Here is a 67500-nt window from a genome sequence, read left to right on the forward strand (position 1 = left end):
ACTGTTATTTCTGTGCAGTATTACACTGGGGGAGGGAGAGTCCAGTGGCTATGGTGTTTCACTCTGAAGGCCCAGGTTTGATTCTCAATATCTGAACTGAAGTCTAATGCCCAATCTCGTTTCTTTGCTCTACAAAAATGTCCACCTTAACCCTACCCCTACCCCTTACCCCTACCCCTTAACCCTACCCCTCAACCCTACCCCTATGAAATGGGACGACAACCCTTGAAGACCCAGTTACAGTACGTTATTAGTAGTCGTTGACGGGGTTTTGATCTTTATTTTAATTTATATTTTTTAATCTTTTGATACAATATCCATCTCTGAAATTTTCCTTTATAGTTCGAATGTCTTAGGAATGCAACCTTACCCACATGGAAAAGCACGGTATGATTAGATAACAACATTATTCATGCTCACAATCTGTTAGAAACTGCAGAAACTTTATTTTGGATCAAACATTATACAAGATCAACATAATATATGAAACCAGAATAAACATAGAACTTGAGGTAGTAAGCCATCCACGGTATCCGGTTGCCATCCAATTGGAACAGTTTTTCTCAGTCGCTTTGGTACATTTCTCAGATCAGAATTGAAATTCTCAAAACAACCTGTTCAATCTTCACATCATTCTGTCGTTTGTGCACATCCAAAAAGCAGTTTCTCATTTCTTTGAATGAGAATTCAACATTGCTTACGTCATGTTGATCAAAATGTATTGTAATGGGTCTCCATTGAATAGTCTCACCCCAAAAACATTTAGGCATTAGTTCATTGCATAAATCTTTACATGCAAAATGGTTGAACATGTTGTCATAATATTTCAAGCATATTTCTAAACATTTCCATCAGACTTTTTTTCTAAATCTGTCCTGAATTGGTAAATTGCTACCAGGTGAATCTTGACTTTCTCTAAAGAAGGGAAATGTGTGAAGTGTTAGATCAACCAACGATCAACCAGTTTACTGGAATAGTTTAAAGGTGCATCTCCTGAACCATGAACTGGCAAGTATATAAAGTATATAGCTGGAGCATAACACAATGTAACATTGTCTGAGAATTTGTGGCCCAACAGACAAGAACGTCAGGAGTGGATGACTGCACTGTTATTCCTACAGCAATGCATGTACAGTTTACCATAAGAAGATTTTCCTATGTTCACATTTCTAGCAATGACATGGTCTGTCAACAAATTACAGTACAAACAGTCAAAGCGTAAATGTGAATCTTGTTCTGTCTCTTGCAATCAATCTCCCACATACACTAAGGTGTAACTTACAATTGACAATAATTGTCTTCAAAACTTTAGCCATGGTTTACATCAGAACATCCCACTGTTATATTCACAACATGACTAAGCAATTTGACTGTCTTATCCATACACAATGACACAAGGACTTGTCATTTTGATGGCACTGACATGTTCATTGACACAGATATTTACTTTTGAGAAACGAACAAAGGATTTTGAGCAAGAGACTTGCTTTTACATGAAATCAATGGAGTTTTGCTATTTGTACGAATTGTTTTGAGAAATGCACTTACTGTTTTGCCAATTTCAATTCTGATCTGAGAAATGTACCAAAGCGACTGAGAAAAAGTGTAAAATGTATCGTCCCTGAACCGTATCGTAGCACATGTATCTAGATACGTATTGGATCGTCCTGTAAAGAAGAGATGGTGATGCACACCCCTAATAAATATCATACAAACAAGAACCAGTGATTTAATGGAAATAATATTGCACATTACAAAAAGGCATCAACAATTTTAAACCATCAGTCGATGGTTAATCTTTCTATCTTCCTGGGGATTGGGTGGCTTAGGGCTACCAATTCAGAAGAGGTGCTTGAGGTGGAGGGATGGGCTCTGTGATGGCAGCGGCCTCAATAAACTCCTGAAAGAAAACACAACAAATAACAAATAAGAAGGAATTACTGTATATGGCAGAACTGGGTTATAAGGCCACATGTTACGTACAATACTATGTAATAACTGATAGATAGATAGATTGATTGATAGATTGATAGATTGATAGATAGATAGATAGATAGATAGATAGATAGATAGATAGATAGATAGATAGATAGATAGATAGATAGACAGATAGACAGATAGACAGATAGACAGATAGATAGACAGATAGAAAGATATTTCTACCAAAATAAATGAAAAAATACACTGGTTTAAAAATGTAAACAACATCGCACCTTTCTCCAGGCTAATAAGCATTTTTAAAAAAAATTATTGCATTACTTGGGAGGGGATAAAGCTTATCTTCAACCTTGAGTCCCTAGAACATGGAACATATGGATATCATTGCCCATTTTATTGAACAAAATGGGACATGGGCCCGGCAGAACAGCCCGATAAAGAAAATGCCTACATAACATTCAAACGGCATAAGGATAACGCGATGGTCATCGTCATTTATCTGATAAATACATGTTTGATAAACAATACCATTCTTTCTGCTGTACAGTAGACATCATACAAAGTCATGGCTGTGACCAAATTTCTTACATCAATTAATACAGGCACATAGAATTTTAAAAGTGAGGGGATCAAATCTCAAATAGATGAGTGGAATCATTAAAAAAAGAAAATCCTTGGAGAGAATAGATTTATACCATAACTGACATGAGACCATTTCCTAAATGGTTTAAGAAAAATGCAGGCATGAGATTCTTCATTTTCCTTCCCTACACCTGGAGGATTTCTTTATCGTTATTTCAAGGAGGAAATTATATTGATGTAAGGATTTGAGGACAGATTGATGTCCGTTCCTAGAAGATGTGATTCACTTCAGCAGTATAACATCGGGCTCATGAGCCTTGTGATATTGGAAAGCTTATTCCACATTAATAGGTTTCCAAATACAATGTGTCATTTCAAAATAAAATATAAGATATAACACATCAGGAATCTGAAAGCTCCAAAAAATGGCATGTCCAACCACTAGTGCTTGTTTTAATTGAATAAATACAGTTATTAAAGTTATGACAAATGAGTGCCAATCACCATGGTGACAAAGAGGATAAGTATTTTGAATGAAACCCTGGTTTCCCTGGCCTTTTGCCAGGCTCTCAGAGTGTTTGCCATTAACCTTTGACCTCTGGGATGGATCCTTCCAGATGTGTGTGCTTGGCTGCCATCCACCTCGGTTCCCACGCGGTTGTCACAGGGACCACGGAGTCTCAGGGCCAAATCGGTTTTCCCGGTTATGAAATGTCTGAAAAATGCACTATGGATGATGCTTACAGCTGTGGCTAGACGGCTTAACCAACTGACCTCAGCATGTCAATACTATTTATTTACATTTCAATATTTCAGGCTGAAATAAGCTAAATATATCAAGCAGAAATGTACAGTCACTTTACAATCTATGATCTATTTTTTTATAAGGCTCCAGGGATCTTTTATTTTGCCAAGCTGTTGCTATTGTTTTTATATTTCCTTTTGTAATTGTCATACTGTTGTGCTTGTTGTGAGGCATTCTATTGGAAAGTGTTGCATACACAGAGTTGTACTTACTTACTGACAAAACATACTTAACATTGGACAAGTTTAGGAATTAATCAAAACAATTGTAATCATATATTTAAAGAGGAGGGCGCTGTTTTTGAGAGTACCACAAGGAGAAAAACATTATTGATGATAATGAGTGGTAGTTCAAATATTATCGTTTTATCTGTATGGTAGGACTGGCCTACAACATCCAGCTTCCTCCACTGAGTGATGCAGCAGGTGCATCCTTATTTACCAAAACAAAGATTCTCTGAAATGGAGAGAACGGCAATGGATTTTTTTTCTCAAAATAACCTAGCCAACCACACACACTCTCACACACACACACACACGCACGCACGCACGCAAGCACACACACACACACACACACACACACACACACACACGCACACACACACACACACACACACACACACACACACACACACACACACACACACACACACACACACACAAACACACACACACGCACACACATGCACACACTCAATCAGAGATAACAATCACTATGGCAGTTGGCTTTTGTCATGGTTAATACTTGAATTCAGCACAATCCATAAAAGGTTTATTTTATATTTTCTCTGTCAAAAGTATACCAATGACACAATAGGACTTTTCCCAAAGCTCTTTTTCCTTTTGTTTCCTCAAAGAAACCATTAGGCAGGCTTTCACTGTAGCATAGCATAGTGTAGCATGCTATAGTCGTTTAGTACCCCAAGCAATATTCAGGGTACATAAGTTAAGGGTGATCAGACAGGACCTTTACTATGGCTATTTATTATTTTGTTCTTAGCTTCATACTAAAGCATATGAGAGTGAGGGGGATGGGGCATCTTGCTCGAGGAAGAACACCATCTCTATCCCACTTATCCTGCCCTCTTGACAATGGCCCATATCCTACACGTCCACATGCATCCAAACCAATCTATTCTATTGTTTCAATGCGACAATAGAAACAGAAAGTGTTGAACATCATATTATTTCTGTTCCTCTCTGGTCTGGACGGTGACAGAGACAGCTCGGTGCCCCCTGTGCTGGTTTTCTTTGACCAAGAGATTTACAGCGGAAATGAGTAATGGGTAAACATATCCCTGCATTCTTTTTAGGACACAGGAAACTGGTGGAATGGAGGAGAAGGAAATGGTTTCTATCAAAAAAGCTAACTGCCAGTTAATCTGACTCAAACAAGCGCTTTCCTTTTTTTCAGTTTTTTCTTTCTTTCCTTTTTCGCTTTAATGTTTTTGATGGCGGTAAAAAAAACATGTCATCATCCAAAAATTGAGCTACAGCAAAATTATTATACTTCGACAATAACGCTTTTTTCTTGAGTACTTAATAACTACGACAATAAAGAACACACAGACTTTCTTTTCCCCACTGCGCTGTGAATGTCCAAAGAACAGCTTAACCACAAGAATACAATGTTGCTGTCCCAACGATGGATTTGCAGAACAGCAAGTTGTGGGACTGCAGAGAGGTCACGTTGCACTGTGACCAAGCAGCCAATACTAGGGGATCACATCCAGATGTTTGCATAGGAATCCTCCACTGACATCAGCCGAGCCGGCACAACAGGAAATACAAATGTTTGTATTGTTACTGTTATAAATAATGTGTACCGGTGTTTAGTCACCTCATGGTCTTCGAATGGAGAAATTGTGTAAACTGAATGTACTTTATTTTGAAAGCAGACGTGCCACTCACCTGTGCTCTGTAGAAAGTAAAAGCGGGGGTAACTGGTTGGGTCAGGAAGTGTAGTCACGACGACAACCTGAGTTGACCTTCTCACATGTGTTGGTTGAACTTCTGCCGTGCTTCTTCCTGTTGGGCCCCCCATTCTGGAGAAAAGCAAAAAAAATGACTGCACTGCAGTTTCTCCCAATAGTGTTCATAACATTTGAAATGATCGGAAAGCGGAAATGAAAGCAAACCATACATGGAAATGATTCCAATTCTGAATCAACACTTTCTTGGGTGTGGAAATGAATCAGCTTCTTCTTTCTCATATTTCTCTTGCCTAAATGCAGTTATCTGTTCTTCAAACCGAACAAATAGATGGTCAACTGATTGATTTCACATAACAAACCGGGGCCCGGTCATCCGAAAGTGACGTAACTCAACAGGACCAAGATAGCGGTTGCATATCTTAAACGCAAACAAGTCAATTAAAAAAGAAAGTTGAGCAGCAAGGTTCCCCAGAGACCAGGAGGTGTGGAGGGGGGTGTAGGCCGGGGCGCGGGGGAGTTATGTATGAGAAGCAGGAGGGGATGTTTCATCATATGGTGCACTAAAGGTCTGAAAATATCCTTAACCTGCATAGTCTCTCTCTCTGGCACCAAGAAGACCTTAGCCCAGCATTAACATCGTACCAGTCTACGGGTTAGTGCTGTGGCGTCCAGGGAACAGGCAGTTAGTGGAGAGTGGGCAGGATGGTGCTTTTTGGTCGTTTGTCTCCCAGCTGAAATGTTCTTGTTTGAAATGCCAACCGCAAGGATGCCATAACCCCTACCTGCTCCCTAATGAGAAGTAGCTAAAATATCAATGTGAGTCACTTTGCATAAATGTGCCTACTAAATAATAATAAATAGTACATTGTGCTTTTAAATATGTGGATATGCAAGCTGCAGCAGAATTGGCTTCCTCCCCTCCCAGTGGGGACTTCAAGAACAGATCAATGGAGCTTAATAGGCTTTATGTAGCTGTGTAGTGCAGAAGGGCCTTCTGGGAAAATACTATGGTTACTTATTAGGCCAACACGTTTGCTACAGTCCACTGGGTAGACTGGTAGACTGATCTATCTAGCACACATCTAGGTGGACACGCCAACTTGTGAATATAGAAGAGGCCGATTTTCCAAACGACTTGTGATTGCTAATCACACTCACACCTGGTGGTATAATGTGGGAGCTTTAAACATGAAGGTTTATCAAAATATGATCAACAATTTCCTTGTTTGATAAAAATAATCACGTAGGCCTCATTTAAGTCAGATTATCTTTCGAAGTTGGCCCGATATGACCTACAATGGACAACTTTCTGCATTATCCACCACCTCCGCATGTTCCAGAATCCACATGGGGGGTCTCCCGCAAGACATTGGCAGCTCTTTTCAAATGAGATTAGCGTTGGGCGAATAAACAAAACAGAGCCAAAGGCCAGTGAGAGATGTTCGACTGGAGGTTTTATTAGACCATTGTTGTGGGTGTTTACTCTCTGTATCTCTCTCTTTAATGGCTGCTGTTCACCAGAGATAACAGAGGCACACATCAATGTCACAGAGGAGGGAAGATATCACCCCATTTCCCAAGAGAAACCCAAAAAAATGTTTTTTTCCTGAACAATTTCGATGTGAAAGTTTGATTTTGGAAATCCAATCACTTTCGGGTCTCACTCTGCTGTTGTTTAAGGATAAAACAAGGTCACAAAGGGTAGCGTTTTTGCTGTAATTTAAAAGCAAAGACAAATCAGTGGAAATCAGAAGCTTGAAATTGACTACTTCTAGATGCCATGACAACACGAACACAGGATAGAGAAATCTGACAGCAGGAGCAGCATGGTTGCACAATAGTGTAGCGATGCCAGACATATTACTTATGAGGCGGACTTACATCCCGCAATGTTGGCTAGATACTATCATAACAACAACATATAATGTTATCGCGTGTGCGTGTGTGTTTATGTGTCAGGTTGGCCAGCATTCTGAGACGCTGGCCATAAGGTTTGTTTTGGAAGGGAGTAGGATATCAAGTACTCAGAAAGAGACGGATACAGAGAAGATAATTAAAATTAAAATAAAACAGCAATGTACATCGCTCTTTTCCCCCCTGTACCATTTTGCTGTGGAAAACAGAGGATTTGGTGAAATGCGGTGGTGAAATGCATTTCTACCTGCCTATATCCACTGGCCACCTCCAATGGGGTGAACCATTCTGCTGAGTGAGAGATGTAAGGGTCTCCTCAACCCTGGGCAAGGGAAACACGTCCAGCTATCTTCTTCCTTATCGTTACAATGGGACAAGCTGTAGGTAACGAAGGATTCCATCCTTGAGCATTAATGACCACAAAGTCCTCATCCCTTTGTATATAGATGGGAGATAGATTAAATCCTTCCCTTATAGCAAACATGGATTTTGGCCGTACAATGTCAGTTGGGTCAAGATCTTGAGGGCAAAAACCGACTTACATTTTTGAATGGAGCTTATCTTGGATGGCTATTTCTGTCTGGTCTACACTGTCACCTACCTCAAATGGAGTCCCCCACTTCCTGCACAGAGCAGGCCTCCACCAACCCAACCTTGAACACACCGGTACAGTCCATATTCACGCTCAGGCCCTGGGCTCTCTGCCCATCCACCTCACATGCAACTGAGCGTCGTTCCAGCTCTGGTTAGCGGCCTATTGTTAGGCTAAAAGGGTTAAGATTAGGAATCCAAACAGAAATGCCTGCAGCATCCCACATGAGTCCTGGCCACTCAGTAAGAGTCCTTCCCTACACTTCCCTGTCCACTAGCCGGTAGGACATATAAGGACTCCGTCCCCATTGGGGGGACTGTTCTTTGGCAGGATGCAAGGGGCCTTTTCCAGCCATGGTGAGAGATAGGATTAAAGAAAGCTAAAGACTCACGCTTCTCTGGGTTTTGAAACAGTAGAATTCATCATGGATTAATGATAACAATGAGGGTATTATTAGAAGAGAACACATCCTTAACTACTTACACATTACTACTGCTTACACGTTCGGTTAACTTAAGCCCTTTTATTACAATGTTTATCATAGCTTGCGTCTGTTTGTGTGTGTGTATGTGTGTGTGTGTGTGTGTGTGTGTGTGTGTGTGTGTGTGTGTGTGTGTGTGTGTGTGTGTGTGTGTGTGTGTGTGTGTTCTTGGTTGTAGTTCTTTAAGTTCTTAAAGGCTCTGGCGCCTGTGAGAACTACACTTATTAGGAAGCCTGTTTTCCAAGACTTTGGTCTTCCCTGAACCACAACGAGTGGATGTAGAGAAAACCCAGCAGAGTGCACAGACTAAAGGGAGTTTAATTCATCCCTGGGGCCTATAAACTCTTCTGCATTCAATTGTTTGAACCGCTGCTCTCATCTGGATTTGATTATTGCAGCGTTTGAAGACCAAATGATACTTTCAAGTTAGCGGATGACACATTATGATATCAGTTTATTCATTAAGTTTGATTTATTTGAAGTATTTTTTGGGCTGCAACCAGCCTCAAAATGAACCTGGATGAAGCTATTCAATTTTTTTTTATTATAATCCAACTGTACTTTTTTAAAGAAAATTGCCACAGATCCACAAAAAAAACAATGAATAAATAATTTATTCGTACAACAACAACTACTACTACTACTATGACGATCACTACTACTACTACTACTACTACTACTACTACCAATAGTGGTACAATTCCTAAAACTACTACTGGCAAAGATAATAGAATTAGAAGTTCTAATAATTATCTAAAAATTGCAAAAAAGTCTAAGTACAATGTGACCTAGTGGCCACCAGGAGAAACAATATTTTTATTTTTATTTAGTGTTTCTTTGATATGGACATAGCAATTACATTGGACAGACCAGATGCATTGTTTAAGTACTTAGCACAGGTGCTCATTTGCAACACCTGTCAATAGGCAACTTTTGGAAAGATAGGGCAATTCAAATATATATATTTGAGGTGATAATGTGTTTGTCTGTGTGTTATTTAATATTCTAGGGGGGGAGAAGTTCAGATGATTTAGGGATGTGCTATCTCCCAGATGGCCACTCTGACGCAGGCAGAGCCACCTTTACAACCATGTGCCTTAACCCCTAACCACATTATTTGGTTCAATGAAACTGACATTTGCAATTGTGTCTCTGGCTGCCATTTAGAGATTTAGAGAAGGGGGGGAGGGGGGGTGCATGGACACCGATTTAGGCACGTACACATGGCCATGACCTGTGTTTGTGTGTGTTTGTGTGTGTGTGTGTGTGTGTGTGTGTGTGCGTGCGTGTGTGTGTGTGTGTGTGTGTGTGTGCATTTTTATCCATATGAATAAATTGTTGCAGCGCCACCAGTGGTGCATAACTTTGTCGCACTTTCTGATGTACTGAGCACCTCTGTGATTTTTGTCTGCGTGTCTGTCTTGTCTTCTGTATTTTTGTTGTGTCCTTTTTTTTTTTTTTTTTTCTTTACTGTGTATGCTAAGTGTGTGAACGACCTTTTCTTGCCCTGCAAACCAAATTTACCCACGGGTATGAATAGAGCAACCTTGACCTTACACTTCATCCCGCAAGCCTGGTTGTGACTGGAGGGTACTGGTCTAGTTTATTGTATTTCCAGAGCCGAAAGAGTTCTGGAAATAAGATAGATAAGCTAAGGGGTCAGGAGCACTGGTTCTCCACTACATACATCGAGTGATGGAACACAATGATCATAACTATTAGGGTGGGGGTAGGATAGCAAGATCATAGTTGTTATGGTGTTGGCCTCCTCTCAGCTGAAAGGTTCTGCGTTTTCATCCCCCATATCAAAAGCCTAACCTATAGGCGCCCTTGAGCAAGAAACTCGAACCCCAAGCTGTTCCTATATTTTTTTAATAAATATTTATAGCATTGGCCTATTGAATGACAGAAAAGTAAAGTGTAGTGTAGCATAATAAAGTATAGTGTAGCATAGTAAAGCAAAACAAGATAATATAATGCAGCATACTATAGGATAGCATAAAATCACATAATGTGGTATAGCATAGTATTATCTATTGTATAACATAACTAAGTATAATTTTAATATATATACATATATGTATACTTTTATATTGAGACTATATACAGCACAATATGCCATTATGTATTGCTTTTGTATCTTACAGCATGGATACAATCTCTCTTGCCGTCACTCTTGCGTTTTAAGTGTTCTACATCGGATTTAGGACCATGTACACCAGTGAACCCCAATTAGCGGCCCGCGGGCCAGATCCGGCCCGCGGGCCAGATCCGGCCCGCGAGAGCCAAATGTCCGGCCCGCGCAGACCCACATGTCACACACACAAAAAAAAAAAAACTTTTTTTTTTTTTTTATTTGCGCGCGGTCTGCTATATTTTCCCCTCAGCCCACACCATCCACTTGACCGTTGACGTTACTGCGTGTATACGTAATGACGTGCTTTGTGCGTTTTCAACTTCACTAGCGTCACACTGCAGAGAGTAGCCGCCGCATGCTGTCACTTTCCCGCTATCCGTCTGTCATCCCAGGGAATTACAACTTTGTCAAAAATCAATGGATTGAAAATTGATGAAAGAAACATGTAATTTGCATGCTGCCAGCTTTAATGGAAGTTTCCCAGAAACATCTGAGCAACGCAAACAAAAGATTGCAAGCATGTTGACATCATACGAGCGGTCAGTTTTAACCATATGCAAAACGGCATCGGCACAAGAGAGCGCAACAGCTGCTTCATTGCATGTTTCCTGGACGCTTGATAAAGCTAAGAAGCCCTTTGCTGATGCAGAGTTCATTAAACAATGTGCAATTCACATGGCTGGTGAAATCTTAAATCAAGAGGAAAAAATCTAAACAAAAGTTTTGGAGCTATGAAAGCAGGTGCCGAGGAAATGTCAGCTGAACACAAAGATCTGTTGCTGCACAACGATGTTCGCTGGCTGAGTAAAGGCCGTGTGTTGGAGAGGGTGTGCGACCTGTGTGATGAACTTTGGTAATTTTTATCCAACCTGCAGAGCCCAAAAGCCCACGAATTTCTGGCGGGCTGACGCCAAGGTGTTGGCAGATGTTAATTTTTTGTGTGACATCATGTCTCATCTGAATCCCCTTAACCTGCAGCTACAAGGCAAGAACCACACTGTTGCTGACATGTACGAAGCGATTGAAGCCCTCCAGTCGAAGCTGGATGCTATTTCAACCTAATTGATCTAGCCCTCCTGCATTATCGCTAAAACAGTAATTATAATTAAAGCTAAATTTGCACCTAAAAATGGCGAATTAGAAAAATGAAACGACATTTCGGCCCTTGGCATGGCATGTTTGACCAAATTTGGCCCTCTGGAAAAACTAATTGGGGAACCCTGATGTACACATTTGCAACGGTTTTTTTAATGCTTTCTCCAACCTCAAAACGTATCCATTTACATTCATTCTTTAAATCTTTTGAGTGTACATTTCGTAATTCTTTGCTCAAAAACGAACCTATTCTACAACATCATCAAAAACTGCTTAACCGCTGAAAATCAGTTCCTTTTTAAATGTCCTACAGAGACAATGAAAATAAACGAAAATAAAAGTGTGCTGATGATCAAAGATGATTCCCTATAGCAAGGGAACGCCACGGATAGAGAGAGAGGGGGAGAGACAGACAGACAAAGACAGAAAAAAGAGAGAGAGGCAGAGAGACAGAAGGACGGACAGCCAGGCAAGCTGTCTGATAAAGCATACTGTGGCAAACAAAAGAGACGGACAGCAATCAGACAGAAAGACAGAAAGAGAGAGGCAGACAGACAGACAGATGTACATAGAGAGAGTCAAAGGCAAAGAGAGAGACAGCCAGGCCCGCCGCTCCCTATACGCAGAATACGCAGAGTGCGTAGGGCACCAAGTACCTGGGGGGGCACCAAAAATTAAGGTTTTTAAAAAAATTAAATAATAATAATAACAATAAAAATAATATAATTATTACAAAAATATATAACTTAGTTATGAAGAGGCCCATCGTTGTTTTTTCTTAATTGTATAAACTCCCCCCCCCCCCGCTCGGAAGTCCTGTCCAGGGCACAATTTAATGTCATGTCGCCTAGGGCACCGAAACGGCCAGCGCCGGCCCTGGAGACAGCAGACAGAATGACAGGCAGAGACAGAAAGACAGACAGGCATAGAGAGAGAGAGAGAGAGAGAGAGAGAGAGAGAGAGAGAGAGAGATAAGCAGGGTTTTGGGGTCTCATGGAGAGCCCTCAAGGTGAAAACCGTCGGGGCGCAACATGTAATGCAGCTGTTCTCTGCTTGCAAAACAAGCAACAGCCACCGCAGCCCCGAAAGAGGAACACAAATAAATATAGAAGGCTAAACAGAAACAGGCCGTTTGTCAAGGGGTCGTACGGATAGAGAGGTAGCCATCTTTGATCATTCTCTTTCTGCAACACGTGTTTGGTGTTTTATTGTTTGAAGCGGTTCATAATCCCTGTTTTCTCTGAATATAAAAACTTGAAATCAGATATGAAAGGAATGTTTCTTTGTGCATGAAAAATGGTAACAGATGCGCCTGACTTCAAACAAGATTTGTGGAGAATATGTGCCGGGTGGTTCATTAAACTGTCAAACACAACGAAAGAAGACATGAAAACTAATGTGGATTGGTTGGTTTTTATCGAGTTGGCATTCAAGCACACATACATAGCAGAAAATGGCCAAGGCCATTTTATTTGGACAGCCCTTAATCAAAGTTATACTCTCAATTGTGACTGTATTGTTGTTGAGACTTATGTACTCAAGCACAAACTTTATTTGCTTTATTCAAAGCAATTATAAGCATACTATGCTTTCTTAGTACAGTAGGCGAGAGAGTGTAAAGGCCTATCGTATAAAGGTATAGTATAGTATATAGAGTAGTGTAGAATAGCATAGTCTAGAAGGGCATATTAGTACGGAATTATAGTCTAGTGAAGCATGTATGCTTAGTGAATTTACGGTCACCCCTACCAAGGCAGTTTGCCAAGTTCCTGGACATGTCGTTCCTTCCCGACATCCTGGACCGTCGCCAGGGAGACAGTCGTCTTGGAGACGTTGACCTTAGATTCCAGAATCTTGACCCGACTCCGCTCATCCAGTGCTGAACCAGGAAGTGGATCCTTAAACTTGGCCATTAGATAAAGACAAAGACCCCTCCCCCGATAAAGACCCTAATGAGAAAAAAGTGGTTTCAACCACCACATGGACTCACCTCCAAAAATAGATTGTAGATTTAATGTCTTCTTTTAGAATTATTATTATTATTATGTTATAGCATTTATTATTTTGTACTATTATTATTAATATTATTATTATGACTATTATTATAATTATCATTATCATTCTTTTGCTTATTTATCATTGGACTGAGAACCACGTTTGAGTGATGTTAAGGATCAAAAGTGGTGCTAAACCGGATATAATAAACATACAAACAATAAACCTATAAATAACGACTCCACCTTACAGAGGTCAGCTTGGATCAAACTCAAAGTGCTAAACAGGAACAGTGTGTATTTGTAGTACTCCGTGTGTGCAAGCAAAATAAAGTGCTGCATCTACGTTTTTCTCGGCTATAATACATCCATGTGTCCCTCCCAAGTAGGCAAGCCACTGTTCCTGGTAACGGCCATGAAAATTAGGAAGTGACATGATACCTGATACCACTGGACCCATTGGACATCCTTGGGCATCCACCAACCCGTATTTAACTCTTAGCTATTTCAGAACCTACTAAGCTATTCCGGGGGCTGGAGGGGTTAGGGTTTACTAGCTACGTGGCATTATTAGAACCTGTGTTAAAGCGCTACAATGCATAGATGAAATTATTCACTACTGCTGCACTTGGGGGGGAAAGCAATGTGCACTCAAAATCTCCAATCGTCCTTCGGCACATACATTCGCACATGCCACCTGAGAACTACAGTCCTTGGGATGCATGGCAAACCAACCTTATTATACATCAAGGATACCAACCAGGCAGATCTCAAACTAGCAGTCAGTAAAATTCCTGAATCGCCAGTGAGCTTGTATGTTGAAACAGTGCCTCGATCGCACTGACAAGATGATCCGTTTCTTTGGTGAACGTTGATGTATTGATGACGCACACTCAATGTCCACCTTTCACACAACATGTACTCTCTGGAGCAACCTACTGCCAAGTTCCGCTTCCAGGGGGCCTACACAAATCGTTGTTGTTGACAACAGCCGAGGATCTTGCCTGTGTAACCGATACCCCTCCCTGCAGATGGTTGCATTGCCGTCTGCTTCTGACTGGGCTCAGAGTTGCAAAGGGACTTGTCAGCATTGCAGTGGTATGTAAGAAGAAAAACATTCCCTGTCGTAGGGTGGCAGAGAACACATGCACTAACGGTCCTTGACAGGTTGGTGTCCTGCTAAAGTTCAGTGTGAACTATAATTTATCATATAAATGTGAAGTCATATATGTCTGTGGTGAAAACTAACTATTCAGGCATGTAAATAAAGGCTTGATTGGAAATAATTACAGCTGATGTATGGGGACTCAGGAGAAGAGCATAAGACAGCAGGATTAGGACAATAAACCACTCTCTGCTCTCTCCCTCCCTATGAGTTTATCCAAGGTCGAGAAGTGTTGCATTCATGCACATGGGATTGACAGACGAGATTGATTCCCCAATAATTAAAGAAATGCACTGATTGGTCAGAATTTAGCCGGGCATGGTCTAAAATCTAAATTGCAGAGGTAGCAGTAGCAGAAAATTCGAAACAAATATTCTCAACGTGCAATTCCCTCACTGTAGTAGAATGATGTCTGTAATGGATACCCATCCTTGAGACAAAACCCTAGCAAAAGATTCACCCAATCCCAGAGGAAGTAATGTGGATGTATAACAAGCTTAGTATTGATCACATTCACTTCCCCCCTGAGCATTTCACTCACTTAACAGCTGAAGGTTTCCCCAGCACAACCAAAACCTCTACTGCTGGGGCATGGTCAAAATACCAGCCTTTTCTGTCTGCAAGATAAGAGGAATACTGGGGCACTCGCATGAGCTGCTGTCTGTAGGCCCTTGGAGACCAACGATTTTCGCTGGCATTACGACCAGGTGCTGAAGGCAATAGCAGACACCATCTGCAGTGGAAACACCCAAAGCAAGCTAGCCTGGCTCCGCCCGCCTAAGTACTTCTGCTCAATTTGTATTTTCCTTTCAGTACTACGTCTGGGTTTGCGTTATATTCTTGGGTTTTCTCCGTCCAAATGTTGTGCGTCCAATCAGCGAACAGAGGGAGTGGCTGAGAACAATGACGTTAAAGTCAGCTCTCGTTGACGGACATCTTCACGCACAGTGTTTGGTTTGTTTACAGCCTGCGCGCAACATGATTCCCTGCCAAACGTTAGTGATTGGTTATGGCAGATCCAGAGTGGCACTGGGCAGATCCAATAGTTGTAAACTTCAACAGACACCCGCCTTCAACTGAATTAACGTTAGTCAAATGAGTGGGTCCACTCCAGACTCTCTGTGCAAATGAAATGAAGTACGAGAGTCTGGTAGGACCAGGCTCAAAGTAAGCAGTACCTCCCAACAGAAATGTAGATCTGGTTCCTCATGGGAGGGGCGGAACCTGGGCCGCAGCCCAGAGTGCCTGGGGGGCTTCCCTGTCACTGCATGGGACTGACAAAAGAAGGTCCACCTGGGGAAGGGGTCAAACACCCATTCACCCAAAAAATGTGAAGCTCACTTCTTATAACAGTAAAGTTCTATCTTTTTAATTAACTAATGTGTCGTTATTAAAGAACCCACAAACCCCAACACACTTCCTACAATGTTTTACTTGTTGTTGTGTTCCGTGTTGACGAGGATACTTCGGAAACGTTGTGTGGAACCAAAACGTGAAAATGCAACGGAAAAACTGAGTTGTGTGGGCGGGGCCATAGTCCTATCTACCACATCGTATCAAGAAAGTGCTTTATCGGTGAGGCTCACAGAGGTCATGATGACCCAGCAACACATGTAGACAGATGCCGAAGATGTAATTTGCCCAATCCCAATGTCGGGACTTACAGACTCACAGACTTTGATGCGCGTTCTCGCAAAATTATTAAGGCTTTAGGGCTGTCCCAATGTCGAATTCCAAAGGGCGTGAGGGTTTGAGTCCACACTTACCGAGCCCTTTCCATGAGTCCGCATCAGTGCAGACTTCACCCAAGGGAATTGCCCACAGTTCAGAGCGTTGTTACGTTTACCACGGAGGCAATAGGGAAATCAATGCGCGACCAGATAGGAATTTCGGCCTTTTTTTAGTGAGCCGGATCATTTGGATCAGCTCACCAACAAGAGCCTGCTCTTTTGGCTCCCAAACGGCTCTTCATATTACTACTTATACCTTTTATAATTCAGCCAAATGTTCTGACTTATGTTATTAGTATGTAGGCCAATAATCACCTAAACTATTCAATACATCCTTTATACTGAAGTAATCAAAAGTAAAAACTATATTTTCTACAATCAATGCATTGCTGTAGCCAATGGTTTACATTGCATTTACAAAAAAAGAAAAAAAAACGTCAAAATGAGATTCCCAAACCGGCAAGGGTCAGCAACATTTAAACGTTGTCAAGGTACCATGTGCTCCTGTGAACTGCTGTCCTAATCCCATATATACCTATCTGAGCCCATGTGGCCTCACACACTCACATAGCACCTGAGATCAATTAAGTCCGTAAATCCTTAGCCCTTAGTCCTCAGGGCTCACTTTGGGATTGGGCCATTGTGTACCATGCGTGTCAAGTGATCGACATAATTCCCTTTGTTCCGTTTATGTCCCAACAGTGACTCCTTGTGGTTTGCCCTAGCTATTGCTAAGGAACTATGTTGCACAACCGAAAATGCCTGTATCTAACTGTGCATTATTTACAGTTTCTGCATTCATATATTATATTTAAATCTCCTCAAGAAGACCTTTTCTGCCTCACGCTATCAAATATTAAAACATCGATAACCTTATTATTTCCCACGTATTGGTAAAATGTCATTATTTCCACCTGTGCAAATCACCTCAAGCAATCCAGACCTTGGGTGTTCTGACAGATAGATAAAATCTATCAGATAGATAGATAGACTGACGGATGGATAGACGAAATGATATAGACTGACAATTAATTCAATGATAAAGACTGACAGATAGATTAAATGATAGAGACTGACAGACAGACAGATAGATTGATGGAATGACAGACAGACAGAAATACAGTATAACAAGGATGGTAGACTATCACTATCATACTTTTGCTAGAATCATCCAGAGAGAAAATGCACCCTGTGAGGCAAAAGTTCACTGGAATGAAAGCAAGGCAAGAGAAGATTAAACACTTTGATCCCCATATACTTGTATACGCTCACCGCACAGAGTAGATACATTGATGTTGAGCTGTGGCTGTTGATCTATAGCCATATCTTGCGTGCACTTGTGGTGCTGAAAGCAGCGCATCAGGAAGCGTGGTGGCAGCCCAGCGTGTTAACAGGCCTGCTGGTCATGACCGCTGACGTTCCTCCCAAACTATTCGTATAAACCGATCGCATCGATTGTCTTTTAACTCAGTCTGGGTGTGTGTCTGTGTTTTTGGTTTATTCCTTCTAGCCTGCTGGAAATATAGATAGGCCTAGTATAAGAAAATACATAATTCTACAGGCTTTCTAAGCCACACAATTTAGTTGAATAATAGTTCCCGGTCTTTTGTGGTTTGTGGCACTCCCTCAGACAAGGATGTGTCATAGAAATACATTCGCTTTTTATTTGCGCATGCATTGACATTGGTGGCTTTGGACCAAGAAACTCTGTGACTGTGAAACTAGAGCAGTGTGTGTGTGTGTGGGGGGGAGGGGGGGGAGGGGGGGGGGGGAATGGAAAAAAGGTTTGACGCACTTGCTGGATCATTAAATTCACAGTGAGTCGTGCTGACGTAGGGGGATAGTGAATGGGATCGCTATATCTCTCCTGTATATACATCTATGTTACTCCGGCTCCCTCGTCCCTTTGGTGGGGGGGGGGGGGGGTCAGCAATAAGCTCCCTGCTCATGCTGACCTCAGGGCATCTCTTCCCTGATTGCTTTGGGAATCCATGAAGCCAGTCATTCAAAGGTGCTTGAACACAACAAATACCTCTCAATGGTGGAGGAAAATAGGGACGGAGCAGAGGGGGAGAAAAATGTTTTTGGTTGTTTAGTTACAAAATCTTGCTCTCTTCTCCTCTCTCCCTTTACAACTCTCAAATCCCGCAGTACCATTAAGTGACCCGCAGACATTTGTTACTAGTTGTGTTTCTTAACAGATGATCTGTTATGGGTTATAAATAAAGTCTTCTCTACCTGAGGGAAGCTGTGCACGCAACAGTGCTGTTAAGACATTCGATAGCTCTACTCTGGGGCGGGGGGGGGGGGGGGATAAAAATACAACTTTATCAAGAGATCGGTGCTAAACACATCAGAGAGAAAGAGAGAGAATGAATCAAAGAGGAACAAATGTATAATTAGACATTTATATATCCAATTTAAAAAGTCTATTTGACAGTTGAGTTTCGACTCAAAACATTTCCAGGAAGATATTAAAAAACGATTTAATACTGCAAGAAGAAATAATAAAATCAGAAACACAATAGTACAACTCCATAAGTCTATTTGAGGAGAACAGGCATGCGCCTTCAGTCACAAAGGAACAAAGCTTGAACGGTGGCGACATCTAGTGGTTTGTTAACATTCATTATAAAAAACTTAAAACCACATTCATCAAAAAACCCAATCATACAGGGTGCACCCATTTTCATAATTACTGGTTTGGCAAATTATTAGAATAAGCTAAAACAGAATCAAGTGCATATCACGTGTACATCGCTTAATGTCATACTGTATTTAAATATGTAAAAATAACATCTTGGTGCACTACACATTTCTCAAGATGAATGGAAATAAAGGAAGGAAAAGGGATTGACAGGAAGGGATCTTGAAAGGCACAGCACTGAAAGGGTCCTCACTGGAGTACTTTGTGACAATTTAAGCAATATATGTGTTTTACACATGCAAATCAGTACACAAATTAGTACCAATCAACATCTGTGAGATAAGTGCTAATTCACAAGAGTAGCAAGCGCAACCCAATGTAAGACAAAAAAGTTAGAAATATACAATGTTTTTATTGAAATATAAACAAAACTTTTTCAGTTTGTTCAGATTGGAACTGTCCTTTACACAAGAGACCTGAGGATTTCAGATTGGCTCCAGCAAGACGATAGGGCTAATGCTAAAATAGTTTGGAGCTTGTGTTCAAATGTTGCAACAAATGCAAACTGTAAGTCATCAGAATAATCATTATTGCCTTGGCGTTATTAAAATTGCATATCTGAAGATTGAGTCATGCCGATCATCACATTGCCAAAAGTCACCAAAAGCCACTGATTCAGTGACATCTGGTGATCTTTATAACATGCATATGATGTGCCTTCTGAATTCAAATGCATGCGTCTCCTCAACTCGTCTAATCTCAGCGGACAAGGCGGGACGTGCTTTTTACCTACGGTCTCTGTCACCTACGCAGATAGATATAGAGACCCATAGCGTACCCACAGCGTACCCCCAACTGCTATTTGACACAGAAGTACAATTTGTGTGAGCGACAATGAGTGTTTGAATAAATGTGACGAAGGGAGAAGGATGAAACCGTACCCTGACCCCAGGGCTCCAGTGAAAGTGCATCCCCATCAGCGCCACCACGTCAACTCGCCATATATTGCACGACACAAATCATTTATCGAAAACCATCAATGTACAAAAAACGTTGTCAACATAAATTATTGAAAGGGGCGAGTCGATGCTGGTACTGGCCATCGAGAAGTGAAGCTAGCCAGTTTTCTCGGTTTGGTTGTTTGGCTAGATGCGGGGCTAAGGATTACTGGGGCCTACCAGGCCCAGGCCCAGGGGCCCCAGAGCCGAGAGGGGCCTGAAGCCCAAGCAACTACACTACCATTTCAATATTGTCTCTACAACATATTACATTTTTCTACTGATATCTTAATGGGGCCCTGAAGCCATATATCATTGGTTATATTATGTAATATTTCTCAATCATATGCCATAAATCTAATATCATAAATATGAATTGTGCTCTTAACGCAACCTTTGTATCGCTACTGATTTGTGCGTCAGTGCAGAGTTGGACTGTATGCTGGTGCTGCTTGAGGGTGGGGGCTGACTCATAATCCGCCCCTGTGTGTGGCGCCTTCCATTGATTGTTACCGCAGCGTTTCCCAGCTGCAAAATTCGACTGAGGGGCTGAGGTTGTGAACTGCGTCAGTCCCGGTCCTTACGGCTGCTGACCGTGCTTCACAAACGTGACGCTGCGCTCCAGCGCTACAGCCGCCCTGCGACCTGCGGTCGGGTTCAGCTCACTCATGTCAACCCCGGAGTCCAGGCTGGTGTCCCGGCTCTCCACGGGCCGCTGCGGCCGCCTGTGCTGGTCCGACACGGCGCGGTGGATCTCCGCCGCGGGTTTCCCGTCCAGCGACACAAACCATGCCCTGGGGGGCAGGTGAGACGGGTCCCCGCCTGCCCCCTGGAGACCCGGGCCGGGGAAGGGCCCCGAGCAGGAGTGCCTCTTGTCTCTGACTTTGTTCAGTGTCCCCGGGACCGATAAGGACTCCGGAAGGTGGTGCCCCCGGGGGGAGCTGCCGCTGGCGCTGGCGGTCGGGTCGACCGACGGTGAGATGGACGTCGAGGGATCGGTACTCCCCTGAGCCTCAGGCGGATTCTCGGCATTCGGCTGGTTCTGGAGGGAGGGGGCGGCACTCTGTGGTGTCGATTCCGCGGCAACGGGAGGAGGGTTGGTCGCCGGTAGGTGTTGGGGAAGAGCGTACGATCTGCAATGCTCTTGGTCCACGTGGAAGAACGCCGGCGCGTGGAGAATGGCCATCGGCTGGTTGTAGAAGAACAGGCTGTCGTCGAGAGACAGAGAAGCGCCGAGCTGCTGGGAGAAGCCGGTCAGGTGATCGGGGAGGCTGGTCAGTTGATTTGGGTGGCTGGTAAGGTGATCAGCGTGGCCAGTGGCGGTGAGGTACCCCTCCACGGGTGACTCCATCTCTACGGCCATGGCATTTTCCCTGTAGAAGGCCGAGTCGTTGCGATGGTAGGTGTTGCTCTGTCCCGCAGCCGGTATGTTTAACTGGCTCTCCTGGTCCAGCCGAGAGTCCCGCATCGACACCAAAAACAGGTCGTTTTCGCAGGTCGACGTGCTTTGGTCTCGCTTCGACAGCGGCAGATTGGACACGAGGGCCACTTTAGGCTTGGATTGACTGGATGATTCAGAAGAGGCGACAGAAGAGAATGGGTCAGACTGAACAAACAGTTCATGACAGTATATGCAAACTCTACACATTTGCACATGAGGCATAATCAACTCTCCAAGCATATCATCTTTTTTATATATCAACCAATACTGCGGCAACAATATACATTACATTCAGATATTTGTTAATTGACGAGTTCATCCAAATAGATTTCAGCTTCACCATTTATAGCGGCTGTGTTTGAACTACGTGAGCCAAAGTTTACGTAACCAAGGAATGCGGATAACGGTTCATAGGCCATTTTGTCATGTGTGGCGCACCTCTGCAATTTGGAAGCTCAACATGGAGGTCATAACCTAAGAGTCCACACACATTTTTGGGCCCTACAGGGAATTGCCATGGCCTTGCGTGGACTGTCAGCGCAAACGTGAATACAACCATCATCATGATCATCTTCCTCCACAAAGCTAGGGTTAGCGTATCTTGCTCAAATATAGAAGGTAGACTGCTGAAAATGGAGTCGAACACAGAACCTTTTGGCCAGGAGTCAAACACTTTGACTGCTTCGCTAACCTGACTACCCGAGGAAAGGCCAGAAATGGCACTCTCTCTTGACCAATTAGATTTCCATATACAGCCTGTGTACATAAAGCTCATGGTTACCTGCAGTAGCACAACGTGACCAGCAGGAGCAGGATGACCAGGAGGGTGGCACCCAGGCCGGCCATGATGGACAGGCAGTGTTGGAAGAGGAAGTCGATGGCGACAGACAGGTCCTTTGAACCTTCAAAACATTCAGATGATGAATACTACGAAACACATTTATTTTAACCTTGAGGATTTTTGGTGGGAATATACATAAAACAGAGTTGTCTACAAATGTAGATGTCTAGTGAATAATAGACCAAGATACCGTACTTGTCATTCAGGAGCAGGTATGGTAAAAGGGGCAACTTGGATTTAAAGGTCCCATGACATGCTGGTGTGGGCTGATTAGCCGTTACAAGCTGTAACGACACGCCCACTGTGATGTCATAAGGGACAGATTTCCAAAACAGCTTTTAACGGCTAATCAACCAATTAAATCAATTAATCAATTAAATTATACCCACAATTTGCCTGCGGACGCTTGGGATCGGACCAAAGACTAATAGATGTAAGCCTGTGTAGTCATTTGTGCAGAAGTGACACTGCTGTTTCATCACACGCTGAGTTTGGTAAAAGGGCCACAGAACAAGACAAGAGCTACTGACCCCTGGTTGAAGACAGAGGAGCTGCGATCCAGTATCCTAGATGTGGAGCCATGAAGGTCCATGTGAGTTTTCCCCTTGAGGAAACCACCGTCCCCAGTCCAGCTCTCATCCATCCACCTGAGAAGGAGAATACACACATAGCCACTATGTCTTCATAAGAACTTACATGTGACTCACAGAATAATTTGTGGCTACATTACCTAAAATCGGTTGCTTGGACATGCAGATTGACTGATTAGTTGGTTGGATTATATCTTAATTAGATATTAGTTTGGCTGACTAATGAATTTGTTCATTAATTTGGCTTGGTATAATAATGTCAAAACATAATAATAACTGGCAATGGTGCCCTATTGTTAGATTAAAATGATCACAATTCAAACCTAATATTAATAAAAATGTACATAAAATATGTACTCATCGTGCTTACAAAATAATATTGGAATATAGAAGGTGAAACCGCATATAGAAAAATTAGCAGCCTGGGTTTAATCCATCATAACCATTTTTCATTTCAGGTCATTAAAAAAACACACCTACAAAGCAATAAGCTGCACAGCGTAAAGTCTCCGTGGTCTGGCCTATCGTGAACATTAATTAAGATATGATTTACAACAAGCACTTTTTCTTCAGAGGAGTGGAGACAGCATGACTACTGAATGTCCAGACAAGACTCCATTAGCGTAAAGATCTTCCCCTGGGGAATTCTGTTCAAGTCTCGCTCCACAGGGCCAGAAATAGGGCTTTCTACTCGGATCAACAGAGGCTCCACATGATCCGATTTGACAGAAGGATGCAAAACAGCCAACAGAGAATGCACTTGAGAGAGAATTGTATTTGTTTTTCAAAGTGAACACACCACTTGGAGGGTGAAGAAGATTCCCTTTTCAGGGGCTCAGTTACCAGATATGTTAAAAGAATCCTCAGTAATTGAAAATATGAACATAATTTTTTCAAAATAATTACTTTATTTAATTACTTGCATTATCAATATCCTTTTTGGCCCATATTTTATTTTCTAACATGCCATCCCAATATAATTTCAATGTCTATTTATGTGTTTACCTAAATAAAAACACAATCCAAAATATGGTTTTAAAACCACAATAATCACTATCAAATTATCTTCATCATGTTTCCCCAACATTTTGGTTGAATCTTCATACTTTGCTTTCAGCATAAAAATAAATAAATAATAATAATAGATAATATATTTAAGAGCTGAACTACAAGCACACCTCATCGCAGACAGTGAGAAGTTAACCAATCCCTGCTGTAGAGCACCCACCAGCGGTGTGGTTGAAGAGCCAGGCAGGGACGTGGTCTCCCGGTTGAATCCCCCAGCCGGGCTCCAGGGGGAGGGACATCCTCAGGGGCCCGGTCACCTGGAGCTCAGCCTCTCCGGAGGTCAGCTGCACACTGACAGCAGCCACAGCCCGCAGCTCACCACTGGTGAAGCCTGGAGGGAGAAACACACAGGAATATACACATGAAGAAAAAAATGAAGGAATAGCTATGTCAATAAACAAACATTGACATTGTACTTACAACTTAACAGTTTGTTGAAGTGATTACTTTCAAGAGAACTTAAAAAGATTTTCCTTGGATGGAATGCATTTCAGAAAATTGCCAAATGTTATTTGTCCCAAATTAACCATTACCTTTTACTTCTTATTTTGGCAACTTGGATTTATTTAACAAAAACATGAGTGATACACGGTATGGTTTTGGATGGTTAAACCAACAACATTGACACCTCAACATTCAGTCAATTATATTCTTCACTGGTTGTTACAAGTCTTTCCCTTTTGCACCTTTTACTCCCACACACATAGACACACATACACACACCGGATTTAGTGGATGTGATGGCGGTGATCCTGAGCGGGGCGTCTCCCTCTCCTGATTTGAGGACAGGGGCGGTGAAGTAGGCAGAGAGAGAAGACACATTGCTGCTCGTCGACGACAGATTCAACAGACTCTGGGGAAACTCAACGCTGGGCTGGAATAATGCATCTAATCCCAAAAACACACAAACACACACACACAAATTTTAATTCAAAATTCAAAATGTATGTGTTTAACTCAGATTTATTTGATTTGTACACACATACAGATGCGACCACATTAACACAAACACACACACACACATCAGATAATCACACACACACACAAACGTTCATAAATAAACACACGTACCAGAGGTCTTGCCGTTAATGAGAATAAAATCCTCGTAGAGCCAGATGTTTCCTTTGCTCAGAGCGAGAAGTGACATTGTTATCGATGAAAAGACTAGAGAAGAATAACAGAAACAGAATTGTTATCAACTTTGAGCATTTTTACTCTGAAAAGACAAGTCCAAGTCTCCTTCTCCCCCGCTCATTCTCTCTCTCTCTCTCTCTCTCTCTCTCTCTCTCTCTCTCTCTCTCTCTCTCTCTCTCTCTCGCCAACACTCACTTGGCATTCTTTGGGGTTTCCATGGTGACGCCATGAGCACGTAGCCGTCCTTGCTAGCCACCACCACCACGTTGGGCACCAGCTCCCGGTAGGGCAGAGGCAGCAGCACCACCCCGTCCTCCCCGGTGAGACCCACGGTGGCCTGGCTGTAGTCCAGGTACACCTCCACCCTGGCCTGGCTCAGACCCTGCCGGCTCAGCAGGTCGCTCACCTGCACCTTCAGAGTGCAGGAGGACCCTGGATGTCACAAGATTACAATGTTTTAGTATTCAAGAGTATGTTTACAAAGTATTAATACACAAGACTAGGTTTACTAGTACATGAGTATTTTTCGAATGCATTGGTATACAGGAGTATGTTTACAATGTGATTGTATGGTTTATAATATAAGGTTTAAAATGTATAAGTAGACAAGAGTATGTTTACATTGATAGAATAGTAGGTTTATAATGTATTACTATTAAAAAACAGGTTTATAATGTTGTGCATTGTCAGGAGTAGATGTATGATGTGGGAAGAGATGAAAAGAGAGGTGAACACAGTAGACTCAGAGGAGAGGAGTGGATAATATAGTAGGCTACTATAGAGTATAGCAGAGTGCAGTACAGTACAATAGAGTAGACTACTATAAAGTCAATATTGTTATACAAATGTTGTAATGAGATTGAGCATTACAACTATTCAGAAATGAAAACCTATCACTGGAATGATTATTTACATGTTCATTATTATATCCACTGTTGGTTCTTTGTCGGTTTATACATAGTTCAGCAGTGCTAAAAGTAGACCATGTGACAGCCGTGACCCGCTATAGGCTACGCAGCTTCTGCCAGGAGACGGCTTAAATATCTCATCCCATATAAGAAGAAGACGGAACAGGAATCTACAGAAATTATTCTTGTCTTCGGTAGCTACTCTTCACTCTGTGTTTTTTCCCCGTAATTACCCCAATTGTAGGTCACTTTGGATAAAGGCATCTGCAAATCACGCATTTAAATGTGTTTAGCATGCTACATAAAAGAAGCAAGCGGATGGTTTGATGCATAGTAAAGCATTTGTAATGCATTTGAGGTCAAACGGGTTTGTCACATCAAGTGTTATGTGAGCTGTTGTTTCCCTGAGCCTAAGAGATGGCTTGTGTTGTGCTGGCATTCAGGGGCGCTGGGAGCTGGTTCTCATGGCCTGTGAGGAAACAGCATTTTGGCAGATCTGTTTTTTGCTAAGATCAGCACAGATGGACAAGAAGGGGGCGCTTGTTTTAGAGACCGAGGCACTGTGCGTGTGTGTGTGGGTGTGTTTGTCTGTGTGTAAGTGTGTGTGTGTGTGTGTGTGTGTGTGTGTGTATGCGTTTGTGTGAGCATGTGTGTCTGTGTGTTCTGGCACGATCGACAAGCACAACAGAATGGGGTCACTTATTCTGCACTGGAGATGAAGTGGTGCCAGATTAGCATTAATCTGCCCATTTGAAGCAGTGAACCTCAGATCATAGAGAGGTTTATTGGCTGCAGAGAAACAAGCTGTCTCGTGGATGGGCAGACATGCAGGGATATGACAACAGTAACATACAAGATATCGGTGATAGAATCTGAAAAATATGTTCTGATAAAATGGATAAATGTTACATATTACAACGTAAGACAATAAAGGTCAAGACATTTGATATGTAATAAATATATTGAATAATAATACAAAAATAAGTGCATTATCAAAAAATGGGTTTGTAAGACACAGCGTATTTAATAATATTAAGCTATTAAGTTAATAAAAAATGAAAACAAAATATGTATTTTTAAATCTTTCCATCCTTCGTGTCTCATGACTGAAGTCATTGTGAGGGAAGTCAAGAGGATCGCATGTTCTCTCGCCAGCATTTCTCTGCATATTAAACACTATTACAGAGATATTACACATGATACTTAAGATGTTTCCTAAACCACACAGGATAAATCCCCCCCCCCCCCCATCCCAGCCCCAAGTCAGCTCAAACAGATGGTCCGACAGGAATTAACTCTGATCAGAGGAGTCTGCGTCTGGGTGTTGGAATTAGACCATCCCACCCATAAACCAAAACACAAGCAGTCATTTGGAGTGAAGATAGACTCATGATGACATGCATACAGTCTCTCTCTCTCTCTCTCTCTCTCTCTCTCTCTCTCTCTCTCTCTCTCTCTCTCTCTCTCTCTCTCTCTCTCTCTCTCTCTCTCTCTCTCTCTCTCTCTCTCTCTCTCTCTCTCTCTCTCTCTCTCTCTCTCTCTCTCACACACACACACACACACACACACACACACACACACACACACACACACACACACACACACACACACACACACACACCCCCAATAGAGATCTTATTTACCATCGAAACACCTATGGTTAAACTGCAGTTCTGTTGCATTTGGTTGATTGCTATTCAAGAGGGAGAGCCCTGTTTGAGACTAGGCTAAGATAACTAAATAACTCTATGTGTCCTCAAAGGTTGCCAGCTCTGTCTGGCCTCGTACCATCGGGGGTTTCAGGTTGTCTGCTGCAAAGAGCAAGCTCCTAGACATCATGAAACAGAACATGTGATGTAACACTGGAATGTTCCTCCTACGGAATCATGAATTACGCATGGAGTTAAGAAGAAGACAAGGGAGTCAGTAACACGACAATAACCACTTTCAGATACCGCCCCCATTCCCCTCCCCATCTTGTAAACAATCCTCTCTTCGTGGATAAAACAACATGGGGGTTTGAGATCATCCAAACAGTGTCATCATATGTACGATTCGAGAGAAAAGACTGCGTTGCACAATGGACATTCGGGTAACCAGCGCCTATGGGGAGCCATCGGCTCTTATTAGAATGAGTGGAATGGAAAGTTAGTGTCCAAAGTGGCTTTGTTGTGGCTTCATAATGGCGCTATATGTGGACATCGACATGACAGGGTAGACGGGACGGCGCAGATGGCGATGAGCATTCGACCAGTGCGTCATATCAGAGATTAAAGTTACCCGGAGACAAACAAAAGATAGTGCTGACGTTAACGGAGATATAAATCACACTTTTGAATAATAACGTGTAACAATAGGATGATGAGGAGGGGTGTGGGGGGGTTGCAGGTAGAGACGCACCTCCCGAGGAACGGATGCCATCGTTGGGTTGGTGCTGAGGCTGACCCGGGTGGTCCGTCTGTTCCTGGCCAGAAAAGTTGTCCTCTTTGAGATGCGAGACGCGTCCATTGGGAACCAATCCTCCGTCGGTCCTCGCATTCCTCGGGAAAAGCAGGACGCACAATAGAAACGCAAACGGATGCATTAGGCCTACTGTGTGGAGGTGGTGATGGTAGCCGTCGCTTTGCGGGTTCCCTCAAACGTCCCTCTATCTCATGGTCAACTTCTACATCGCTTAATTTTTCCTGCGCCTCGCCTGTCAACCGCACACAAGTTGAAGTCCAAACCACTCCAAACATTCATCTTCACCGGAGCTCCTCCTCCTCCTTCCAGGGTCTGGTAACCCTGATCACCAGCGCTGTTCATCTGGTTGCCGCACGGGGGCGCTGTTCCTCAGGTGGCCGCACGGGGCGCTGTTCCTCTGGTGGCGGCACGGGGCGCTGTTCCTCCGGTGGCCGCACGGGGATGCTGTCCCTCCGATGCCGCATGGGGACGCTGTTCCTCCAGCGTCCTCACATGGCGCTGTTCCTCTGGTGGCGGCACGGGGCGCTGGTCCTCCGATGGGCGCAAGGGGCGCTGTTCCTCTGGTGGCCGCACGGGGATTGCTGTCCCTCCGGTGCCCGCACGGGGCGCTCTTCCTCTGGTGGCCGCACGGGGGAGCTGTGGACGTTTTATGACTGGCTTCTTCAATAACAAGGCAATGGTTTGAATTATACAAATATGAATTTATTCTTCTCGTTTTTTTGCTTCTTTCATCTCCATTATTTGTAATATGAATAAAAATAATAGGTATTATTATCATTATTATTATTATTATTATTAGTAGTAGTAGTAGTAGTATAAGTAGCTTATTATTATTATCATTATTATTATTATTATTATTATTATTATTATTATTATTATTATTATTATTATTATTATTGTTTGTTTAGGGTTAGGGGTTTTCATTTGTACTTTTAGCCTCATGCATCATCAATAAGGTATATAGTCCACTCTAAAAAGGATTCCGAAACACATTACAACATTTTCATGCCATGACATAGGCTACCCTCCACAACCCTTATCTTTAATGTAGATTATTCAGATTCTAAAACGAATAGCCTACTAGCCAGCCACGGAGACGGTGGGTCCAAAATATACATTTTGTTGCGAGTTTGTCTTCGGGATTGACACCCACATTATAACAGAAGGACAAGTGAATCAATCACACACAGAGTAATAGCCCAAGGGACATCCAAACAACAAAAACAAATCTATCATTTTACCACAACCCAGGTAAGCAAAAGACGATTAAAGCACTTCAATTAATGATGGTGATCACACAACTTTTAAGGGCCCTATCGAACGGAACAGTCAGACATTACCACTTTGGTCAGACGTCTCTTGCACCAGAGGTCGGGGCGTAAGGGGGCGGGGCAGCAGAGAGAGGGGCATAGCTCTATAGGAAGTGTGAGGGTTTGACACAGTGGCAGCATAACCTTCATTTTAGATTTCTCATTCATAAAAAGCTGCCACGGTACTGTGTCACACAACTTCTCTCCTCATAGTTAACAAATATTGAGGTTTCTGCAGATTCAATTATCCTCAGGGCCTCCTTTTTCATACATATACTTTAGGGGCATTCCCACATACATTAATGCTATTGCTCAGCTTCTGCCGACCTGACCTCCCTTGGAAGGGCTTGATTCTCACATGCCCTTCCTGCTCCATTTCCTGTGGAGAGACACAGTGTCCACAATTAGTTTGCCTAAAATGATTTCATGTAATGGTCCGGTTCTCTACATAAGGAGATGACTGCTTTCATATTCTGCATGCAGTGGTGTACTCTGGGACAGCTCTGCCTCGCTCATGCGCGTCAGTTTGGTTTGAAATGTGCTGGGGACAGAGACGCATTCGGAATTGCATTTTCAGAAGTGCTGGGTACAATGAGGATTCACTCTTTTAATTCTCTTTAGAGCAGGTAATGAAAGGTTCTGAAAGACGACATACCCACATACCCATGTTACTAATGAATAAAATGTATACATAAAACTGTGATGGCTGACATCTTTTATGTAGAAAGCGTATCCAAAAAGCATTGGACATCTGACCCACTATGTTCTGCTTCATGTACCCAATGTTTACAACGTGATGAAACATGACTAACATAAACAAAGAGGAGCTGGGGAAAGAAATGAACGTAATTATTGTGTTTAAGTTCAGATGGGGCAAACCTGTGGCCACACACAGTACTACAAATGTCGTCATGATTGAAAAAGGTAAAAAATAATTGTTGCACAGCTGAAAGCTATATCATATCATGATACTCAATTCACAACATGCATCCATCCAATCTACATCAGGACTCCAGCAACTCCACTATCATCATCCCCACTATACCCAACACTGTACAAATTCAAATCAAGTATTTTTTTTTTTTTAAGTGGTGGGTACAAAATGAATCTTTACCAAAACTGGTAGGTACTCGTCCCCAGCGTCCCCAGCAAAATCCATGTCTATGCCCTCGCTGCTAAGACCTACTTGAATTGACTGTTTTAGTTTGTGATGAAAGTGATGAATAACTTTAAATAAAAGCATCTACGACAGCCAATATGTAAAGACATTAGGCGTTAGGAGAAACATAATCTAGGCTAGGCTATTGCGTTAAACAACATCCCAGGTAAGCAGAAGACGTAATTAACATAATTAATGTGTTTAAGTTCAGATGTGGCAAACCTGTGGCCACACCCAGTACTACAAATGTCGTCATGATTGAAAAAGGTAAAAAAAAAATGTTGCACAGCTGAAAGCTATATCACATCATGAACTGGCTGTTCTCAATTCACAACATGCACAACATCCAATCCATCCAAGTATAACACATGATTGCTTTAGAAACACATTAAGTACCTTTGAAATGAACCACGCTTTGAGAGTGATGTTGTTACTTAGTATAGACGGTACGGATATGAGCTGCAGACATCGTAAGGTCATCACCATTTCATGTTTGTTAGCTGTTCGTGAGTTCATCGGGTTATTGTACTCCAACGCATGTCCTATGAGTTGTCAAACTGAAAACTCTGTTCTGTCACTCTCTCTCAAAAACACACAAACGCACACCCTGAAGTATAGCTCTGAAACAGCATAAAGGTTATCGGGCATATAGGTTCTACTGAGCTGCAGATTATTCGATAATATAGCCTACTGTACCAGGTCATTCGGTGGCCGCTTTTACCTTAAGCGTCTTACAAAACCATTCTGGGCATTCTTCGCTATGAATCTGTGTGAAAGGTTTTCTGACCCTAAGGCCTCCGCATATCTCAGTGTTTTAAACGATGAATTAAAAACAAACACGTCAACCGCCACAAATGTTGAACCTTTAAAGCCAAAGGTCAGCCTGGCATTGCTTCTTTTAAACTTCACCGTGGAAAGGCCACTCCACTCATGCCTCGAACTGCCGATTACAGGTGAGGGGATGACAGTCTGACAGCTATGGCGACAGCTGGAATCAACCGTACATCACGATTTTATGTCAATGAAAGGATAATCTGTACAATGACAAGGTTACAGGGAAAGCAGAGTGGGTTAAATTTGCCACATTATTGAGGCATGTGTCAACTCAGACAAAAGGAAAGGAGAATCAGCAGCGACAACTGGATGAAAGCGTACTAAAAGACAACGAGTTCATGGAGAGAGGACCTGAGAGTGCAATAAGGAGGCACACACACACACACACACACACACACAGCGAGAAAGACATACACACACACACAGTGAGACAGACGTACACACCCAGCGAGAGAGAGAGAGACAGAGAGAGAGAGAGAGAGAGAGAGAGAGAGAGAGAGAGAGAGAGAGAGAGAGAGAGAGAGAGAGAGTGAGAGAGAGGCTTTTAAGAGTAAAAGTCCTGAAAGTTGATAAAAATTTGCATCTGGCTCTACAAGGATTATTTTGTCATTAACGTCAAGACCTCTGGTACGTTTGTTGATGGACATTTGTGTGTGTGTGAGCATTTGTATGTGCATCTGCATTTGTATGTATATCTGATGTGGGTGTATGTTTGTGTAAATTCCAATCAAATATATATGAGTTAAACAAATCTTTTCTTTTATACATTTTTGTAAACATGAATTCCACATGGAAATTAAACCCATTCATTTTATATTATCTCTGTGTATGTGTGTTTGTATGTGTGTGTTTCTGTTAAGATGCATAAGAGTGAAAGCGAGAGCGAGTGCGAGAGCGAGAGTGAGAGTGAGCTTGGGGTTGATCAGTGTGTACTAAGCGAAGTCTAAGGGTTTGGCTGAGTTACTGTGATTGTTTGCAGCAGTGTTCTCTTGAACAGTAAATGTGACGGAGCCAAAAGCCAACATACTCACTGATGGAGCTAAGGACTCAGAGAGATAATGCTACCATGTTACCAATATATATATATTAGAGCTGTCAGTTAAACGCGTTATTAATGGCGTTAACGCAAACTTATTTTAACGGCGTTTAAAAAATTATCCCGCGATTAACGCAATTATTCTATTTAAAAAAAACAACTTTTTTTTTTTTTTTTCTTTGGCTCAAAACAAAGAAGCAGTTCAAAGCAGTCGTTTAATTGCACTATAGGCTCTTTTTTTGTATCGTTTGCACAAGGCAAGCCGATGCACTTCACGATGTTGATAAGAGAATTAAAATGAGAAGAATTATGGGACAAAGAAATCAAGGGATATTTAGCATAGAAAAATAATGTGCGATTAATCGCGATAAATCGTGAGTTAACTATGACATTAATGCGATTAATCACGATTAAATATTTTAATCGCTTGACAGCTCTGTCAGTTAAACGCGTTATTAACGGCGTTTACGCAAACCAATTTTAACGGCGTTATTCATTTTATCGCGCGATTAACGCAATTTCTTATTATTAAAAAAAATATGTATATATTTTTTTTTCTTTGGCTCAAAACAAAGAAGCAGTAGCCTGACTGCTATGTTCAAGGCAGTATGTTTGTAAGTTCATCGTATAATTGCACTATAGGCTTTTTTTTGTATCGTCCTGTTTTGATCAGTATATGCAAATGTTGTTATCAATAAAAAAACATTTGCATAAGGCAAGCCGATGCACTTCTCCATGTTGATAAGAGCATTAAAATGACAACAATTAATGGGACAAAGAAATCAAAGGATATTTTGCATAGAAAAAAGATTTGCGATTAATCGCGATTGCTGGCATTAATACTATGGCATTAATGCGATTAATCGCAATTAAATATTTTAATCGCTTGACAGCACTAATGTATATATTAAAATATGAATATAATTAAATAAACATACCATGGTCCCATTATCTCTCTCTTGCAACACAGCAGACATAGTGTCCGTCGCTGGAGACGGATAGGTGCGTGACTCAACATTATTAAGCTCTATTGACGCACCAGATGCTGTTAATGCTTTGGCTAAACCCAGCAGCAAACAGAGGTGACCATGATCAAAGGTAGAAAGAGTTGTTGGAAGGTTTATCTCGGGCGTGCAGCGGGGTATTTGAAATGCGTGACGAGGCGTCACAGGTCTAAAGACAAGACGCTTATTTTGTTTGAGAAATGTGAACTATGACACCTAATTTTCCACACACAGTTTTAATGAATACAAGGACAGATGGTTGTTATTCGTCTTTGTTTTGTGCTGAGGTTATGTCAGGTTTGTATTGTACAACGTATTTCTATTAGCTTAATGGATACAAACAATCAACTGTACATCTCTACAAGGTGAATGCAATAGGAAATAAAAAATACTTCACCTATCCATTTAATTCATGATGAATCAACATTATTCAACCTCACCAGGAGATTAAATGCGGCTTTGGGATCACTGCCAATCAATCCTCAATGTTTAGGTATTTCACATAAAAGTGAGGCCTGCATCACCATGTGCCACCATTGTGACGAAAAACATGAATAACATGGGAGCATTTCACAAACCATTACATTCCCAATTTATTCCCATGTTTACTAAGCCCCTGTGAATTCAAAAAGCAGCCTGGCGATCCGTCAGATAGCCCGTGACATGTGGCTCCAGGGGAAGTTTGAGGATAGATCACAGTTACTGTGTCAACGGGTCAAGAGTTAGCATTTACACTTGAGCCACTGGGGCGTCAGTTCATTCTCCTCTCTCCTCCGTCAGCGTTGGCGGCTCGCCTAGGCTGCCGACCGGCTCATTTCTACTCGACTTTGAAGGGACGTACAGGGAAGGACAAGGAGAGCCACATCGCCTGCCATGATGGAGCTGGCCAGCCTCACACCCTGAGATCCACCTGCACCGGTTGTCCCCATCATAACTCCTAATGTCACAACACAACGACAGGCCGGGACTGGGGAATGGTGTGGCCCCGCTGTAGTGGAAATGCTGTGGTGTGTCTGGAGAAACTGTCTTCCAGCTGGATTTTGTTTCGGGGCATGTTTCTTTGACAGTGCTTACACTTTACTTCCTCACTTGGGACCGTTTATTTTCATGTTTATTTTTTTTTCTATGGGCAGAAAGTGACATTTAACATTCACTCCAAAAATAAATGATATTCAAAGTTTTCTCCCAAAGGCTTTACGTAACCTGTATCATGAGAGCCAAACTGGTGTATTAAATACTTTGTGGGGAAATTGTCAAACAGAAAAGTTATGATCTTTGAAGAATTGGTCACTTTCTTGAGGGCAAAAGTGCCTTATGATTTATATTGTTTTCAGATGAACTGGTCCATTTTGCTTCATCACATGGCGACCTCCAGTAACCTCTAGAAGTGCATGAGGCTGTGCAATACTCAGTAGGCACATCATAATATCCAGAGAGTGAAGGAACTCAGGTTTTTGCCACAATCACAATCCAATAGTTAAGATGTTGGGAGATTGACAAGCAGCTTATGTGAATTGTCTGCTTTAGTGTGGACCGTGTGTGGGTTGAGAGTAGGAGCTTAGCTTCAATCACTCTATGTGCCCATCCATGCCTACAGCCTCTCGCTTTGGGGTAGTGAAGAATAAGATCAACCTGAACAAGATTGTGGAAGCTGGCCTCTGAAATGAGAAGTGAGTTTAACAGAGGTTCTCTAGCTCTACCCTGATTGGCAGTGCAAGGGGCTCAAACTAGCAACACTAAACTGGAAGGTGAAGACCTTCCAAAGGGGGAACCATGTAAACGAAATGCAGCATTTTTGTTTGCATTCCATTTTCCAACCCAGGTTAAATTTAGAATGCATTTCTGGTGGTTTAAGGTTTCCCCACCCTTCTAATCAATATGGCCACTACGTGACTAAGGTGCGTCAGGCGTTGTGGTCACTGGTCACTCCATTAGATGCAATGGTCAGTGGACGTGGTGTACCTTGAAGTCCTCCTCCATGTCCGCCTCCACATTGAGAGTAGCAAGCCAGTTCATTCTAGGGTGTACCTCCAGGTGCACAGCTCATTGGGAGGAGACCCCGGTGCAGACCAAAGACTCCCTTGAGGGACTTTATCTCCCAGCTGACCTGGAAAGGCCCAAGGAGATGAGGGAGCTAGCAAGAGAAGGGAGCACCTGGACTGTTCTACAGACAGAACATCAAAATGACTTTTTTTATATTCTCAAGGAAGGTGTTATGAAAAGAGATACAAGATACATTTACAGATTATGAAATAAAAAATACAAAATATGTACAAAAAATATATATATTCTGCCTGTAGCCACCGCTTCGGTAGGGAGGCAACATTTTTATTGAAAGGTAAAGTGAGGAGGCGAATTTAGTCGATAAGTATAGAGGAAACGGTATTTTAGGATGTATTACAGGGCAAGTCTCCCTGCAGAGTTGTCATGTGTGTTTTTGATCAGTCTCATTTACCTTTATCCGTCACATTTACTTTATTGCACCTCATTTATCCAACAGCTATGAAGCCTTTAAGTAAAGCTTACTCATCTAGTGAATCATTCTGACCCTTATTTATTGAATAACTGCTTGAATAAAATGTCCCCAAGCTTTTCGAAAATTGATTTTCTGGCTGTCAAAAGATATATTAATTATCCTGGGAGCAATTAGCTTATACAACCTAAGAGCTATCAGCTATTAGAGTAACCCTCAAACTGTTGCCAAATTAGTTTTCACTAATTAAGCTGTGGTTGCAAATAACTCGTCTCTCTCCCTATCAAAATAAATTGGTGTGTGTGTTTTATGAGGTGGGGTGTCAGCGTGTGTGTATGTATGTGTGTGTGTGTGTGTGTGTGTGTGTTTCTGTGTGTGTTTCTGTGTGTTAGCATGTGTTGATTGTGTGTCTAGCTGTTTGCCTGCTACGTGTGTGTTAGCAGATGTTTGGCTGCGTGTGTAATGTGGGTGGTTGTGTATGCGTGTTGGCAGGTGTGAGTAGATGTATTGCCATGCGATGGGTTATTTAGGTCTATCTGTGAGACAGTAGAAGTCATATAATCCTTAGGCCCATGGTCCGGCTGAGACCCCCCGCAAATCTCTTACCAGCTGCGACGGGCAGAACAACCTCCCCTCCACCGCCACCTCCGGCCAGGAGCAGCTTTTGGCAACTTATGACAGCTTACAGTCTTTAGAATACTCAATTACATCTTCTGAAATTGTGAATATGTTTACTCTGACAACATAATTGGATTGCCCAAGCCTTGTGAGACAATCAAGATATGCAAGTATCCCCAACCTGCAGGACATTCACATCAAACGATGCAGAAATAGAGCCAAAAAGATCACTAGTGATGTCAGCCACCCCAACAACAGGCTGTTTCCCCTGCTTCCTTCAGGGAGACGCTACCGTCTGCTGAGGGCCAATACAGAGAGGAGGAGGACGAGTTTCTTTCCCCAGGCAATCAGACTGTTAAACCAGACTGACAATGTCACTTAGCCCACCTCCCAGTGACCACCCAATCATTATTATAATCTTGCACTTTATATAGTTGAATTACAGCCGGACTGGTACATAAGAATTTCACTACACATTGCACTGTACAATTGTGTATGTGACAAATAAATAAAACCAAACTAAGTGTGTTTTTCACAATTAATATCAGTCTGGCCTTCGCTGTGAAGCAATTCATATCCAAACATGGCAGTTTACGTTCTTCCAATCCGACTCAATAAAGTTACACTCTCACTCTCTTCAATCATGCCAAATCCTGTTAGAAGTATAGATAAAACATACGACAAAAGCCTTCTGGTCAGATTTTTTAAATCTGTTTAAGTAATACGACTGGCTATTCACTTTGATATTGTTCATACATGGAAATTGATGTACAACACATCCAAGGTCCTGTTTTAAGATTTTGTGTAGTATTTCACCTTGCCGTTTGTAGACGTGACGATGCCACACAGAAACATTGCTACAAAAGTTAAAATGGGGTTGATTAGGAAAGTTATCTTCAAATCACTGTAGCATCAACCAAGTATCAAAAGTATCAGAGTTGCATTCCCATATGAACACAACTTTGGGGATCTTTCTCAGAACCACTGCATATGCAATTTTTGTAATGTTCTTATGGCAAGAAATAATTTATTTAGTAAAAGATGGAAGATCACATTTTTGCTGGGACAGCAACCTCATTCATCCAGAATGCTGACATTGAATACAGATTTTTACATCGGAGCAAAGTTAATATTCATTCTTTTCAATAAAGAGTTAATTTTAGTGCACTAATTTAGCTAGTGGTGAGTGTTAGTGTTGCAGGGCCAGCTCTCCCAGCAGAGTCACCAGCTCTCTATTCCCATGGTCATTGTTACGAAGATATGCTCAAAATGGCTTTTGGCAGTTTGTATCATAGTAGCATAACGGCATAGGGCCAAAATTAATAAATATAGCCTTTTTTGCAAATCGTTATAATATATACGATTTATGTATTTAATATATGAATGTAGGCTACCATTTAAAGAGTTGTGCTGATGTTGAGAGGGTGTAGTGAAAGTCCTTCTGGGTAATGTGGCAAAATAGCACACTGTAGCCGATCAAAGGGAGGAGACAGCCAGTGACAATTAGCAAATAATGATGAAGTACAATATTACACATATTGGAAAAATAAACCCGGGACTGAATAGTACATCGATCTTTTTTAAATATCAAAGGGTTTTAACCTGTATTAATCCCTTAACATTGTCATTCTTTTTTATTGCTTGTTATATTGCTTGTCTTTCCTTGGGCGTCATAATTGTTTTATTTTTGGGCTTGACTGAAAAACCCAGTCAACGGCCTTTCGCTTGTTTGTAATGACCTGAATCCCCCTCCCCAGACCACCAGTTGGACCTATGATTCGTTTAGCCCCCCCTACAAATGCTGAACTAAATTACAGAAAATACATTTTATTTTGGGAGTTTTTAGCTCAACGAAATAGATAAAATAATAAGAAAAATTGAAACAGAAGGGAGGAGAGTTGAAGAGAGAAGAGGTATTCCAGTCATACATCATCACAGTAGAGACAATAGAGTGCACCACCTGATGTAACTGCAGATAAAAACGTAATCCAAGGAAGAGGTTTATTTTGCTCTCAGTGAGAAAGCCATGTGATAATAGACTGGGTTCAATTTGATCCCTATCAGAAAACCAGGAGACAGCTGGAAGCGAGGGGTTAAACGTACTTCAATACCTCTGGATTAAGTGAAATCTCTGCTCCTATGTGCCCAGGTTTATAAGGTGATCAGGCAGACAGATGAAAAGAGAGATTTTCTCACCTCTCTACAGCAGCCACCTCAGTCAGCCAAGGATGAAACCCTTGGAAAACCCATTCAGAGAGGTGCGTGGTCAGAAGAAATGTAATTGTCTGGTTAGGCAACCCAGTCTCACCTATATGCGTAGCCTACAGATACGGTTTGACACTTTTAAAATGCGTGCAGTACATACGCCAAATGACCATTTCGCCTGCATATGATACGCAAAACCCAGCATTAACTACTGTGGAGGGCGGATGCGTCCATTTCGCGTGCTTATGATACGCAAATCCCAGCATTAACTGAATGGGAAATGCAATATTTTAGGACAGATTCACCATTAAACGTGTTTCTAATGACATTTCTAGCGAGAAATGTACTTTTTCCTTGAATAATCTTCAGTCAGTGAATGTGTATGATCTTTAGTAATCTTTATTATCTGAATGGGAAATGCAATATTTTAGGACCGATTCACCGCTAAACGTGTTTCTAATAACGTTTCTAGCGAGAAATATACTTTTTACTTGCATAATCTTCAGTCAGTAAAATTGTGTCTGATCTTTAGTTTTATAGTTATTAGGAAGATTTTATCGGCTCGCTCTCATGTTTCAACGACGTCAGGTTGTGGACGCTGCTTTCGCTAAACTAGCAGCTCACGTGTTTCCTGCGTTTGTGTTATTAAACAGTTACTTTATGTAACCTTTAATGATATCATCTTGTTAGAAACACGTATATCTGAGAGCCAACCCAGTCGACAATAGCATACGTTGACAGTGTACGTTTTCACACACACACACACACACACACACACACACACACACACACACACACACACACACACACACACACACACACACACACACACACACACACACACACACACACACACACACACACACACACACACACACACGATGCATTTCGCTGCTTAAACAACAACATGTATTATATTCCCTCAAATATTATTACTTTCAAAACATTGGCCAAAGTGGAATATCTTTTTTATTTGGGCTGCTTCTAGGACATTTTGGGTGGATTTTGAACGGTATGTGGGCAGGACTTTTTTTTGCAGGACCTGGCAACCCTGCGCTGTTGCCCGAGGTGCTGAAATGCTCCGGAACAGATCTGGATCCACTATGGCCAAAAGACTTGTATGCCCCCCCTCCCCCCTTAAATAAATACTATGGCAGAATAAAGAATAAATTCATGCATTATCATTCAACTTGAACATGTGTTTTTACAGTATAGCGTGGTGGAGGGATGACGTATGTTGGCCAACCCGGAAGCGTCGCCCTGGGTTCCCTTGACAAAAAGCCAACAGGGTTTTCCATTGGATTTTGGATCATTGCAGAAAAATTAGCATCTTTGAAGTACCCCCTCAAAAACTGAAAATAAATAAATAAATAGAAATATCATTGCTCCAAAGAACGAAATGTAAACCAATGCATTCTGAATGGGAATGTTCCTCCGATTTTTCCATGCTACACGGAACGAAATGTAAACCCATGCAAATAAAGACTTCATGGTCATAATAATTTAAATATCATTAATCTCCTGAGGGTGGTATTCTATTTTTTTCAACGGGGCTGCATCCAGTCACTTGACCGTCATGGTTGCTATGGTGGTTGCTATCGACCGCCCCCTCATACTACATGGCTCCACGCGGCAGAGGAGCTGCCGTAAATTGTGTTGTTTTTGTCGTAAACTAGGATCAGATGGTTAAAAAAATAGACAGATATTCCAATGTATCCTTAAAAGGCAGCTTGGATGTTTTTATTTTATGCTGTTTAGACTTCTTTTTGAAAGCAAAACACCAAGCTCATTGATTTAACGAGGCAGGGTTATTTGAAACAATTTATTCAATAAATATTTGTGAGAGGTCATTCCTTCTCCTGAGTTTGCTTCCTATTTATGTCTACTATACACCCCTACTGTCCACAAGCATCCCCCCCCCCCCCCCCTCCCCATATGGATTTAGAGAATTGTTGCCACGTCCCAGTGGTGGAGGTATCATATATGAAAGAGGGCATTCAATTATAGCCTACTACAATGATCAATTAGGAGGCTGAAGCCCTAAAGGAAGTGATGCAATAGGTGACTGAGTCGACAACATTTAAGTAAGCTCTACCTTGGGGTCTCTACTATATCAGGGGGTCTGAAAGGACGCATACGCTTCAACCTGTGGCTCCAGCCCTACAGGAAATGTCTCAGCAAGTGCTCCATCTCTTTGCACCTCACCCAGCGGCTCGCTTGCAAGATTTTGGCCTGAAGTTCTTCCCAGACCTACACCCTAGCCATCCAACATGCATATCTGAGAATCAGCCCTCTCTTTAATAATGACAAAAAGTTATTAGAGAAATACACATTAACTTTTTGTTATCTCATAAGCGGCGTGGTGCCGGCTCCTTTTGACCATTTGACCCCAGACTTCAAAAACGTGGCCACAGGCCAGCTGTGTCTACACACCTTAAGCCACAAATGTACACCTCCATCCCACAAAAAATGAGGACTAGAAACTAACCTCTGTCTTATGCACATTTACTGTACTGTTGGAGGTCATGCCTCTTTTCCGGCCTTTTCGAGATAGCTAGGGATGCTAAAATGTTTACACACATTTCCCGGGGCCCCGAGAACGACATATCCGAGATTTAGACTTCTAGCCCTTAGCGAAAAAAAGTTTTCCCAAATGGACTGTCATTTTGACAAAGCCCCTCAGAAGTGTTGCCTGAAGTCTTTATTTGCATGGTTTTACATTTCGTTCTGTGCAGCATGGAAAAATCGGAGAAACACTCCCATTCAGAATGCATTGGTTTACATTTCGTTCTTTGGAGCAAGGATATTTTTATTTATTTATTTATTTTCAGTTTTTGAGGGGGTGCTTCAAAGATGCTAATTTTTCTGCAATAATCCAAAATCCAATGGAAAACCCCGTTGGCTTTTTGTCAAGGGAACCCAGGGCGACGCTTCCGGGTTGGCCAACATACGTCATCCCTCCACCACGCTATAGGCTACTGTAAAAACACATGTTCAAGTTGAATGATAATACAAGAATTTATTCTTTATTCTGCCATAGTATTTATTTAAGGGGGGAGGGGGGGCATACAAGTCTTTTGGGCCATAGTGGATCCAGATCTGTTCCGGAGCATTTCAGCACCTCGGGCAACAGCGCAGGGTTGCCAGGTCCTGCAAAAAACGTCCTGCCCAGTCCACATACCGTTCAAAATCCACCCAAAAGCAGAGCCTAGAAGCAGCCCAAATAAAAAAAATATTCCACTTTGGCCAATGTTTTGAAAGTAATAATATTTGAGGGAATATAATATATGTTGTTGTTTAAGCAGCGAAATGCATTGTGTGTGTGTGTGTGTGTGTGTGTGTGTGTGTGTGTGTGTGTGTGTGTGTGTGTGTGTGTGTGTGTGTGTGTGTGTGTGTGTGTGCGTGTGCGTGTGTTATAACACGCTATTTTATGTTGAAAACGTACACTGTCAACGTATGCTTTTGTCGACTGGATTGGCTCTCAGATATACGTGTTTCTAACAAGATGATATCATCAAAGGTTACATAAAGTAACGGTTTAATAACACAAACGCAGGAAACACGTGAGCTGCTAGTTTAGCGAAAGCAGCGTCCCTAACAACCTGACGTCGTTGAAACATGCGAGCGAGCCGATAAAATCTTCCTAATAACTATAAAACTAAAGATCAGACACAATCACTGACTGAAGATTATGCAAGTAAAAAGTATATTTCTCGCTAGAAACGTTATTAGAAACACGTTTAACGGTGAATCGGTCCTAAAATATTGCATTTCCCATTCAGTTAATGCTGGGATTTGCGTATTATATGTACGCGAAATGAACGCATCCGCCCACCACAGTAGTTAATGCTGGGTTTTGCGTATCATATGCACGCGAAATGGTAATTTGGCGTATGTACTGCACGCATTTTGAAAGTGTCAAACCGTGCGATCTGTACGCTGCGGGCGTAACCACGCATTCTTTGGGGGGGTCGTGTCCCCCCCAATGTTGAGAAAATACTAACCTGTCCCCCCCAATATACAGCAGGTTAAAATGTAAAATATATGTTCTCTTTTTATGAACCCTGTCAATGGATCGGTCTCTTGTTATCATGTCTTATTTATTTTCAATTTATTTCCGTTTGTTGAGTGTGTGAATCCCCCCTCCTAATTGTACACTTGTGCGATTTAGTTTGAAACCGCCTCGCGACTTTCTGCGTTGTCATGGTTACCCCACACTCTTTCTTCAGTGAGAGCCAAGAAATTAAAGTTGAGTAATGGAGGATTTGAGGTTACCTAAAAAGCAGAAGAAACTGGAAACTGAAACTGTTTTTTTTCAGACAGTAAGTAACTTGACAGGCATGCTGAAAGCAGAGGCCAGACAGGGACATGCTCTGGACATGCAGGTGATAAGGTGAGAATTTTGAATATGAGACTAGACAGCCTTACAACATTGTTTATAACCTGGGCCTACATGTCAGCAATACATAAAAGTAGCCTACTTCTAATACAAGCAGAATATATAGACCTAAATGATCACGAAGGTCAGCCACTGTTCTTCTGATAACATAATGACATGTGGTCATGGGTATGTGGTATTTTTCCATTGGAAGCTATCCTTTTTGCTACAGTACTACTGGAAGAGCATAATTGTAATTGGTAGGTGTGTTTAAGGTCAGTAAGCAGCTAACCAAAACAAAGTGTGTGTGTGTGTGGGGGGGGGGGGGGGGCGGGGCAGACATTACATTATTACACTATTCCTTTAGATGTGAATTCAAATGGTCAATGTAGTCCTCGAAACTATGTTCTAAATGTCCACATTTTCATAAATAAATATAGAATTGTAGGCAATGCACTTAACAAATAATAATAAAAAATTGGACCCCCCCAATGTCTAAACCATGGTTACGCCCGCATATAGGTGAGACTCGGTTGGGTTAGGTGAAGGATGGTCAATGTGTTTCCTGTTTTAGAGTAGGCCTATATGAGATGGGGAAAACATAAAAATATACACAGAAGACAATGGCTGTATTTACATTGCATCCATTAGGGTTGAAGAACGTGCATCATGATAAAATAAAATAAAAACATACTCCATTTTAAGGACAATTATTAGATTCATTAGATGTGTAACATATTGATGAAAAAAACATCTATCTTGTAAATTCTATAAGAACTGGTTATCAAATTGTGTCACCAATGACAAAAATCGAATGAGATGTATTGCTCAAATTCATGACTATAGTTCATGACTTAAATGTATTTCCCTTTTATGTTTGGTATTTTCTTGTGCTGCAGCGAACCTTGTCTCTGATAAGGGTCTTCACAGTTATTCCAAGAGACAGAGTCAGATAATCAATACGGCTTGTGAAGGTTCCTTTGGGAATTGGCATTGCTTATTAGTCTGTAAGGTCATATTTGCTTGTGTAAGAGCAGCAAAACATTCCCTGATCGTCCCTGAATGGTATTTTAGCAATACTTTTCAGGGACGATAATTGGTCGAAAAACACAGCAATCACACGGCATGCATCTGTAACATGGAAAATTGCTAATGCCACCTAGGTGGCTGTCACACTCCACCTAGATTACTTCTGATGGGCTCCTCCAGACAAGGATGAAGGGTGAAGGGTGGTGGTGGGTGGTGGTGGTGGTGGTGGTGGTGGTGGTGGGTGGTGGTGGAGTTCGAAAACAGGTTCATAGTATGTGTGTAGCGATGGCTGATTTAACCTGGGCACACTGATTGCTCAATGTGCAACAGGTGTGCAACCTCACCCAGCTCCAGAGTCCAATCAGTCTGACGCAGGGCAGGGTGAAGCTGATTAAACCAGCCATCACCCACAGTACCCTTAACAAGAATGAGAGAGAGAGAGATATGACGGAGCGCTAGGTTCGATGGCTGTTTGTCCCCACGTTAATCACAGCGGGGTTGAAAGGGGAAAGGGGTTTGTGTGAGATTGATCCTCCCTTTATCAGGAAACAACACCTTAGTTGGTTTTCACACAAATCTCCCAGGGCTTGTGTGGCCCACTGGTGGGTGGAGAGTGAGCGAGGTTCGGGGACTGAAGGAGCATTGGCCGTGTTGTTGTGTCAAGGTATCCCAGATACGCTTCTCACTACATAACTCATAAATCAAGCTTTTAATATTAAATCGTTACAAAAACGAGGTGGAAAAATTAGGAAGTGAGTAATGTGGTGCTGAGGCGGCTGTGTATTACATCAACTACTTCCGGCTGCTTCAGATCGGCACATGGGCTTTTCAAGGCATTTCTTTAAAATGCAATGGTTGAACAGGTTTCTTGCTGAAGACATTATTTTCTGATGTCATGAATAGGGAAACCCAATTTGGTTTGACTCGAACATGCACTCATCAATGTTTAGCCACTGTGTTTCATTAGGACTTAAATCCATTAGGACATTAACTATTGCCAGATGTATATTGTAATGATAATATTCACAATAGACCAATTCCTGTAAATGAATACAATATCATCCAAGTCGTATTTAGATCTACTCATTCAATTTCATGTGATCTCATATCTTGAGAATATAGACATTTTATAAGATAAAATATATACAAATGGATAAACACGTTTTTCCCATAGGCTTTGAAAAAAGCTTGTATTTTGAATTGAAGGCATTGTTTTAACAGCCGGTGAAAAGATAGCAGGAGAAACAGCCTTCCCAGAGCCTGTCCACAGTCCAGCTACCAGCCACTCCCCGCAGGGCCATAATATAAACCTTTTGTGTGCTGTACAACACTCAACACTGTGAATGTCAGCCCAAAGAGACAACACAAATGTGAGATTCCCACCGTTTTCCTTCGAAAGAAAATGCAACAAGAAAACCAAAGTAAGCAGGTGGACAGCGGGGTCGGGAACAGACAAAAGGTTCACTCAGAGCCTGCCAGCCAAGAACCGGGAGCAACTATAAATAGCCAAAGCACCCCTGCGTTGGCCAACGTCCTCCGGGCTGGAGTGAGTCCGGCGTCGATGAAGCCAAGGGGCTGATGGGAAGATAAATATCAGGGTCAATCAATACACTATCAAAGCAACACTTACCGTAATCCGCCCCATCTCCAGGAGGCAGCGGCGAGGCAGAGCACGGCCATTATCCTCCAGTGACTCTCACATTCTCTCCACTGCGTGAGGGAGCTCTCCGTGCTTTGCAAACTTTACTATTGATATTCATTATTTTGTTGTGGCTTTATCAATTACCTCTTAAGTTTAAATGAGGATCCATTATTTCGAAACCCGTACAAGTAAACAATGTTGGTAAATTATGTTTTTTTGTGAACAAACAAAATACATTTTTTATTTTAAACAACCCAACATGTAGTAGGATGCTAAAGAATTTAGATTGGTAGGAAAAGGGTCACGTTGTGTATTGTATTTAGTTCATTTTACATTCCAACTGAATGCATCTATTAGACTGTATAAGACTTTACATTTTAAGCCACTTGGCCAAACTGTGTTTTTTCATTTGCCAAATACACCCAGACATTAAAAGGTGTTTTGTGTAGGATTAAGGGCTATCTATCAGTGAGGGTGCAGATAACAACGAACCCCCCACCCCCCCAACGTGCACCTTTCACTTAAACCAACATAGCTGGATAAGCTACGGTTTTCTCTACTTGCCTGTTAGTTGCCAGTGGGTACTTCAACCAAGTTCCGCCAAGTCTCATGAGATGAGGTTTCTTGATCAATTAATTAATTGTATTTAGGCCCTAGCTATTTAGTTAGTAAAACTATAGGTCATTGCTTACAAATAAGATTTTGATTATGATAAAAAATGTAAAATGCTCTCTAGAGCCATTCTGGGCTATAAAAATAGTAATGCAATTCCTCGGAGCCTGCATGGCCGGCTTCATGGAAGAAGCCCGCTCTCTCTAGATATAAAGGGCTCATTCTAAGGTAAGGGAAATGCAACCATTCAAAATTTAAATGATTTACACTGTTCAAAACATACTTGAAGAAATAATCAATTTCTGCCAAGTGTTTTCAAATAGATGCCAATCAATTCTACAAACGGCACATTTCGGAGCCAGAAACTCTCAGGAGTGGGTTTCTTCAGCACAATAGACCTTCAAAGCACTGACCCTGTAGCATGGCACCATTAGCCAGTGGGGGACAAAGTAGGCTATAACTTTTTCTTAAGTTTGCCTTGAGAAAGAATAATGTGGTGGTCATTTGTTTAGATGCAGCCCTTCTTTCATAGCTATAATCCAGGTTCTGTACGACATGGAGATTTTGCTGAAGATATAGAGTGGTTAGAGTGGCCCGTTTAAGTACAGAGGTGGGAGTGTGACACAGGGATGCAGTCTTTCAGGGTTGCTATACTCCTTGGCCGTATAACCCCGGTTTCATAACAGAATTGTCAGAAGTGTGTTTTGCAGGGTACAATGTTTTTTTTAATTAACTTCCTACAGTCTTCGGTGAGGGTCAACTGGGGAAAGAGCAAAAAAACATTGTATTCAATGTCAAAGAGCCAAGGCATTTGGCCAAATTGTAACTGCAGGTATCAAGTATATCAAGTTACCAGGCGGGCAAGTATGGAAAAAGGCTGGGATTAAGTATCTGGGGGTCCTCATGGGAGGCAAGAATAACGTGAAAATAAATTGGAACGAGGTATTGGTTACAGTGGAGTGAAAGGACTGGAAGTGGAGATGCATCTTTCAACAATTGTCTTATAAAGGCTCTGCTGGTTTAAAATAATATTTTTTTTCTAGGTTGTGGCACCGGCTCACATGTATTGACGGGGCGTTATATTTTTAGTAACTGAGAAGGCATCCCTCTCTCGGACGCTGCACTCATCCGCTGCCCAGAAAGAGCACTACAAATCTATACACAGCTCGCCTCGGGTGTCCCTTAGTCGTGATATTGAAGACTACAGAAGCGGCTCATTCATGCTTTCAGAAATGAACAACTTATTCCAGCACCTACGTCAGAGACATGCGGTGGATGGCAGATGTGTGTGGCACCAACAGAAGCAGATGCCAGCTTAAGCCACAAAGCACATGCAAAAATTCATGTAACCTGGGCAGCAGCATTTTCTTGTCATCCCTAAAGACAAGAAAGCCTGTGGCAGGCGATCACAGATGTGGTGACGTATTATATCGCAAAAGATATGATCCACATTTATTTAGAAGAAAATATGCTGCATTAAGATTTAGATAAGTAAAAAAAATGTTTTATTTTATTTATTTATTTTCAATTGTTATTGTTATAATTTTTTATTAATTCATTTTTTATTCAATGTTTATGTCACATAAACATTTCAAATGCATATCCTGTATAAGTATGAGACGAAAAATAACCAACATTTCAATGATTCAAAATAAACTTTGAATCTTAAATTAAATGATTCATTAGTTTGAAGAAATATATGTTTATTTTTAGGCCAAATTGCACAGCCCTACTATGGAAATGTGAAAGGTATGGATACATACATTCTTAAAAATATGCACGGCATGAGCTTTATAAAAATGGACCAAGTCAGGTGAGGGCTTCTTGTTTATTTTCATAGTCGTCTTTCCATTTAATTTAGGATCATGTGAAGACGACAACATAATAGTGTGTAGAATTATTGCATTATCCGTTATAATTTTACCGGAGTGCAATAAGCATTCAAGATTGTGTGCCCTGTTCACACATTGGTGGTGCCTGCTGACATGTGGCCTCTCAACCTGACTTTGTCCCTGAAAGAGGGATACGTTGATAGTGAAAGATGTTTATGGACTTAAATACTTTTACAACACAGGCTGTAATTGGACCATGGCATATTATATTAGTCATAGCCTTTATAATAGTCAAAACACAGAGCTCTGAGGACAATACATTTATTTTTTACATTTACAATACATTTGATTAATATGCGTTTTCTAATTACAGAATTTGTGTATGTCTCTTATTAGTGTATATCTGTCTATTTAATGGCTTATAAAGAACCTGTGACTATTTTTGGGCTAATTTGATACTACGTACAGCATATTAAGTCTTATTAGTGTACCGATAATTGGAGTGTGAACATTTTTCCTACTTTCGTTTACCTCGCCATCGTTTATTCATGATAAATGCATTTCTCTATCGAAGTAGGAAGTTGTGCAATAGTTTGTACAATAACCTTGACTTCAAATGGCATCTTTATATTGCAATCTAATATTAGTTATATTCTTGGTGTGTGGTGCCCCATTCAAACACTAAATTAATAAAAGTTACGTTAGGATCAGCTTAGGCCACCTAACCACAGGTGGATGCATTCTTGGAAAAAACTCTGTTGGCTGCCCGCCCCAGAGCCTCCAGTACCAGTAGAAAGATGGACAGGCGTGTGGGAGACCATTTCTGCCTGGAATTCAGTAAAATACAGGGCCCAAAGATGTGGATATCCATGGCACAGTCCATTGTAGTTTATTAGTTTGTTAGTTTGTGCTACATGTTTTGTGTGCAAGACAAATTCCCTTTGGGGCAATAAAGGTTTATCTATCTATCTATTAGTGTGGTATATTTGGTAATGTTGGACAGAGCACCTCACTGTGTTCATTGGATAGTACCTTTTGGGATTTGAACTACATTCCAGACTTTGCCATGAGTTTTTTAAAGTGATATTGAGTGATATTTCCCTCTCTTGACATTGTCCCTGATTTAATGACTGCAATTGCTCTCTTTATTTAAAACAGGAAAAGTTGTTTTAACTAAGATTACAATTTTGTCAGAAATTTGAGGGCCAGGATGTTGAAAGATAATGGATCTCAAAATATATGAAGGAATTAGAATTTTTAAATAGCAGGTGGAGTGTTGAGGGAGCTTTTGTGAAGAGGAAGAAAAACTTGGAGAAGGGTTAGCCAAATCTATAATTGAATGGAAAAACCTCCATAGCAAACCAAGGAAAGAAAGCTAAAATCATATTTCATCGATCGAGTGTCGAAAGCCAATGCTGCAGTCTAATTGGATTTATTTTGAAGCATCAGAAAAGCTATTTTCGGAGGGTGGGGCACTCAAACAGAATAGTACCATTCAACTATTGCTGTAATGCAGTACGCCATGGGATATGCCGACATACAGACGGATTCAGATCGACTGATGAAAGACGATAGAGAATTGCTCGCATTGATAGAACAATGCGAGCACCCCGCAATCCTGGAAACAGATGACAGACCCCCTCCTGGTGTCCCCTTCGGACACCTTAACAGACAGACGTCTATGAAGTTGCATTACAGTGAACTCAAGTGAGCGCTTATTTCAATTCTAAAAAATGGCGACAAATCTGATTTGGCATTTTAGCTGTTCGTGGAGCTAAATGTGTACAATGCAAAATAGTCGCAGGCTGTTCAGCCATTTTCTCTATTGCGTTTAGCTAAATCTCTAAATGAGTGAACTCTGCGTCTCACTCTGTATGAGACTATTTAAATGTTTAGGCCGATCACGGCTTATTTCATAACAATCAGGGAGTGTCTTCCCTGATTGGTTTAGGGAATAGTTCTTGCATGTCACTCACATAGCATTGTCATAGCTGCACCACTGATGTGCAAAGGCAACACTTCTCAATGGGGGAGTAATGGAGAGGGGTGTTTTGTTTGGACAATTAAACTACACTGCACATGCACAACCATGCTCCATTTGAAAATAGCAGTGGTTGAGCATAGATTGACAATCGCTTTATCATAAACATCCTCTTGACTCTTCATAGACACGACCATATATTTGAGGTCTAAAAATAGAAAAACTACAAACACACTGAATCGGCAAGGTACTGCACTCTGTATATTTCTCCTAATGGTTGTGGCTGTCGTTTAGTTTTTGCAAGAGTGCTTATGCTGTGGCAATGCCCATTAGTAGTGAGTCCCAATGTCATTCTTCAGTCCACAGAGCACTGTTCCCACTAATTACCTCCATATTAGGTTGGAGCATGGTGTTTGGTGTAGGAGTGCACAGGTGGAATATGGAAAAGAAATCACGTGCGGAGGCAATGTCCAAGGGTGGCATTTGATGGATTGAATAAAGTTTTGTGCTGCCCCAAATGTAATCGATCAAAAGCCAGGAAGCAAATGGCCTGGCCATGTGCGGCTGTGTTCATGAATTGGGTCGATCGGCAGGGTAGGTAGTAAAAATGCCTTTAAGTCACTATCATTAAACCATTAGGCTTGGACATACTATGAACCTCCAAGTTACCGGAATTTTGGATATGAACCATAACAGCGTTACACTCCACAAATCTTGATTTGCATGGTTAATTTGTTGGAAAGCAACACAATCCCTCTAAGGAATTATCTAATTATCTTAAATACTTTTTTAGAAGTGATCAGAACAAACTTTTTCTTTTTCAGAATCATTTAGCTATTTATCCCTGTGGGGGGACGTGCGACGTCTGGCCTGCAGGGGAAGTATGGGCAGGTTGGGAACTCACCGGATTGGCTGTGGGGGGATTGGACCTGAGTGCGAGCAGGTGTCAGCACTCAGGCCAATCAGGGAGTGTTTGTACTTATGTGACTGCTTTGTGTTGTAGTGAAAGAGGAATCCAGGAAGGATCGGGAGCGGAGAGACAGGGGTGATCGCCGCCATAGATCGCCTTGAACGCACCCTGTGACCGCTTTGAGCAGAGTAATGATTTATATTTTTATAAAAAATCAAAATATATAAATATATATCCATCGGAAGAGCAAACCTGGTGTCCAAGCGCTCTGTGAACCCCTTACATTGGAGCCCAACGTCGGGATCGAGCGCAGGGAAATGGACCAGTCCCCATTGGGAAACGTACTCGGGCACCTGGCTCAGACGGGCGAGCGACAAGGCCAGCTCCACCAGGCGCAGAACGAGGTGTTCTCGGACCTGGCCCAGTCCTTGGCCGCCGATCGGGCCATGCTCTGGGAGCTCCTCGCCTCCGGCGGACGCGGCGAAGGACACGGCGGGACACGCAACGCACATACACGTGCCGAAGATGGGGGAGGCAGACGACGCGGAAGTCTTCATCAAGATCTTCCAGGGGGTGGCCGAGATCTCAGGCTGGCCTCGCCCGGGGTGGGCGCACCGTCTCCTGCCGCTCCTAACAGGAGAGGCGCAGCTCGCAGCCCACATTCTGCCGGCCGGGGCCCAGCGAGACTACGACGCCATCCCCAGGGCCATCTGAGACCGGCTGGGCCTCTACCCGGAGGAACATCGCCGGCGGTTCCGGGCGCTGGCCTTCAGTGAGGGGGGCCGACCTTTCGCCTTCGCCCAGCAGCTGAGGGACTAGGCAAGGAGGTGGCTGGTCAAAGACCGGCACACGGCGTGTTCCGGTCTTGGACCAGCCACCTCCACGAACAGCTAAAATGCCAACTATCTAAATAGTCTCATACAGAGTGAGACGCACAGTTCACTCATTTAGAGATTTAGCTTAAAGCAATAGAAAAAATTGTTGAACAGCCTGCGACTATTTTGCATTGTACACATTTAGCTCCACGAACAGCTAAAATGCCAACTATCATTGTCCCAGTTTTTTAGAATTGAAATAAGCGCTCACTAAGAGTGCTCAGACGGCAGGGGAGGGGTGTTGGCGGTGCGGGCGGCCTGGCCGGCGGGAGTGCCCTATGATGGAGGTGGGTAAGGTCGTCCGCGTCACCGGTGCCCCGTCTCCTCCCAACGGACCCGGTGAGGCGTACCATATCCCGGTGAGGATACAGCGGGGTACGCACCAGGCGCTCTTCGACTCTGGCTGAATGCAGACCATGATCCACCAGCGCCTCGTGCGGTCCGAGGCATTGGTGGAGGCGTCGAGCGTTTCGGTGCGGTGTATACACAGGGATGTGCACGAGTATCCTTTGGTCCCTATCAAAATTCGTTGTGGGGGGAAAAAGCATAGTGTTAAGGCGGCGGTTAGTTCGAGCCTCTAATTCTTGGGTTTGATTGGGCGGGGTTTCCACAGGCTGTTAGGGGGACTATGGGGGGACATGCAAGTCGTGTGCTGTGTCCTGCGCCGAGGTGGGGGCGGCCGACGCTGCTCAGGGATCGGGGTAGGCGGGGGATCCCCAACCCGAGGTCCCAGCGCCGAGGGTCCCACCGGTGGAGGATTTCCCCCTCAAGCAGTCTCGGGACGCCAAACTGAGCTCAGCCTACGACCAGGTGATGGCTATTGATGGGAGTAAGGTCCGGCCAGACGCAGTGCTGACTTACCCACACTTTATAGTGGTTAGGGATAGGCTTTATCGGGTGAGTCGTGACACCCAGAGTGAGGAGGTTATTACCCAGTTGCTGGAACCCAGGAGCCGCCGGGAAATTGTTTTCCAGGCGGCGCATTATAACCCAACGGCGGACCATTTGGGGTACGATAAAACACTATTGGCCGGGGATTCGGGCGGAGGTGCGCAGGTGGCGCATCCTGCCCCGAGTGCCAGTTGGTGAATCCTCCGGCCGTCCCCAGGGCTCCCTTACGGCCCCTTCCCCTGGTGGAAGCCCCCTTCGACCGTATTGGCATGGACATTATCGGGCCATTAGAACGTTCCGCACACGGGTATCGATTTGTGTTAGTCCTGATCGACTACGCAACCTGATACCCGGAAACAATTCCTTTGCGCAACATCTACGCGAAGAGTGTTTCAGGCCAATCAAGGAGTGTTTGTACTTGAGACAGGGGCGATCTATATTATTTGATAGATCTGAGCCAATACCACACAGACCATTATCACATGTTTTGCTGCCCAAACACCCCACAGTGACTTGTAGATAAAACATTTAATGATTATGTGCTATATTAATACTAGAGCTGTCAGTTAAACGCGTTATTAACGGCGTTAACGCAAACCAATTTTAACGGCGTTAAAAAAATAGCGCGCGATTAACGCGATTATTTTATTTAAAAAAAAGAAAAAAAAATATTTTTTTTTTTTCTTTGGCTCAAAACAAAGAAGCAGTAGCCTGACTGCTATGTTCAAATGACATTTGTTCAAAGCAGTCGTTTAATTGCACTATAGGCTCTTTTTTTGTATTGTCCTGTTTTGATCAGTTATGCCAATGTTGTTATCAATAAAAAATCATTTGCACAAGGCAAGCCGATGCACTTCACCATGTTGATAAGAGAATTAAAATGAGAAGAATTATGGGACAAAAAAATCAAGGGATATTTAGCATAGAAAAATAATTTGCGATTAATCGTGAATTAACTGACATTAATGCGATTAATCGCGATTAAATATTTTAATCGCTTGACAGCTCTAATTAATACATATTTGTGTTCCTTGTGAATTGCACAGAGCAATTCCCCCACCAATCCATACACGTATGCAACGCATAAGTATTAACATGCATGGAACAGATGGAGAGCCCGTCTTGCTACACTTGCCTAGCATGCAGACTTATCTGCGGCGTGTACGGCCATCGATGAGAATAGCTTTCGTGTTCTAACCTTCTGTGATGACTATGTAACCGTAACAACAGTGTACAGAAATCAATTACAAATCCGAACAGGCAAAGTCAATCTATGCAAAAGAATGAGCACCGAAACAACCGTTTTTACATGCCTATACAGGAATAAAACTGATCTGTTTTAAGAACCATCCTTGGTATAGAATACAATATTCTCTGTGAAAGATTATCTAATTGTAATACGCTGGGCATGGTGGGTGCTGTATTTTTCTCACTCAAGACATTATATAATACCTGGATAATGTAAATGGTTGTATGTACATTGATTTTTGACAGTGATTATTTGTTTTGCCAGTTATTATATAGAGTCAGATCATAGGCCATGAAAGAACTTTCTTTCAAGACAATTAGATAATTAGGTGTGTCAATACCAATTTAAAGGCCCACTATGCAAGATCGGGCATTTCTTCGCTGTTTTCTTGGTTTGGCCCGCACTTTTCTCTACACAGCGCCCCCTACAGCTTTGTAGTAGATATTTTACAACACTGTCGTAACAACTCGTTGACGACCCTTCCCCATGCACTTCTACGCTAGCCATGTGCATTTGTTTTCAAAGAAGCCGGCGAATGCGTGGACTCATGTCCGAAGTAGATGATCATGAAGTGTAGACAAGGTTATACATTTTTAAAACAGTGTATTTGTATCGCAATAAACATAAATCCATCCTTTTTTATAGTTGACTGGGAGAATTTATATCCTAGATTATAATTGTTTTACTTTAGTTTGAACAGAACAATCAGTAAGAGTGTTGGCCAACATAATAATCTAAATAAACAAGAACCTGGATTCGGGGATTCAGTCTGTATCTGGGGGACGAGACAGACGAACAGCAAAACACCCGTGGAAACAAAGGAAAGGAAACATACAGGGCTCACAACAAAACGGTCGAGAAAACACATTTTTACAGGGCTCACAACAAAATGGTTGAGCAAACACATTTGTACAGAGACTATCAACATCAAGCATACCACAAAGACAAAGTTCACCAAAGGGTACTTTCAATTTCAAATGCAACACGGCCAAGTCGGCGTCTGATTTGCAGTCTTTTTCTTTCAGTTCACGCTATTCCTGAAAAGCTTGCCCAACGTTTACTCGTGTCTGGCCTCTCGGTCGGTCAGTCTCCCTTTTCTCTTCTTCTGTTCCTCCGACATTTGGTTTCTCTGTCTCTTTTTAGTCGGCTGATCTATGATGAATGTAACAATCCCTTAGTTACTTGTGTTTATATGTTTATATCGAGCCGGTTCCTTGTTTGGGGGTCTGTGCCGTAAAGCAATTCGTTACTTCGCGTGACCCGAGACTCCCGCGAGAGTGGACGGCGGGTCGCCGGCAGAAACCTATTCCTTTTCTCCGCCAAGATGCGCAAGGGGGAGTCGAAACAACGAACAATCGAACAAAAATGTATAATAGAACCATCGCAATCACTCTTAGGGCCCTATTTTAACGGTCTGAAACGCAAGTGGGAAGCGCAAAGCGCAAGTAGCTTTGTGGGCGGTTCTACGGCGCTATCGCTATTTTACAGGCGGATAAATGAAGCTTGCGCCGCGGCGCAAGTGTCAAAAGGGTTGGTCTGAAGCAGCCTAATTACCCGTAGGTGTGGTTTGGGCGTAACGTGCAATGAACCAATCAGAGCGTTTTCTCGCATCCCCTTTAAGAGCGATCGGCGCTTGTTCCATGGCGGATCACAAGGTTATGAATGCATGGTAATAATTCCACAATGTAGCTAAACAATAGAGCGGAGATGTCATTCGTTTGCGTACCTCACTATATACGATGCAGCTCCTCTGACAGATGAGCTCTCCTCTCCCGTGCTGCTGCTGGGGCATTTGGACGTAATGGCATCGGTTGTGTAAAACACAACATGCCACAAAGAATGCTGCGTCTTTTTGAGGACCATACTGTAAAGTACCACCTGACCTATCCAAACACCTGAAGCGCATTTTCAGTATTCCGAATGTACGTTCAAATACACTGCGTGTTTGTGTGTGTTTCCTGTTGAATACAATTTCGCCCACTGTTGCTGGCATAGGAAATGGGGTCATGAGCCATGTCTTCAACGGATAGCCGTTGTCCCCTAACAGCCACCCATCCAAGGGAGGATTCCCCTAGAATATGGCAGGAATGGTCGAGTTTGCCAATATGAAAGAGTCATGGCTTGAGCCAGGGTAAATAGCAAAGACATGATTTATTCTACAATTAGCATCGGAAATGACTTGGATATTAATCTGTAGCATAAAAGTAAGTGAAAGGTAAAAGGGTTAGGGTTATAGCACTTTCATATCATCACTGTAGCGTACTGAGAAGAATATTGACCTAAACTTTGAGAATAAATAGAAAGAAAAGATCAACAGCTGGATGGAAGTCAAGTGTTTACAAGCCACACAGCTTGCAATACAAATACTAATTTGTGCTTGGATGTAAGCAGTGAGTCACTACAGCCTTACATCACTGACAACAAAAACCTCACCTTTCTTAATAGCAAAACAAAAGATTGTAACTTGAATTGAAATTTCCAAATATTTCTTTTTTTTCATTGAGAAAAATGACAAATAATGAAATCATCAAATAACGAACTTGAGAGAAACATTTTAATAGAAAAATAAATATAGAGTTTGAATGGCCTGGCCGCAGCACTCATTTAGTTCACCAGAGTTATAAGAGCAGCTTTTACCGAAATAGGTATGGTATAATTATCTGGAATCTCTGATATCTCCCCGTCTTTAGAGGACTCATAAGGTCTCACATACACATATCTTCAAGTGCACATACTCGAACAGACTCAACCCTCCATTGTTTGGCAAAATGTAGTACTACTTCAATAACAAAGCATTATTTGCAGGTCCTTTTCCTTCTCCTTCACTGGCGTGGGCGGTCAGTGGGCGGTCAGTGTGTGACCAGTTGGTGACTGGAGCGTTTGATTTGCTTAAGTGAAAGTAAATTTGACTTTATATTGGCTGTTTGACAAGCGTATCAACTAAAAAGATTCCTTTCTATCCATTCAATTATCTCAAACATATGCATGTGTGTAACAATGTCAATTGCTACACACAACTTAGGTGGCTGCTTGCCTGGCCCTTCCCGCCTAAGTACTTCCCCTCAATTTCAATTTCCATTCAGTACTAGGTCTGGGTCTGCAGTATGTTAGTATGTTTTCTCCGTCTACATTTTCTGTGTCCAATCAGCGAACAGAGGGAGTGGCTGGGATCAATGACGTTAAAGTCAGCTCTCGTTGACAGACATCTTCACGCACGGTGATTGGTTTGTTTACAGCCTGCGCGCAACGTGATTCCCGGCCAAACATTAGCGATTGGTTTTGGCAGATCCAGAGTGGCACTGGGCAGATCCAATAGTTTCAGATCCATAATACACAAATGAAATTAAGTACGAGAGTCTGGTAGAACAAGGCTAGGTGGCTGCCACATCCACCTAGCTGACTGTTGCTGGGCTTATCCAGGCAAGGACGCAGGGTGTTGTTGGGGGGGTTGGAAAACCGGTTCATTGTAAAGGTTTGTAGACATGTTGACCTGGTGCTCAGTGTTGCAATGCAGGGGATCTCTCCCTGAGTGTTTGGGCAGACGGCTGGTTTAGGCCCCGTTTACACGAGGACGCTTGCGGGTGAAAACGACAAAATATTTTATCGGAAGTGCCTTTCGTTTAGACGGTGACAGCGTTTTTGGGGCATGAAAACGCATAAATCTGAAACCACCCTCCAGGGTGGAAAAGTTGAATACACTCCGCCGTAGCGTTTCCGTCTAAACTGCCAAGACGCAAAACACTGCTCAGATCTGCTCTTGTCACGTACGCATTTATGTCACATACATGTGCCAGTACAAGGAAATAAACTATCTAGGGTTAGGGTCAAATTATTTCCACGAAATGTACAGGACAGTTACAGATAGTATTACTGAACAGAGAAGGATCTTTTTGGTTTTTGCGGCACGGATAAGAGAAGGAAGATTCTACGCATGCGCTCAGACATGGCGGTGTTGTGTGATAGTCTATCACAGCACCACCTAGCAGCCTGGCATGCATACCCAATCGAATTCCACACACTTTTGCGTCACAGTATGCACGCAGATTTCCTCCCGAAAACGCTCGTCTAAACGCAGAATAAAAAGTGAAGACGCAACGCCACTTTTGCGTCTTCTGTTCAGACCGTCATCGTGTAAACGTAGCCTTAACCGAATGCACATTGATTGCTCAATGTGTAATGCACATTGATTGCTCAATGTGCATCAGGTGTGCAGTCTCACCTAGCCCCAGATTAAAATCAGACTGACTCAGGTCAGGTGTGGCTTCTTATGCCAGCCATCAGCCACACACACTCCCACAATTTGTTATGTTTAATAAGAAATACGGTATTTCAAGTAGCATTGTATGATTTTCTGAATATCAATTGTGGCAGATGCCAGGGAGGAATGAGGGGATTGGTAGGTCTGGCAACCAGCTGGCTCCTCCCCCAGGCCATACATGGACTTCCTCCAGTTAACAAGGCAGGCCTGAGGGCCATTAAACTGGAGTGCTTGCAGTTAAAAGGGAAAGCAGGCTACCACAAGCCAGAGCTACGGCTAGCAAGATACAGAGAGGACTGGATCATAAAGGAGGTGGATGACCCTGTTCCCAACCTGGTTGTGTTTACAAAGTGAATCAACCATCCTAAGTTGAACCTGCTTTGTGTGTTGTGTCGGTATTGTCTATTCAACCTGGTGGCGTGAATACCCCACACCCACAGGCCCGCTACACAATAGAGAGATGTATGTTATATTGCTGATTTGACTTGCTGATTGAACTCCTCTTTGCAACATGTGCTTTCTCTGATTGGTGTTTTTATTTTTCTACCCAACTCCTAAATGCAGAAGTGTCCAGTATCTGGTTAGATGAAAAATTAATTATTCTTCAGGGACACTGCCCATTGTTCTTGAAAAAGTTTTTGCCTATGATGAGCCTTTGAAAGGCAAACATCTCTGCCCTTTTTAGATTGCATTTCTAGTGCTTTGTTGTGGGAATTGTTTTTGCTTTCATCAAATTCTGCGCTGGCACAATGCCAACCAGTTGTCTCAGAAAAAACGTGAATACAATAGAAATCTTAGTATTATCAAGGTGTCAATCTTTGGACAATTTGCTGTATTAATATGTTTTAATCGTAAGATAAACCTCTTTTTCAGTTCAAAGAAAAAATAAATATTGCAATAACTAGCTAAGGAAAAAAATATCGAATTAAAAAATGCTGGCAGTGTCCATTGATCACAAATAAGAAATAGCACACAGGGCCACACATTCCATTCTTGGCAAACGGAAAAGTGATTAAGGAAAGGTTTATCACAAATAAATCAAATCAAAAGCAGCAGAGCCCTTTTTATGTCTACAACAGAAATACACAGCTCAAGTCTGACACTTGCACACATGCTTTAGAGATGTCAACAAAATCACTGTGATCAACGGTTTGGCTCTTGATTTTTCTTCCAGGGGAGACACCCACAAGGTCTGTGTGCAGTCCCTCTGGTTGCATCTAATGCTGCACTTTCACAGTTGACCCGACACACCACGGTGCGTGCATCACACAGCAAGGGCTATATGTCAACAGTGTTGTCCAATGTTGCACCTTCTTGAAATTCAACCTACTTGGATGAAGGTTATCCCATGACAGTTGAGGCAGAATCCATCAATTTGAATGTTAAATTACAGAAATCGTAAAAGGGTTGACAAGCATTTATTATGTTTGAAACATGGTGATATGAATACAAGGGGTGACCTTGATTAATTGAGGATTATTTTTTTTTGATAGAAATACATTTAGTCTACATCGTCAAGTGGAAAGTAAATTTAAAGTGGAATCATGTATGGTGTCACAGTGGGACAGTCCATTTTGGGACGAGAGGCCCACCACTTTTCCACATGTTCAGTTCAAAATTTATTTCTTGGCTGTTTTTATTCCATAAGTTGTATTCAACACACGACACGACTGGTCTTGACAGCCTTTTTTTTCTCCCGGTATGCCCCAAGGCCAGTACACCTGCTAGGGCCTGATGCATTACCACCACCTACTTTACTGGAGTATGCAATATACGCTATACGCTGTCAATGCTGTTTTGATCCTGTTTCTTTGGTCTGAAACTCTGATATAACCACACCCATTCATTGAAAAATAACAGTGAATAAAAATAACTGGGTAATAAATGAGGCATTCAGAAATAAAAGTTCCCTGAAATAAATATAAATGTTTAATTAGGAGATAAAAGTTCCCTGTAATACAAAAATGAGTACTACTTTTGAAAACTTTCCTTTTAAAAATAAAAAACAATTTATTTACTATAATGACTCATTTTATACATTAAAATTTCATTTATTCATAACCTAATTTATTTAAGGATTTATTTCATAGCCATCTTTATTTTTTTTACAGAAAACTTTTGTATTATTCATGTTTTACATAAATAGTATCCAATATTTAATTTTAAACTGAATTGAAGACGCTGACATGAAAGGACAAACTTGTCGTATTGTTCGGTAAGAGTGAGATTGAATTTGTGTGTAGAGGCTGTCTAGCCTTTAGTGGAGGCGCTGTGACTTGCCTTCAGCTTGCTGGAGGAAACCTTGATATACCAATTGAGTATTTTCAAGCGTTTAAACAACACAAAAGTCACAAAAATAGGCATTGTTGCATTAAAAAAGTTAAGATGGATGATCGGCGAGTGATCTGGCCAGATGAATCAGACACAACCATGCAACATCTTCAAGGATGTGCTTAAGTTCAGGACACACCTAGTAATATGTTTTATATGATAGTCATTGATATCTTTCTCGTTTGTCTCTTATAGGTGTGGAAACCATTGCCAGTCTCCATAAACTAGTTTGTGAATGTACTCTTTTCCAAAAGTTGCGTTCTTTTCATACCCAGCTCATCTGCACTGTGGGGTCTGTGGAGCTCCTTCTGGGGAAAGCTTCATGTGGTTGGCTGCGTCCGAGATAGGTTTAAAGTTTTGCGTGTGTAGTTGCATCTATAAGGAGGGACTTTGATGAAATGCAATATAATACTCAAAATTATGTTGTAATTAGTTTATAATCCCATGCGTATAAGAATCCTTATGTTTGTCCCCCCATGAGCCCTTTATAACCACAAAGAGTCAGGGTCCTCTTCGGCGGAGCCTGCCTTGTGGCCCCCGGCGTGTTATAACAGTAGCCCAGGCTGTCTAATGCGCTGCAAGAATATATTCTCAGCGCATTTCACTTACTAATGACTGACGGAAGGCTCTGCCATTTCAAACAAATTACTATCAAATAATAGATCTTCAATCCTATCTACAGCACCTTTTACGCTCTACATCTCTGAACGAGGGTAAGTTGAGTGACAGCGCACACAATTCAGGCCACTGAACAGTGCTAAGGTGTATAATTCCCAGAGTAGAGGCACTTGGGCGTCTGACTAGCAAACTCCTTGCATCCCCGCCCCCTAGAGTATGAGATTGATGCACAATGTAAGCCTACAGTGAAAACAACAGACTATGAAGGCTGTTCCGTGTTGAGTCAGCATCTTCTGACGTACTGCAGCTCTTAGCTAAAGGGACCAGGTCAGTAGTCACTAATTATATCTCTTTTGTATATCTCCCAGACGGGAAGGGAGCGTTTTAGATTTCCCTGAGCAACACAAAAAAGAGAACACAATGACATTAAGGAAGTTAATTAACCACCACGCTAGGTTAAATGGAGGTTAACCAGACGTGAAGATGTCAGCCAATCTTTTGAGTAAAAGAAAATCCTTACAAAAAGACCCACAAGAGAACTGAGTGTGTGTGTGTGTGTGTGTGTGTGTGTGTGTGTGTGTGTGTGTGTGTGTGTGTGTGTGTGTGTGTGTGTGTGTGTGTGTGTGTGTGTGTGTGTGTGTGTGTGTGTGTGTGTGTTTGGTATGTGTGTGTGTGTGTGTGTGTGTGTGTGTGTGTGTTTTAAACGCAGGAGCACGGTCAGAAGATTTTCAAAAATACTGTTAGCAGAGGGCGAAGGTGTTGCTGTTTTTTCGTACATAACTTTCCATTCACATGCATCGAATGATGCAACAAAATTATCCATTGAAAGACAAGATGAGAAGGACACAGATACGTACAAAAATGTGTGCCTTTATGAGTGTATCTGTGTCGTTCTCAATTCGTAGTCAGGAGAAAACACTGTGGTCAGCAGAGAGGCTTTTCTTGTTTGACAGAACTTAAACTACAATCCTTTAAAGTCTTTTCAATTTTCGAGTTCTGATTCGATTCGCTTCATTTGTGCTTTAATCCCACCCCATCACACTGAGTAACGATTGGCAGTGAAACTGTATTTACAAAATTCATAAAAACAATATCAAAGGATGTTCAAAAATTGTGCACTCCCTACATGTTTAGCCATTTCATTTTCTACGTCTATTAACACCGACTCAAAACCTATAACAATGAAGCCTGCGTCACTCTTCCACTTTGTCCGTCATTGTCTCTCTATCATTCTTGTTTTGTCTCTCCGTCTCCTTTACACAAATACACACACTCTCACTCTCTATCTCTCCTACACACATGCACACACTCTCTCAGTCTTACAAACACTCACACATACTCTTTCACTCACACACACACTCCCTCTTTCTCCAAAATACACAAGCACCCACACCCACACACAAACACATGCACTCTCTCCCACTCCCCCCAGTCCGCCGGATGCTATAGCACGGTGCTGATGGTGTCCAGGTCCTTGCTGAGCTGGGTGCTGCTGGGCAGGGACTTGAGGTACTCCAGGTGGCGCCGCGCGTCCTCCTGGTTGTGTCGCACGTAGTAGATGACGTAGCCGATGACCATGGCGAACCAGCCGAACATGGTGACGAACATGGCCACGTCGGTGGTCTTGTGGTGGAAGTTGCACAGGTTCACCCCGGAGTCCAGCACCTGGATCACAGGCTTTCCGGCATGCTCCTCCTGCACCGCCGTGGTGCACATGACCTCGTTGACCGTCTCGGGGTCCAGCCGCAGCTCCCGCAGAACCTCCTGCAGCGCACACTCGCAGTGCCAGGGGTTGTCCGACAGGCTGATCTTGGCCTGCAGGCGGGCGAAGGCCTCCCGGGGCACGTGGCTCAGCCGGTTGTGGGAGAGGTCCAGCGAGTCCAGGCTGTCGGCCACGCCCTGGAAGGCCCCGGCGTCCACCGTGTCGATGTTGTTGTTGGACAGGTCCAGCTCCTGCAGGTGGTGCAGGTCCTTGAAGGCCTGGCTGGGGATGGAGGTGATGTGGTTGGAGGACAGCAGGAGCACGGCCGTGTCGCGGGGAAGGTCTGGCGGGATGCGGTCCAGGTTGCGCGAGGTGCACTGCACGGCGGTCAGGCCGCTCTTCTCCACGCAGTGGCAGCTCTTGGGGCAGGCCCGTGCCGGCGTAGTGCCCAGGAATATTCCAGAGAACAGGAGGAGCCAAAGGAGGGGGGAGGCGGTTGAGACGGAAGGCCCCCCGCTTTCCCACATGTTCAGTTTAGAACGCTTCCTATTGGTCCGTACAGGGAACAGTCATGGTTCTACTTCCTGTTTGGGGGCCAGGTGTTTTTTTCTTTGTAAAATCCAGTTGCTTGTTTATGTGGGGTGGTGCTTTAATTAAGTGAATCCAATCAGGAGAACTTGGCAGAGTTTGCTCAGCCACAAATAGGCCTTGACCAGCATGTTCCAGGGAAGAGGTGTTTATGTCGAGATTCGGGAGAAGTCAGTGATTAAAACCTCCGATCAGCTGCAGAGAGACGCCGTTTTGCCGCACTGAAAGATACAATGATCTCAATGTTAAAGTTGTTAGAAACAAGTTGAAAGAATGTCTATAGAAACAGTGCTTGAACTGGTCGATGGATATTTTTTGAGATTATATAATTATTATGTAAGTATATCAAAGAGTACAAAGAGTAAATATTATACCTCTTTGTTATATCGTAGCAGACTCTCATCTAAAGTGACTCACAGTGGTTTTAAAGGTCATAATGGAGCAGGTGGGGGGCGGCGGGGGGTAGAAATCTGGCTCAAAGATCTACAGGCTGAGAATATTGGGGATCAAATTCAACATTATCCTTCAATGACAAATTAATCTAATAAGAATCTGTTTGTCAGATTATTTTTTTCATTTTAGTAGGTTCCTTATCGGTGCAGATGGTAAGGTTGCATTAGTCTGCTACACTGATCTGTTATATATCCAACAGCCGAACAGGCTATATATTAACCAAAGCATGAACCTCAATGTATTTATTAATACTCTCCATACATTATTTGTTATTTGTTATAAGTTATTATCACAAAAAATGTGTTTAATTTAGAGGAGCTGTGTGGAAACCACAGAAAGAATCCATTGACTTTGTGAAGCATCATTCTGTTTAGTGGGGACTCCACTAAAGAGAGACATGTCTACAGAGCTACAGTGAAGTGCTCTGTTACAGTCCCGAGGGCTGGGGATCCTGCTGTGTGCCACTGATCGAACAACCCAATGTCTTGCTGCTGTGTTTGAGGTCATCTACCCCGTGAAGCTGCATCAGCCATTTACAAGCAGTCTCTCTCTCGCTCTCTCTCCGCCACCCCCCCCCCCCCCCCCCCCCCCCCGCGCTCCCTCTGTATCTCGCCCCTCCTCTCTCTTTGTCTCTCTCCCTCTGTATCCCCCATATCTCCTATGCCCCCTCCCCCCCCACCACGCACACACACACACACACACACACACACACACACACACACACGTGTATTTTACTCAACCACCAACAACCCACGGACATTCCGAAAACCTATCTTTAACATGTAAGATAGGCATGCGAATGAAAATAGGGATCTACATTCTTCATATTGCTGTCTCACTGAGGTATCTGCACAATTTGACACGTTTCCGTAAGCCGTATTGTACACACCACATCCAGGATATGTGGCTTTAATGTCTCATTAGAACACACCTCAGGGAAAGGCTATAATGATGGAAGGTGAGCTCTTGAACAGGCTTTGCAGTCTACACGCTACTACAGCCACAGGGGTCATTGGTTGGATGAAAAAAAGTTGATCTAAACAATTATCTAACGCACACACTCACAGTGAGTGTGTGAGTCGATAGACACCTAATTAGATGTATTAACCATTATTATTATTATTATTATTATAATTATTGTTATTATAAGTAGTATTATTACTATTATAATGAGCAGACAGGCTGCTGTTGAAAATAAGAAATGAATTAAGTGTATTTCTCCTTAAATCAACATTTGTAGATTGCATACCAGATGAGAAAAAGGTAAATATCTATACTTACTTGTGTTGTAAAAGTTAATTTCATGCCTCCTATCATGTATTTAAGATGAATTGAATTCGTTCGTGCGCCAGTTCCCACGAATACACCACGTCCACAAAAACGTAAATGTTTTCCTTATTTCATGACAAAACTATGTCACAAACAATAGTTCTTCTTTAAAAAGAGGGTGATGAAAATACCCTCAAATTGTCCACGATAGAACCAAACAGTAGGTTTTCCCAAAATAATAATCCAGTAAAATGTATCCAATAATGCAATGGGAAATCGGTACAATTTACCTTCCAAATCTAGGTAAGTCGATGCAATATATCCTCGATTTGATATAAAAAGTGGTGTTCTGTCCACTTGTTGAGCATAGCCTCCACTCCCAGGTACGGAGCTACTGCACAATGTGACCCAGCGCGCGTACGGAGCTCCGGAGTGCGCACTTGGAGAGGCGCGCCACGAGGAGCCCGGCTGAGAGGGGAATTGGATTGATAGTCGATTGGGCGATCTTTCTCTCTGGCTCCTCCCAAATCACTTGTCTTCCCGTTTACACTTATATATTACAGATGGACCCCCATATACAAGCGCAAATAAGCTCGTTCAATTAAAGTGTGTGTGAGAGAGAGAGAGAGAGAGAGAGAGAGAGAGAGAGAGAGAGAGAGAGAGAGAGAGAGAGAGAGAGAGAGAGAGAGAGAGAGAGAGAGAGAGAGAGAGAGAGAGAGAGAGAGAGAGAGAGAGAGAGAGAGAGAGAGAGAGAGAGAGAGAGAGAGAGAGAGAGAGAGAGAGAGAGAGAGAGAGAATTGGTTTGTTGGACTCCAATAGGGTAAGGGATTATCCCTATTGGTTTCCGCAGAATTAAAACAAACTCTTGTCCAGCAGATTAGAGAATAATTGGCCACCAATCGTTAGGATACATGGATCAGTCACATTACTATCCTGTGCCGTCTCCTTCAAACATACGTCTCTTATTCTTCATTAACTACGGCTTAGTTAATGAAGAATAATATATTATAATAATAATATAATACTAACTTTACTATAATAATATAAGGTAGCATAATGTTATCCTACTTTATATTCATCACAATCGATTTCTTTTTTAATATTCTATGTTTTTCTAACTGACTGTATTTGCTTGTGGAGGGAGTAGGTTGAATAAACTACAATAAAGCCACCTGATTCCCCTGGCAAAAATTAAGAGATTTTAAGGAATAGCACAGAATTCACGATCAAGGAATATGTCTCAAAAGACATACATGGCTTTTTCACTGATTGCATGTGGCTGGTAAAAAAAGCTTAAAAAAAAAAAGCTTAAAATAAATATAATACCCCAATAAATTGGAAGGTTATACAGACTATTGTATACATGTCTACATGATCATAAACATGTGAACTCTTGGTTGGCCCTTCTAAGACCAATTACAAGTTGTCAAAATGTTGGATGGGCCTGCCAACTCAAAGGGTTCCTAAACTCTGGCTGGAGGATAATCCCAATACAACAGGGTCTCAGTTCTCTTCATCAGACCACTGGGCTCAGACTCTCTTTTGCATGTCCAACCGATACCAAGCCCCATTCAAATTGGGAGGTACATTTTCAATTCATAATTTAGCAGATGGCTTTATCCAAAGTCAGTTCAAAAAATTGCATGCGGTTTGGGATTAGTGCTGGTTTAAAGACCTTGTATGGAGGCTGAAAACAAGCAAGGCTATCATAAAAAATAGGCATAGCTGCAAAATATATCTGAGATAGTGTGTCCATATATATGTATATGTTGCCCAAACAGTGCATA

At 42.3% G+C, this 67500-nt stretch overlaps 2 protein-coding genes and 1 long non-coding RNA gene across 4 annotated transcripts; all 3 read right to left on the minus strand.

Annotated features, from left to right (window-relative positions):
* Positions 1 to 1704: 1704 nt before the first annotated feature.
* On the minus strand, positions 1705 to 5748 carry LOC115533640 (uncharacterized). 2 transcript variants are annotated; one of them, XR_003974221.1, is made up of 4 exons: positions 5468 to 5745; positions 5236 to 5369; positions 3110 to 3235; positions 1705 to 1900 (listed from the first exon to the last, which is right to left on the minus strand). It is a non-coding gene; the product is annotated as an uncharacterized LOC115533640 (long non-coding RNA). The 2 variants fall into 2 exon arrangements; XR_003974220.1 differs by having other exon boundaries at positions 1705 to 3235; positions 5468 to 5748.
* Positions 5749 to 18836: 13088 nt separating this feature from the next.
* LOC115533468 (protein FAM171B) lies at positions 18837 to 28789 on the minus strand. The gene is made up of 8 exons (XM_030344016.1): positions 28394 to 28789; positions 25281 to 25517; positions 25023 to 25115; positions 24675 to 24839; positions 24112 to 24282; positions 22824 to 22940; positions 22234 to 22354; positions 18837 to 21576 (listed from the first exon to the last, which is right to left on the minus strand). Exons 1-8 carry the CDS (start codon positions 28575 to 28577, stop codon positions 20592 to 20594), a joined length of 2073 nt encoding a protein of 690 aa, XP_030199876.1. The 5' UTR covers positions 28578 to 28789; the 3' UTR covers positions 18837 to 20591.
* Positions 28790 to 63062: 34273 nt separating this feature from the next.
* Positions 63063 to 64206, minus strand: lrrc3 (leucine rich repeat containing 3). The gene has a single exon (XM_030343899.1). It carries the CDS (start codon positions 63928 to 63930, stop codon positions 63145 to 63147), a length of 786 nt encoding a protein of 261 aa, XP_030199759.1. The 5' UTR covers positions 63931 to 64206; the 3' UTR covers positions 63063 to 63144.
* Between the last annotated feature and the right edge of the window lie 3294 nt (positions 64207 to 67500).

This window comes from Gadus morhua, chromosome 20 (assembly GCF_902167405.1).
Source record: "Gadus morhua chromosome 20, gadMor3.0, whole genome shotgun sequence".
Taxonomy (NCBI): domain Eukaryota; kingdom Metazoa; phylum Chordata; class Actinopteri; order Gadiformes; family Gadidae; genus Gadus; species Gadus morhua.

What these genes read in the sequence shown, in the direction of transcription:
- LOC115533468 (XM_030344016.1), bottom strand. Translation starts at nt 28,577, where the DNA reads ATGCATCCGTTTGCGTTTCTATTGTGCGTCCTGCTTTTCCCGAGGAAT. An exon ending in CATTAACGGCAAGACCTCTG is followed by an intron (nt 24,840 to 25,022) that starts GTACGTGTGTTT and finishes TTTTGGGATTAG; the next exon opens with ATGCATTATTCCAGCCCAGC. An exon ending in GCTCTTCAACCACACCGCTG is followed by an intron (nt 22,941 to 24,111) that starts GTGGGTGCTCTA and finishes TCTCCTTCTCAG; the next exon opens with GTGGATGGATGAGAGCTGGA.
- lrrc3 (XM_030343899.1), bottom strand. Translation starts at nt 63,930, where the DNA reads ATGTGGGAAAGCGGGGGGCCTTCCGTCTCAACCGCCTCCCCCCTCCTT.